Below are 72,089 nucleotides of genomic sequence, written 5' to 3'. Positions count from 1 at the left end.
GAACCGGTTAGGTCCACATGATGGTCCAAGTTATCCTGTAACAGGGCGTGAAAAAAGAGTTCAGATGCTATTATGCATGACTAAAAACAATTAATCAAAAGGTGAAACTTAAAGAGTTCAGATGCTATTATGCTTGACTAAAAACAATTAATCAAAAGGTGAAGCCAATCAGTGTGTTATAGTGGTACATACGATCAATCTTGTATGCAGATCCAACTCCTCATTAACTGTTAATGCAATATGTTTTGTGCTCAGCACTGTCTCTTCCAACCTCTCAAGGCCCTCGTCTTGCTCTGTATATCACAGGAAACAGCACAAAAGAATCAAATGGTAATTTAAATTATTGAAGACACCAATGGGATGAGCATACCTCTCATAATCTGCCTCTGTAAACCAACAACACCATGATTATCCAATCCTGCAGTTCTATTTATCTCATCAGTTGATTTACTTTGTCCAAGCAAGTCTTCCCTAAATTTGACAAAAGAGTTACCTTCATGTTTACTTGCACGTAATCAATTGTAACAAAGCATCATGCCCATTAAAACTTCTCAATGATAAAATAAGATTATTATTATTATTATTATTATGCATATCAGAGAGAGTGGAAGGCAAGTATACACAATAAGAACCCAAAGGTAAAGAAGTGGCAATATAGACAAATTGAAACCAAATAGAATGCTAAAATGGAAAGCAAACCTCTTAGCAAAGTTTGACATATTTAATGTAGAGGCCATCTGTTTTGCTTTAGATCTCAAATTTGAGAGCATGTCCCGGCGCTTATGCAACTCCTTATTTGATCTGCATAAGGCAGCAGGTGCCATAAGTGAAAGGAAAAATGGTCTTCATGTTTAATTTTATAGAAGGAAACCACAGACTATATAATTTTAAATGCATATACAAGTTATAAAATTCATTCTGCCTGCTATACATGATTGCAATGAAAGATGATGCGTGCATTTCGAAAATAAAGATACAACATGTCGAAACAGATTTCAAGCATACCATTATTGCATGTATATCGAAGGGTTCTACATTAGGAGGGTAGTCAAAAACAAAAACAAAAAAATTTCAAGACAGATTTTTTTCAAACTATTGTATATCGGGATTGAACAACAAGTTGATGCATTCAGCTTCTAGAACAACATTTGCTATTAACTGTACTACTAAACAGATGGATATATGCAAACTATTGGTCTAAATACCTTTTATCCTACCCACTAATATGTCATCATCATCAATTTCAATACCATATGCTATATAAGGAAAGTACTTTCACAGCCTCATTTATCACAACTCCAGTAATCTTTGTGATTTTGAGGCTTGTTCATGGCACATAAGTTGCTTGACATGGACAAACTGACATCCTAGATTCGGCTTCCCATTTTGAGCAGGAGACCTGTTTTCCGGCAACAATTTCTGGGCATAAAGACCATGGCATGCACCATATATTTCTTTAAGCAGGCAGGTGAGAAAACTTTTTTTTAGAGTTTAAAAGGACAGCTTGAAAAACCTGATCTGCATTTTTTTTGCAATGGAGTGAAGAGGTTCAACAAAAGAGGAACCTGATGAGATATTTTTTTTCAAAAACTGAATACCGTATAATGCCTAAAAAGTTGAAAGTTGGAGGATTTCAGGGAGATTGAATTATGCAAGATCAAGTTTTTGGGTGGAATCATAACTGAGCAAAGGATAAATGGAAGTGAAGATATGGAAGAAATAATACATCAACAGTCATTAATGAGATAGAAACCCAAGGCATGTGGATTTAAGGTAATAAGAATATGTCCTTTTTCCCTTGAATTGTGGATTTTTCAAATGTTGCTTCTTTGAAGAAAGAAGTAGGTTGTTTCTAAAGACTGAAACTTAAAAAATTAATGCAGAAGTAGATATCTAATCAATTATGGAGTTAACAAAATTAAGAGTATGATTTTATGTCATTGATCATCTCTATAGAAAGGAACCAGTGCTTGGTGCAATGGTAAAGGCTTGGTCTGACAAGAGCAGTGGTGCAGGTTCAAGTCCTCGGACAGCCATTTTATGCAAAATAATGCCAAAGATTAAATGTATCCCCAGTCTACCCCCCCCAGGAACCGGGTCACTAGGACCATAACTAGGTAATGTCCTTTTTTTTTTATCATCTCTATAAAGCTCAAACACTCACAAAGTGGACTTATATCACACCATTCCATGTTGGCAATTGGCACAGCCTAGCATGGAAAAATAAACATTCAGAAGAAAGGCACATTGAGATATGCTACAAAATCCTACTCTTTCAGGCTACATCTTTACATGTTTGAGCGCTCAATAAAAAAAACTAAAGGAGATGAGTAGATGATTCGTCCATATAATATAGTGACAGGATATGGAACCAGCCTAATCTTATTGCAGTATATAATAAAGGATATATCATAGATCAATACCTATCGATCGACATGTACATAATATGCGCCACTCTATTATGCCAACCTCCTTGCAGCATATTACAATAAAATAAAACTTTCCACTTAAATCCTTGTCATATTATCTCAAGTCTCAACCAATGCTTTTTAGACCAGCAAGGTTAATTTCTTTGTTTTTTTCAGGAAGGGGGGGGGGAGTGATTTACAAAGGTGGCATGACGGAAATAAACAGTTTGAACAGCCTCCAGGTTATGATACAAGAAAAATTTGGGTCTCTATGGTGCATATAGTCAAGGTTAATTTAGAAAAGCAATCTCACCTCACCCAAGCATCTTTTGGCCCGATTTAGAATCAGTCCAAGCTTGGGCAGTGATTTATAAGCACGATATCCCAACCTAGCCCGACCTATTAGCTATATAGCATGTATATTACACAAATATAGTAAAACTATAATACTAAAACTTGTCTGTCATATAGCTAAAGATACTAGTCATTTATGGAATTGATGGGGACATCAGCTAGGTCCCCATCTTATTTGCATATTTGTTTATTTTATTTCTGGGTTTATTTGCATTTAGGGGTTTATTTGTGGTTTATTTTATTTCTGGACTCATTTGCATTTTAGGGCTTATTTGTGGGTTTTATTTTGTGTAAGGGGTTTTATTTTAAGTGTTCTTATTGGGCCCTATTTATAGGGAACTTTTATGTTGATTAGGGTTAATGAATGATTAAGAATTTCTTTTCCCTACGTTCTTTCTTCTCTTCTTCTCCTCTCCTTCTCTATTCTTCCTGCGTCTCTACAACCTCTTCTTCCTTCTCCTTCTCTTGTTCTTCCTTCTTCTCCTCTTCCCCCGTACTGGTGCTACATCAACTTGGTATCAGAGCTTCGGCTTTGCCACTGCTGCCAAAGCCACGATCCAGCGTTACCTTTCTTCCCTCTTTCTCGGTTTTCACCAGGCGCTCTCTTTCTCGGTTTTCACCAGCCCCCCCTCCCTCCCCTCTGTCGGTTTTCACCAGAGAAAAAAAAAAAAAAAAGAAACCCCTGCAGCGGGATCCTCCACCGCCCGACACACCCGCGACCACCATCACTCCCGCTCGCCGCCGCAGGCCACCTGCGGTCACCACCTCGAAGTGTGGTCAGGTCCCCATCCTCCCTCTCGGTTGTCACAAAGAACAAAGGAAGGGCCCCGCCATAGATTTCCCCTTCTGCCCATCGCCGTGTCTGCGCCAACTGCCGCCCCACCTCGCAGCGCCACCGACTCGCCACCGGAGATCGTCGCGTCCCCACGAGAGCGCCGCCGCCCCGAGTGCTTCGCGTCTGCCACCAACCGTCGGCGTCGGGTCCATAGAGGGGACCGCCGCCGACCTTCGCCGCTGGCCACGAAGCCGTGGCCGTGATCTCGCCGCCGCCGCAGGTCGCGGAGCCGCCGTTGTGATCCCTGCCTCGGCCCGCAGCCGCCGCCGTGAAGATCGACGCCCTCCCGAATCCGTCGGGAGGTTGAAGAAGGTTGGGGCAACGGGTAAGTCTCAGACCCGTTAGCCCGCCCCACTAGCCCGGATCCGTTCCGGAGGAAAAAAAAAAAAAGACGCACGTGACCACACGTGCCGCCTAAAAAAAGAAAAAAAAACAAAAAAAACCTTTGCACGTGACTGCACGTGCGTAAAAAAAAAAAAAAAAAAAAAACTACCTGTTCATCTTCCCCGATCGGCTGCCCCTCACCGCGTCTCCGCCGAGCTGCGCCACCACGCCCGCCGCCGTGCGACGCCTCCTTCGGGCGCCTCTTTTCCGCGGTCGACCGCCGACGATCGAAGCCGACCGTCACCGAGCCCCGACGACGCCCTCCCCGCCGAGCCGCACCACCTGCGTACCCTTCGCCGCCTCCGCCCGTGCCGCTCCGCCTTTGCCGCCTCCGCCTGTGACGCCTCCTTCCGCCGACGAGATCCGCCTCCGCCCGTGCCGTCTCCTGCCGCCGCCTCGCCATCGCTGTCCCCGCCGCTCCCGCAACCGCCCGATTGCCACCACCGCTGCATCCTTCCCCGCGCCCGCGTGCTCCACCACTGCCGCCGTGCGCCGTCGGCCGCTGCCTACTCCGGACTTGCAGCGCCCATCGCCGAGCCTTCGTCCGAGCCGCTCCCATCCAGCTCTCATCCGCGAACAGGGACACCCCTGTGTGCCAGGCTGCCAGCCGAGAGGTGCATCAGGCCACATCCGAGCCCGACCGGCCTGGCCCAGTTGTCCTCAGCAGGCCGCCAGCCCAGCCCGTGCGCCATACTGTAGCGCGGTCCAAGCCCAATCAGCCGCAGACCCTGTTTCAGGCCCGATCTAGCCATTTTTCAGCCCACTCCAGGAGCCCCTTGTGCTGCAGATCCAGGACCACAGCTCCAGCTAGTTTCACTCGGCGCCAACTTCGTGCTCGAGACTTTACAACTTCCGGTTGACTGTATCCACCACAGGTAACAGGTTGTTCTTTCTTTTGGGCTTGTTTATCTAATTATGTTCTAGTTCTCTTGCATGACGGTCCTATTTTGAAAACTTACTTTCCTGTCAAACTGCAAAACCTAGAACATTTACTACCACACCCATCATACCCACCATTTAAATCTAAATATTAAATTAGCACACTTTGGCAACAGGATAATTCTCAATATCCGTCGATCAGATTACTTTAGGATTAGAACGACTGTAATACGTGCTTGCAACCTAATTTCTCATAGTGATTAATTTTCTACTTTAACTCTGAAATAACCAAAGTACAAATTAGTAATATTTAATTTTAAGTTATCTTTGTGAAAATTTGTTGATTTCCGAATTTATAGTAGATTGCAGTAGTAAGTTGTCTTGCATTGCATTTGGTAAGTTAGGGTTCATTAGTAGCATTGCATATCATATCACCAACTAGAGTAGTCCCTGCATGCCAACCCGTAGTGGTAGAGAGTACCTCCTCACTGACTCTCAGACCCCTTACCCACCATGGACCCCAGCGTTCTACAAGATATTTTGGGACAATTAGCTGCATTACGAGCTGATCGTGACGAATTCAAACGAGAGATCCGTGTTCTAGTGTAACACCCTAGGACTCCTGAACCGTCAACCCCAATTGCAGCTTATCCCGAGCTTGGTTTGACCACACCACCTGTAGCTTTTCCCCATCCTCCTAGGAACCAACCTCCTCCTGATCACCAGCGCGATCTTGATGAGCGACTACTTCGTACCGTACGAGTAGATGTCCCCACATTTGCTGGTCAATTAGAGCCGAGTGTGTACCTTGATTGGAGAGCAGCCATGGATAACTATTTTGAGTGGTACGAAATGACTGACGATAGAAAAGTACGATTCGCTAAAATGAAGCTTATTAGGCAAGCTCACTGGTACTGGCATAATGTTGAACATATGCGTGAGACCCAAAGGCTTCCTCGTATCACTACCTGGGAGGATATGAAGGAAAAGCTGAATGAGAAGTATCTGCCATTCTCTTACCGACAACACCTTATGGATAGGTGGCAGAAACTAACTCAAGGGACATCAACCGTTGCTGATTACATTGCACGATTTGAGGAGTTTCATATGAGGTGCGGTGTAATCGAAGAGGAGACTGTTACTCTCTCTAGGTTTCGGGCAGGACTCCACGAGGAGATCCAGAAAGAACTAATCCTCCGAGAGATTACTACTCTTGGCCAAGCATACCAGTTGGCTCAAGATGTAGATAGTTTCTTACAAGCCCCTGTAGTGAGGTGTACTGACTCTCGGTTCATACCTCCAGGAACCCGACCTAATCAAAACTACCCCGCACAACCCAGGCAGTTTCCCATCCTTTTAACCAGCCCGGCCCTAGCCAAGCACCGATTAGGACATCCCCGATACCTGTCCAGAACCATTCAAATGATAAAGAAAAGGGCATACTAGGTCCCAATCCTCCTTCTAGAAGCCAAACCCAATGTTTTAGGTGCCAAAAATTTGGCCATATAGCATCCCAGTGTAATGCCAAGACCTATCTCATGACTGAACTAGAAGTTGGGACTCAAGCGAATGAATGTGTTGAAGAAGTCTATGAGCCAAACATTGAGGATTTTGTAGAAGACTTTGGAGACGAACAGACCGGGTTAGAGTTTCTCCAGGCTGAACCCCAAAAGGAGCCCACTGATCCAAATAACCAAAACCCTAGGCTTCATGTGGTTAGGTGCACTCTAACTCAGACTAAGACCGAACAAGATTGGCGTAGGACCTCCCTATTTTACACACTCATTAAGATCAATGATAAAACATGCAAAATCCTATTTGATAGCGGAAGTTGTATTAATACCATTGCTTCCGGAGTTGTCTCCCGCCTCGGCCTGAAATCTACCCCTCATCCCAATCCATATAAAGTAGCTTGGGTAGATAAGACATCTCTTTCGGTGTCGGAAAGATGCCTCGTCCCGATTCAATTCCTATCCTATAAAGACGAAATCTGGTGCGACTGCATTCCGATGGATGTAGGTCAAGTCATCCTAGGGAGGCTTTGGCTATACGATATGGACGTCACACTTCATGGGCATTCGAATTCGTGTAGCTTTATGTTCCAGGGTCGGAAAATTATACTGAACTCATTGCCTCCTCGAGAGTCCACCCCTGAAAAGAAGAGTGCCACTCTACGAAAAGATGAACCATTTCACATCATTACTTCGAAAGAGGTAATGAAAGATATCGAAAGCCAATCATCTGTGTTTGCCCTTGTGGCTAGAGCCATTAGTATGGAGTCGAACCTTGAGCACTCACCAGCAACAGTTCCCCTGTTGGAGGAGTTCCACTCTGTTTTCCTTAAGGATCTTCCAGATACACTTCTTTCGATGCGTGATATCCAGCACGCGACTGACCTCGTTCCCGGAGCACCCTTGCCAAATCTTCCCCATCATAGGCTCAACCCAAACGAGCACACTGAACTGCAACGTCAAGTTGACGAACTCCACACCCGAGGGTATATTCGTGAGAGTTTGAGCCCCTGTGTTGTACCTGCACTCCTCACTCCCAAGAAAGATGACTCTTGGAGGATGTGCATTGATAGCCGTGCCATTGATAAAATCGTTAAGTATCATTTTTCCATTCTTAGGCTGGACGACCTCTTAGATTTTATGTCTAGTGTCACGATCCCATGGCAAGATGTCAGTATGGACTTCGTGTTAGAACTTCCTAGTACCTATATCAAGCATGATTCCATATTTATGGTTGTGGACCATTTTTCAAATATGGCTCCCTTTCTCCTATGTCCTAAGACTTCTAACGCTTCTAGATTTGCCAAACTTTATTTCAATGAAGTCGTTAGACCTCCTGACCTTCCAAAATCTATTATATATGAAAGAGATGTTAGATTCGTGAGCTCCTTTAGAAAAATTCTTAGGCACATGATTGGCACTAAATTAAAATTTTCGTCGGCCTATGTTAGGACTTTGGATTTAGTGTTACCGACCGCCGAGTTTGCATATAATAGTTCGGTCAATAGGTCCTTAGGCATGAGTTCTTTCGAAGTGGTGAATGGATATAAACCTAGGCAACCCATAGACTTGATTTTCATGTCTCATCAACATAAAGTCTCTGAGTCTGCACAATCATTTGCACCACACCTGCATTCATTGCATCAGGAAATCAGCAAACGTATTCACTCTAATAACTTAAAATATAAATTCCTTGCTGATTTGCACAGACGTTATAAAGAGTTGAATGTAGGAGATTCTGTCATGGTGAGAATTAGACCTGAACGGATTTCTTCGGAAACATTCAAAAAGTTGCAATCCCGTAGTGCAGGACCGTTCAAAATCCTAAAGAAAATCAGTTCGAATGCTTATGTTGTAAATTTTCCTGAAGCCTATGGGATTAGTGCGACATTTAATATTGAAGAGTTAGTCCCATACAAAATATCCACATTCATTCTTTCTGACCCTTTTGTTGCTACACCCACTGTTGTTGATCACCCTGATCTAGCACCTGCTAGTGAGCCTCCACCTCCACAATTTCATGCACGCAGAGAACACATAGAACATATATTAGATGAGCAGGTTATATCTACCAGGAGAGGAAGCTACCAACGTTACCTTGTTCAGTGGAAAGGTCGATCCGAATCAGATGTGTCGTGGATTTCGCGAGCTGAGTTGCAGCGCCTTGACCCGGATCTTCTGGAGCAGTACGACAGCCGACCCGATATACACTCGACGGGGTCGAGTTTTTCTCATCCGGGAGGAGTTGATGGGGACATCAGCTAGGTCCCCATCTTATTTGCATATTTGTTTATTTTATTTCTGGGTTTATTTGCATTTAGGGGTTTATTTGTGGTTTATTTTATTTCTGGACTCATTTGCATTTTAGGGCTTATTTGTGGGTTTTATTTTGTGTAAGGGGTTTTATTTTAAGTGTTCTTATTGGGCCCTATTTATAGGGAACTTTTATGTTGATTAGGGTTAATGAATGATTAAGAATTTCTTTTCCCTACGTTCTTTCTTCTCTTCTTCTCCTCTCCTTCTCTATTCTTCCTGCGTCTCTACAACCTCTTCTTCCATCTCCTTCTCTTGTTCTTCCTTCTTCTCCTCTTCCCCCGCACTGGTGCTACATCAGGAATCTTTCATGTAATCAAGGATTGCATATAAATTATTGATATAGATTTGGAAGTATAAACATGACTATAGAGGGGAATGAGAGTGACTATTTATGAATTTAGTTACTAATTTGGGCTGGCCCGATTTCAACACAAGCTCACTTGTAACTTGTTGGCCTGAGCTTTGACCCACGCATGTCAGTTTAAGTACAGACCGAGCTAAGCTTGGGCTAGATGTCCAGTAACGAAGGCTAACTGCAAGACCACCTATAGGCCCCTGCCCAATATGTATCTCTATTTACAAGCACGCTGAATCCAATAAAGAAAAGGTCTTCAAGGCTTTATTTTGGATTCAAAAAAGGCTCAGTGAAATATATTGAGACTGCCCAAAGTTTAAGACACAAAGGTGGGGGTTTTAGCTAAATGCGGATTCATTAAGCGTAAAAAAAGCATCTCCTATATGTCCTTCTCAACTTTCTTTCTTCCGATTTTAAGGTAAGCAAGTCTTTTGGGTTGATTACACGCCAAATAGCTACCGTGTGTCCAACATAACAACTCCCTAACTAATCTGGAACCATTTGTTCCAAAATCTCTTGAAAAGCTTGGTCCAACATCCAAAAACTTGGTGTTAATTTAGGTAATAACTTCAACTTTGCTAGTTCCAGTTGAAAATTATCAAAAAGCATCATGATTTTTTAAGAAGAGAAAGAATAAATAAAATTAAATAATGAAAGAAAATAAGTTAAACAATCATTTTTGTGGACATAACTTTGCTTTGGGCCTTTGAATGTGTCATTTCATAGATTTTGCACCATGACAATCAAAGATGATTTTTAAAACACATATCATTAAAAAGTCATGACTATTAACATTTGTATATCATTTTATTATTTGATAGCAATCTAACAGAAGACAATCTAAACACCTATAAGATTTAAGGTTCTCAATAACCATAGTTATGTCAGAAACTTTAGTCTTCTAAACATCTCTTTGGATCATAACATCTCAAATATTCTAAACGGCTGCAAAAAAAATATTTAATCTAGAGAAAATGCTTTCAAGATTGAAAGAAATACAGAAATGACAAAAATTGACATAGATAGCTCATATATAAAATGATTTTAGACTCATAATTTAGTTTAGGCCAAAAGTTTAAGACTGGTCCTAGTTTTGTTGGATATGGAGATGATTCCATTTAAGAGTTTTGGGTGAACTTAAAACCACAGCCTTTGTCTTTTGGAGCCTTCCCCTGATGGGTATGCCTTTATATTGAAATGCCTGTGAGACAACACACTATGTTTAATTATGAAACATCTTCCAGCAAATTTCCTGAATAAAAGCTGAAAAATTTAAAGTCAAAAAATACATGCATTCAATAGTAAGACAACACACTGTTTAATTATGAAACATCTTCCAGCAAATTTCGTGAATAAAAGCTGAAAAATTTGAAGTCAAAAAATACATGCATTCAATATCCTTACAGCATCAAGGAATTTGTTTTCACCAAAAACCTTTTTTATTTTTTAGTACCACTCAAATTGCTTCATTGGTTGCTACATTGGTTCTAACACTAGGCCCATGCGGCCACAACCATGGTTCTAACATGGTTCAAATTGCTAATATGGTTCTAACCTTACATGGTGAGGCCTCACGGGTGCCTTGCATAAGTCTAGGCTACCTACATGGACATCACAGCCTTCCAAGCCTTAGGTGTCCACTTAGGATAGCCAACCCACATCCATTTTGGCGGGCTTAATGAATTTGACCCCTTGCAGCTAGTAGTAACAGTGGTGCCAGCAGTTGCAACATGTGGCAGCTGAAGAGGTAAGGGATTTTTCCCCTCCTTTTTCCTTCTCCGTTTTCCCCTTTTTATTCTTTTCTTGTTGGTGATATCCCTCATTGTCAGCAATAGCTATGCGCAGCAGTGGTAGTTGTTTTATGATCCATTTTCCATTCATTTCTTTCTATTTCTCTTTCCTGTCACCCTTCTCCATATAATACAATTTTTTGGATTTTTCTTTCTTGGGAATCTTTAAGCTCTGCATGTCTGACTAGCCATTCCCAGTCCCTAGTTGCCCCTCTGCTACCTAATAGTCTTTTAAAACCTTTATGACCAATATTTCAACTTTAGGAAGACTTACATGATTGCACTACCCAAGGTTTAAAAAGTTAGTATTCATTTTGGTTTTGGCAGTTTTGCTCCGAGTTTCGGAGTTGTGGTCTAAAAAGTTAGAAAAAAGAAGTTAATAAAAATATAAGACAAGTTTATCTAAAATCATAATTTTTTCAATTCGAATAATTTCTAGCTGAAATTAAACTGTACTAATGCATAATCCATTAAATATATATATTTTTCTCTATGATTTCATCTAATTTTTATAATTGTCTATAATTTTCTCTATTTTTGTGATTTTTCATATGTGCTCTAATTTTTGCATTATAATAAACTTGTCTAAACTTTTAACTTCAATAAACCACAAGTCCAGTAAACAAGAAAATTACTGTCCAAATAAAAAACAATTCCATTTCACCAATTTCATTTATTTTGAGAAAGAATTACACCTTAGGGCCTGGTTGGATGATTGGGCTGAAAATTCTATTGGATTCGTGGGTTGAGCCAGTACAACCAGCAAGATCATTAGATTATAGCTTAGGTCTTTTTTCTCCCTATAGGATTCGGGCTGACCAACTCCAAAGCAATTTCTGGGTATTTATGAATATAGGCCTTTCCCAGCTTGTAATCCAATGATCTTGCTGGTTGTATTGGCCCAACCCATGAATCCAATAGAATTTTCAGCCCAATCATCCAAATAAGCCCTTAGTTGGTTTTAAGAATATCTATCAAAAATCATAACTTAGTTTTTCTTTTTCAAAAATGATTTATGTAAAGAAAAAAACTATAGCATAACTATGTTCTCTTATTGGGTAAATCATTTTTGAAACTAGAAAATAAAATAAGTACTCTACATACCTCTTGCTAAGTTGATAATGTACGATAATTACTCAACCCGATGCAATGTTGATGTTGTTGACAATGGAGGAATAGTATTTAGGGGAAGAGATTAGCTCAAGCTTTCTAATTTCCTATCTCTCTAGGTGGGAGAGGAATGAACTTTGTTCATTCTTTCAATGTAAATGGTCCTTATCTTCCCCCAAAGATTACTTCCTCATTTGTCCCAAAGGGCTGAAGCTTTGAAATGAAAGCTTTCTATCTTCCCTCTTTTCTTCAACAACGAAGTGCCAATTGAATGGATTAGTAATTGCTCATCACAATTTCATACAACAACAAGAAGATTATATGATATTAAGGAATAATCAAGAGGAATAACCCAATAATAACAAAATGTTTGATGTATGGTACTATGGTAGTTTAAAAAAATAGATTTAAATAAGTCATTAAATAAAACATTAAAAATATAAAACATTTATATACTAAACAAATAAAAAGGAAGATAGAGTTTCAGTTGGCTTCGGCCAAAATTGGTCAAACCAAAAAAAATGGCCAGTTTCAGATCAATTTTGGCTGAAAGTTTCAGCTGAAACTTCAAACTTTGACTCTACCAACTTCTGCAGTCTTAATCCTTCCACATCATACATCATGATCCCACCATGTCCTGCTTTGAATCCTATTACAGCATACTTCCAAATTAACTTTCTTCTGACCTTTAAGACCTCCTTTTTCTTTTCTAATGCACTAACCTATTCCAGGTTTTAGCATTTATTTTGCTGGAGCACATCTTTTAAACTCTTAACTTCTTGCATAACTTTCTTAAAATATTTGGTGAACCACATACTCCTAAAAAGCAAGTCATTTCCCAGCACCAAATCTTCTAAAGAGTACAATTCGGATACTTCTCCCTCTCAAACTGTAATATTTTTTTTATATTTATTAGCAACTCATGACCATATTTTTTTCAAATTTCACAAGAAATTAAGATTCTTACCTTTTCCTTACTTCTCTCAGATTTTTGATGATGAAGACATGTTTGTAGCCAATGCTTTCTCTTTGGTTGAGGGACAGGTCATATGCAGTTTCCAGAGGGAAATCAATGATGATCTCCTAGAGGAATACTTCAATGCACTACAACATCTAAGTAACTTCACCCCTTTGAACAACATGCTTCCAAAAGAAATCTCTCATTTTCTTCAATCCCGTAAAAATATGACACGCAACCATTTTAGAGCTTGGGCTTGATAAACCAACTGAATTAACACCTCCATACTAGCCTTCAAAGAAAATTCACTTCCAGCTTATTATACCTTTTGTCATAACTAATATGGCCCACAAAGTCATCTCTTCTCAATCAAGCACCACTCTTGAATACTTTCAAGCTACAATTTGCTAACTGAGTCCTATAGCTCTAGCCATAATTTTTTAAATATGTGATGTAAAACTGCAAAAAGATCTTGCACTTGATTTATCAAAATATGTCTCTAATCTATCCAGACTTTTACATCCACGAATCCCCCATTAACTTTCTTAATTTCATTATAGTCAAGCTCGATATTAATCCAAGAATCATCTGCATATAACAATAGGTAATTTTTCACAGTTTTTTTCCATCAGTCTTGAAGATACTTCTAATGAAAGAAGGCCCCCTCTATTTCAAGCCCTTGCCACTTTGAAAATGCTTTCTAATAATATTGGTCAAAATCAAAAAGTTAGTTGTCAAGGGCATCTCCTTTCACCAGCAAGATTTTCAACAAACTTAAAATGTCATACATACAAACATTCTAAAAGGTTTAAAAGGTTACAACCCTAGTAGAAATATGAGCTGCTACTTACTTGTAGTGAATGAATGATAAATTGTTGCTTTCTTTTTCCCCTTTCAAATGGAGACAATTTTATCTTAAATTTCTCCTGCATTGTTTTTACTATGTTACTTCGCTTCATGCCAACTATCATAGGAGTTCTTTGGTAGGTGTGCGTGTGTTTGTAGAGTGGAGAATTGTGTATTAACGTGCCTAGCAAGAGGCAGAGGTGATATTTCTTTTGGAATTTAGAAAATACCATGGATATCATTACATGCATAATCAGGACTTGGGGGTGGAAAATTTCTACAAATGAGTAGCCGTCGAAAGGGTAAGGGAATTGATTAGCTTACATATTGTAGTAACTATTTTTTCATATGAGGAACCATGCAAGCATGTGTTTAGTCCCACGTTGGATATGCACGGGGGTAGGTGAGGTCCTGGGTAGTTAGAAGTATTATCATAGCAGACCCAGCCTATGGCCCATGTGGACCAGAGGATGCTGCAGCACGGATCTATTTGGGTTAACCACGGACTATTTGTAGTGTTTGTGATTGAATTTGTAGTATTTGTGATTGGATTTGAATAAATTTGGACCCTTAGTTTGGTGAGGACGTCGAAGCTTAAACAGGAAGAATCCATGCAAGCATGTGTTTAGTCCCACATCAGCTATGCACTGAATAGATCTTGGGTACTTATATAGGATCAAGAAACCCAAATAACATCTTTTGGCTAGCCTTTTTGGATGATGCCCAAGTCATTACAATCAAAATAGGTATCGTTAAACTAATAGTGCATCTAACTAACTTAAGGATATCCATTTTAGAAATTAAGATGCACACGTGGTAGCGACGGTGTAATTCGACCAAGGTGAGTTGTCTTTGAACGATACTTTCTAGGACGTGATGACATGGCGTAGTGCCCAACTGTCAAAAAACTTAGGTGATTGCAGGTTAAGAAACTTGGGCTTTATAAGGTATAGTTAATAAAAGCAAACTCCTTAAAGTGAAGAGGAGAAAAATTAGACATATGATGTCAGTGAGGATCTCCATAAAGTTCTATACCATTTTAACAATTATTGGCCTTCAATATCATCCTTGAAACTGATACAGAACATTTATAATCTCAACTACTTGCTTAGTTACTTCAAAGAAAAATAATTCCTTAGCGTTACTTTAGAAGCAGGATGGGCCAGTACAGTAAATGTGTGAGTTATGAGATAGAGAAAAAAGAGGAGGGCTTTCGAAGGCATGGTTACTAAACTCCTTCAAGTTAGGAAAAACATTTGAGATGTAAGGTCAGTGCAAATCTCTCCACGATACCCTATAACTTCTTGACCATGTTGACCTCCAATGTGAGCTTAAAACCTGATTTAGAACATTTCTAAGTTCAACTACTTGCTTAGTCACTTGATAGGAAATAGTTACATAACTAACCTTTAGATTACAATATGTCTTTAGCTATGACTTGTGAGATAGAAGAGGAGGATTATCACTCTTGTACAATAATTATTATATTTGTACCATATTAAATGCCCACAATTCTACACCACAATCTAAAAGCCTGCAGTTGAAACTTTAGTGTTTGACAAAGCAAATATCTAAAATATGTAGACAAAAGCATATTTGGTGAAAAGCGGCAAAGGTACAAAGGTTACTGAACACCAATAAAACTTTTATGTTCCCTTGCCCCTTTTTATGATGACTTGAACAGTTCATTGTATTAAAGAAAAGCATGCACATAGTCGTAATACTCATTTGCCTTTTACAATTCATAATTATCATCAACCAGAGTTAAAGAAAAAGAATCATGAAACACTAGTGTTATACTGATCATTGGAAAGGCTACAAGAGCATACCCAAATATACTGCATAAAATGCATAGTCAGTGCCATCTGACTAGGCACACCAATGAGCAATCAATGGGCCAATGAGGACATAACTCAGTTTCTTCAAACCTAGTATACCCTATCAAGTAATCTATGATCGTACCTTTAAGAAAAATTTCTACACCTTCAGAAGCCAAGTAACAATATTTACCAAATCATGATAAATATAAGGCTATATCCAGATGGCTTGCTTCCTCCGCAATCAAACTAAATCTAAATGGCAAGCAGCCTCGAATCTTATCTAATTCATAATATTAATGAATCAATGTACACCAAATAAACATATAATACCCTACTAGAGACTCAAAGAAAGCATATGCAATTGTGTAGCTAGTCAAGAGATTTGTAGAACCATAGGTCACATACATTGGCTGTTTGCTAGGAAGCTTGGAGAGCAGGGACTCCAAACTATCAAGTTTAGTCCCAAGAATTGTTATCTTCCTCCGAATGGCAGATGTATGACGTTGGGTATCTGGTCCCGACGGAGGCAGAGAACCTCTTTCAGAAATCATGGCACTGATATCATCTGCGAGCTTGGAGGCTTCATTTAACTCCCTCAACCATGAATCTGAAGAGGATGCCATCACTGCATAAAAACATGAACCAACATTAGATTCCACTTTAGAAAGAGAATAGTCTGTTTATATATTTTATGAAGTAATTATAGAAAATGATAACATGAGATTTACAAGAACAAGTTCTAGGTAGCATCACGAACAAATTAACAATGAAGTAGCTGATAATATATATTTGGAACCATCGAAATAATGATAGCTGTATATCAAATATAAGTTAGATGCCAATACAACTATTGAAATCCGGATATCAGAGGATCAAAGCAAGGAAGTCCACATATACAATATATAGACAATGCTTTGACAATGAATGGAATGTAAAAAGAGGTTTTGATTGTGAAAAATTAAAATAGATGAGCTATAGTCTATAGACACTTCTCCACCTGGTAGCAGACAAAACAACTACCTTGCCAAAGGATGCTAATTCTTATCCTAAAAGCCACTTCAGGATGCCGATGCCGTTGATTCCATTGTTTGTTCAGTTCCAGAGCTCATTAAAAGCAAAATCTTAGTCACACTGTCTTTAGTGGTCAGCTTCTCCTTTTCCCAATAGTGTCTTAACATGAAAGGTGAAACCCTTCCATCTGTGCTGACCTCTTTTGTAAGTGTAAGACGCTTGATACTGTGCTCCAATTCTGAGAGAAAACATCAGAGCTACACATTCTTATCTTATTCTCAAACAAAATTGAATTGTTCTCACAACAACATTCCAGAAATATCCATGAGCTTGCCGCATTGCTGCTCTTCCTTAAAATCCACACAGAATCCTTCAATACAACGCCAAAGTCTCATCTTTAACGAATTACCTGCCAACAAAATCACTCTCTTTCCAAACCCACCAAAAAATTCCTGGAACCTGCTTCTCTTCCCCTTCAGCACCAATTCCTCGTAGAAAACGCCACAATTTCTATTCAAAAGTAAACCCGCCTTCTGGGACCAGCAAATTGGACATCAAACTCAACTCATGCCCTAGAAGTATCTACAAATTCAGAATTCCTTCCAATAAGAAGCAATGATTGTAATAATTCCCATCAATCTCAAACACAAACCTAATCCTGCAGCTAACTATCATTACAACAAGTTCCTCATCTGAACTCAACTCAATAAAAACGAAAAAAAACAAGAAAAAACCCAAAGATCGGCATTCCAAACCATGACAATCCCGAGGGAACGATAAGCACAAAGAATCGAAGGATCCGAACAAGAATTACGCACCTTCCGATTCGAAAAAGACGATAGATTTCTTGCCCCTTTTCGCTTCCCTCGAATTCTTCCTCTTTTCGCCAGGAGAGAGAAAGGGAAAGAGAGCCTCCGCGAGAAGCCTTGCTGGATTTTGCCTCGTTGGGGTCCGAGAAACGGAATACAAAATCTCCGTTACGTTCCCTCTCGAATCGTCGTACGTTATGTAATCTAGAAACCGGGGGAACCGATTCTGTCCCGGTCCATCCCGCCCAATGCGGTCTGGTCCAACTAGTTAGGGGGCTCCAGTGGCTCGCCGTTGGACGAGCCTGAGCGAGCCGATTGTCGAGCCGAGGCGAACGGCTCGGTTCGTTTGCGCATAAAAAACCAACTACCGCCCTGTCAACGTTAACGAGGCGGATTTGTTACGGAATTTGGTATCATGTCGTCCAAGGGAGTCAAGGAGTTTTGTATGGGACCCTTTAAATTGTTAATAAACGTGCCGGCGCCGGCTAAGAGATGATCATTACGTAATTATCATATATAATATTAAATATATTTTTAATAAATTAAAAATATATTTTTTGTCATATATAATTGTTATATTATATTAAATGAATTATAAGTGCTATATATATATATATATATTTATTTTAATTATTATATAAGTTCTTTTATAATTGTTATAATATTGATAACAAATTAAAAATTATTGTCCTACGGCTTGCAAATATTTGCTCCTATTTTCACTATTAACTTTCTTATCCCATTGATCTAATTAATATATGGCTTTCATCTTACTAATAATAATTTAAAATATAAAAAGAATTTAAATCTCATCATTAAAAATTATTATTCTATAACCTACAATTAATTAATACAGAGTTTTAATTAATACATTAGTTTAATTAATACACATCTTTCACCTTACTAATGATAATATGGAAGTGAGAAGGATTTAAATTCCTTCATTAATATTAGTGTTCACATAGCGAGTGGAGAGCATAGTGCTAGCAAAGCCTTTTTTTTAACCATTATACAAATTGTAGACCTTGCATTGTATGGAATTTGATTTACATATACAGAGTTTGTAAATGGTGGTAAGTTTTGATTGAATTGTATTTTATGAGATTATAAAAGAATGGCCTTTTACTATAAATCATAAGTAGCATAACAATATTTTCATGAAGTTAAATAAGAAAATGTATTTGTTACCTTCAAATGAAGTGAAGAATCATTAAGTTATTCATAAAAAATTTCACATAAATTTGCACAAAGTTGAAGTTTGTTAGTATATTTTGTTAGGTAAAAGAAGATGTTCATTATTTTTATTTTTTGTTGTGCAACAAAAGTGTTTGGGAACTTGGAGAATGCCTGGAGATGATGAAAATAGTCTTCTTTAAAGGACGCTGAAGAACTAGAAAAGTAATTACTTTCTCAAGAAGGTGAGTGAAGAAGAAAAAGAAATGTTCCAAGTCTTTCGGGGAAAAAAAAAAGAAAGTTGAGCTCAAGGCTAAAAAGCTAATGAACGTATACGAAAGAAAAAAAAAAGCAATGGCAAAATGAAAATAATCCTTTTAAGACAAGGTTAGTACTAATTGGTATTTTGAGATGAAAGGTTAAAACAATGCTAAATCTTCTGCTGCAATTTATATTTGAAAATATATTAATATCTCATCGATAAAAACTTAGGTTATTCTTTAGGAAGAAGAATAAAGGATGAGTATGTGCAATCTCACTTATCGAAAGCTTTGCACTAATTTGATGGGATATATCCTCTCTATAAGATCTATCCAATGAAATAAAAAGAAAAATGCTATATGTGCTATAGAAAAAAGGCTATAAAATATTTTTATTTGAGTGTTGAACATAAAGTAGGAACTTCAGGCCTTAACTACAAAAAGAAAATGATTGTTCATGAATCAGATAGAATATCCAGATTACATTCTTTTTTGGGATTGATTTTTGGATGAATGTTGTAACCTTTTTTCTGTGTCATTTAGCAATCACGATTGGTCTGTGACATGAAGGATGCACATCGAGTCGAGTATAGAACCATGTACATTGCTTAACACCCAATTGTGCAAGCCTATCACAGTAGGAAAAATTTCCCGAATTGTCCGACAAAATCGGACGCCAGGCATGAAAATCAGTTTTAAAATTTTATTTATAACAGTTATAAATATTAAACATAACTTTTATGTAAAACATACCTCGATCCCGTAGCGGAAGTTGGTCGAGGTAGGGCGGATCTAGATCTTTGAACGTTGCTTCGCGAGGCCTAGATCTGCAGGCCCTCTACTTCGTGCGCACGCCAAACTTCGTAGGAAGGTAGGATGGTGTCTGTATTTTGCAAAACCAGTTTTTGCAAAAGGACCCTAGAAGAAACACTTTTCTTTCTTTTCCTTCTTCTTCTTCCTTCTCTTCCGTATCTTCACTGTACGTCCGAGAGCTCGGACGCCGATCACAGAGGAAAGGAAGAAGAGGACACGTTGCCAGATCTGGATGCTTACCATCGGAGAGAGGATTGAGAGAGAAAAAATCACTTCTTCTCTCTTTTTCTTCTCCTACAGAACTCCCGTTTAAGCCTCTCTGTTTCGTGAGTTTTATACACAGACAGAGACTTCAATCTTCACTAATCCTCTCTAGTTTTTTTCTCTGATTCACTCACAATTCATCTATAAATCGAGAGGAAACGGTGGCTTACTTATAGGCCAATGCTGAGAGGATTTAATCGGAGTAATTGATTGCCTTTACGAATCCATACGTTATGAATTCATAACGTTCGTTTCAAAAACAAACGTGGGGAAAAACAGTAAATCCATCCGATAACAGCCGAATTTCAAAAATCAAATTGAACCGGAATGTAGCTGGTTCAAAAAAACTGGACATTCTGATCCAAACGGCAAGTCGAACGGAGTTCGGATGGTGACGTGGTGTGGAGACGAAGCCGGGAGGAAGAAGGCTCTGTTTTCTCCTCCCAGGCTTTTCTCCATCGCAGCTCACAAGAAACCTTAAGGGTCCATGGGAAAAGAGAGTTAAGGGTCCATGTGAGCTTTGGTCTATGGGTCCACAGGTTATTAAAAGTTGGATTGGGTCAGCCGGTTCAATTAAATGGGTTAGCCTAATTGATTCACTTGGTTCTAAACCAAATTGATGGCCCAATTGAATGATTTTTTGATCCGAAAAAATTCCATATGAGTCCGACTCATGGGAGGTTCAATTGGGTCCAGTCTCGGCTCGATCCAAGTCCGACTTAGATCAAAACAAATACGAAATTAAATCCCAATTAAATCATGATCGAGTCCAATTACACTAATTAAGACCCAATCAAACCCAATCTCAACAATTGAGTCTTGATCATGTTTAATTACATTAATTGACACTTGATCGACCCTGAATACAGACTTAATTAGTTCTTTATCCATTAAATTTAGTATGTACCTCATGTTCAGTGCTAGCTGAACATAGACAGGACCAAATTTCAAATGATCCACAATTTTAATTCTTAATTAAATTGGGTCAAGACCTTCCTACTTAGCTTGACTAATATGCGTGACTTCGATAAGTTCGAATACTAAGCTGGTAGTATATGGACTAGTCCATGCACTAATCGAGGTGACCATCTAGCAATGATACCTGACGTTTGGGTAGATCGAATATGCAAAGCAACATTCAAGAACCTAGACGTATGGTTACTGCATAATTCATCCCTATGACTATCGAGGCTCAAGATGACCTCAGAGTGGACTGTCGACCTCTGGGTCCGGTCATCCATAGTGTATTTCAAATAATCAAATCAAGTGACCTATCACTTGGTTTATCCTAGCCAAGGTTTTACTGAATTGAAACACAACAAGACATCAACTTCTATAATCTGGAGCGGTCAATCCCTTCTTGACTCATACACAGACTTCGCGAGTACTTGACTGCACCCAGCATCCTTCCGACCCCTGAATTAAAAATTCAGGTCGTCTAGTGCCTAAGTACAGTGAGTTGCTTGCAAGTCACTGTGATAGTCTTAGGTCTAAGGGGTACTTATGCCCATACGCTTTGCGAGCTAACTTCCGACAGTGGAGTGCTCTGCAGGTGAGTCACTGTTCAGTGATGATGTACTCCTACATCTCACCTGTATGCCATACAGTGTCTCCACACTCCTTGTTTAAGAGGACAATCAACTAAATGGCACACAACGACTTATACTTGACATAGCTATTGTCCAATTGATAGCTCATCATTTGGTCGCAAACTGGTTTAAGGACTAAATGATAAAAACCTCCTTTATCCACTAAATTAGTCCTAAGAACTTTATCACAATACACAGGAGTTCAAATTGAAGATGAAACACTTGTAATAAATGAAAAAATGCCAAAATAAATTTTATTCATTTTAATAAAACATATACAAACTCCAATTTCTTACAATTAACAAAAAATTGGCTTTGGGACACAATTTCCAACAATCACTAGATGGCAAAAAGAGAACAAAAAGAACTCAACCATGGAGAGATTATATTCCCATGAAGTATTTCTAAGTTCTAACAAGGCTGAGGATATCAAGCAGTACCAGCCAGTAAAAGAGTGATTTTTTTCCACTATCATTTAATCTAGCAAGCCTTATAGTTGTTGCTACTCATAACCCAACTTGATGGAACTGACGAGCTAATGAAGGGTGTAGTTCTGTTTGGCTTGGTTGGAGATGAACTACACCATACAAGCTTCAATCTGTAACCAAAAGAATATCATCAGGGGATTGTCGAAACATGTTCGACGAGAAACTTTCTGATGCTTAAGTTAGGCAAAGTTTTGAGAGGAAACAAGAGAGATCTGAGATAAATGATAGAGTAGGAGCATAGCGGAAAGATTTCTCATACCTGGGGATCCCCATGCACAATATATATATAGAAAGGAGGGTGCTAACCTACATGATTCGGATCACACGATCCTTGAACAAGTAGCTAAGCTCTTTTCTTATCCACCAATCTGGGCAGCTATAGCCTTCCTTTTTTAGTATGATAAGATTACTCCGAGCTATAACTGATTCCACTAATATTGAACTGATTGTTTGGAGATTTGATTCGCTATTGATTCCACAAGCCAGATGAGATTTTGGTGGATGATGAATCCAAGCTATATCCTTGCCCTCCACTTCCGAGCCCGACCTATTTTGTTTGGCTCGGATGAAGGAAGTAGCTAAGCCGCTCAATAGTGAGCTACCCGTGCCAAAATCAAGCTGTTAAACCATATTCAAATATTTCTGGAAGCTTCAATTAATGGCTAACATGATTTCCATGATGTCAGTTCCTTCATTTTAGTCAAGGATCTTTGCGGTGATGGACTTGTGTATTTCACCATCTTGAGGTTTCTCTCCTCGAGTGTCCTCTTGATCCTATACTTAGAGAACTTCCATTTTGAAAAAAAAAATTCATTCCTCCCTTCCTTTGCCTATCCAACAGACTTAGGAATAAGATAACCAGGACCAAAACCATAAAATAATAAAACATAAAGATAACCTCCCAAAATATCAAAAAATTAAAAATGTAAAATTAATCCCATGAAGGCCTTGAGAATGGCAACAAACCTCCAGTAATGCTTCAACAACTTTGTTATCCTAATATCCCTCTTTAGTCTTTATTTGCACAAAGTGAAAGGGAAGGGCTCCAACCAAATCCAATGTGAATAACTCACAATGACTTGTTCATTGTGGTGAATGAGGGTGGCTCTATGTTGAACTCTAAGCGGAGCTTTCCAATATTCCACTAAGAAAAACATTCAAGAAACATGGTAACTAAAAAAATACAAAAATGCTAAATCTGATCTATGTAGTTCCAATATATGTTTCAAATTATTTCTTTTATGTTCCTTTATATAAATATATGGAAACAATAAAAAAAGGGTTGATATCCCACATTAATAAGAATATAATAAAGTTAAATATATATTAAGCTCACATAGCACCTATGGCAATAGAACATATGGCCTTAAGTTTACAAAAACATCAAGTACACCAAGCTCCATCTGCAAATATAGCAATCTATTTTCAGACTTCAGATGCTTCTTATTTTCATCTAATTTATACCTACTGTTGGAAACCCTAGTGGTCGCATGCATGTATTTTTAAAGATTTTACAGTGGAAGCATGAATTAAACTATTTAATTCCTATGCATGCTAGAGATCATATCTCTACAACAAAAATGGATCCAGGACTTTAAACATTTATCCTAAACAAGTATGCATGATTCTATGTCTAACATGTAGTCATGCAGAATTTCAGCAACCTAGTTGATTTCTAATCCTAATTATTAATGAGATCAGATCTCATATATTTTTGCTTTGAGAACTTTGATGATGCTTTGATCACCTTGTGTATCCGCATATGCATCCGACCTCTACGGATAGTCCACGCAAAGCTCTAGGAAGATCCACAACTGCAGGAGTGCTAGCTCGTGCAGAGGTGCTGCAGTGGCTGAAATTTTCTTCCTCGAAACACTCAACTTTTGATTCTTCTTGGAGAGGATGAAGGATGGAGATGAAGGAGAAGAAGGAGGAGAGAAGGTGGCCGGCTCTCAGGATTTTTTCAGAATTTAGAACCCTTTCTAAAGACCATCTCCTACAAACCCTAGGCATGGGGGTCTTTTTATAGCCAAAAGACCCCCCACGCCGCACACCTCTTTTGGCCAACGAATTTGGCTGATAAAATTCCCAAAAAATTCTGATGAATCAGCAGCTAAGAGTTGAACAAATTCTCTTCTAATCTTGTGCCATGAATACCTAAAAATTAGGAAGTTATTGCGCCCCAAACTTCAGCCGCATGCCACCCTGCTTGATGCGCCATGCAATCCCTACAAATTAGGGATTTGATTCTTTTCTTTTTAGGAAGAAAAAGCCCCACGCCTCCTCTTTCCTCACGCCACAAATTGGCTAAAAATAAAGAGGATAGGCACCATTGCTTATAGGGATAAGGATGAGGTGTCTTTCTTCTCCAAGAAAGAAAGCTAGGTACCTAAAATTTAGGGATTCTTCTTCTTATCAATTTCTAAATTTTTAAGCTTAGAATCTTTATCAAATAAGGACTTTTAATAGGCTTGGGTCAAGCCTAATCCAATTAGATCAAGTCCGATTAATTGGGTCGAGCCTATCAACTCGGATCGAACCCAATCCAATTAGGTCAAACCTTGATGTAGCCCAAATTGAATTTTATTCAATTTGGCTTAACCTAAGCTCAATTATTCAATTAATTGAGTTCATTAATAATCTAATTGCTAATTAATCCTTCAATAATTCAATAATTATTTTACTGCAACTTTTGCTTAGAATAATTTGTCAATCGAGTTGACCGATGTACTCCTGGACGATTCTTAATCGTCGATTAGCTATTTGATCAACCTAGTAACTTCTATGCGTATGACCCCATAGGTTCGAACCTAAGCCGGTAGCAAAAGAACGACTTTCTGTACTAATCGAAGTGACCATCTAGCAATGGTACCCGACGTCCGGATAGGCCGAATAGTTGCAAAGCAATATTCTGGAACTCTTGAACTATGGTTACCGTATAATTCATCCCTATGACACCAAATGCCTAGGATGACTTCAGAGTTCTATCAACTCGTTAATCAGTACATCCAAAAATGTGATTCAACCTTAGAAATTTCGTGACTCCTCACAAGAATTATCCTGGCCAATATTTTGCTAAATTGAACACAAGGGCATTATCTTCTGTCATCAGGAGGGGTCAATTCCATCTTGACTCACACACCGACTTTGCAAGTACTTGACTGCACTCAGTGACCTTCCGTCCCTGAATTAGAAATTCAACTGGTCCGGTACCAAAGTACAGTGAGTTGCTTGCTAATCACCATGGTGATCTCAGGTTTGAGGGACATATATACCCATATCCACTTGGAACATCTCTTGACAGCAGAGCATTCCGGAATGGTCACGTTTAGTGAAGTGTACTCCTATACTTTACCTGTGTGACATATCAGTGTCTCCACACTCGTTGGTTAAGAGGACAACCAACGTATATGGCACACAATGACCTAATCTTGATAATGCTGTTGTCCTAGTAACAACACATCATTTGGTCGCGAACTATTTTAAGGACTCGTTGATAAATCCTCCTTTATCATAAAGGAGTCTTAAGGACTTCATCTCAAAACAAGAGTTCATTTGAAGATGTATAAATAAAATGATGAATAATGGCAAATAATATTTTATTAATTAATCAATTCATATACAAATTCAATCATCAACAGGCTGACGATTGACTTTTAGGATACAATTTTCAATACCTACAACATTTCAAACATCTCTATTTCATTAGACAAACCACCCAAATAAGTGCATGGAACTAAATCAACAATGAAAATCTAAGTACATAGAAAAATTAACGGAAAAAAAGGATAGTATCATCAATATATTCTTCTATTGGGCTTTGGTTGACTCACTTAAGAAGTTGATGACGACTTCACCAGCTTCACCTTCAAGAGAAGGGCCATTCTCGTGACCATCTAATTTGTGGATATTGCACTTGTGTAGTAAATTGCATACCCTATGCTATTATATGCCACTTGGTACCTCATTGAGTCCACCACACCCTATGCCTGAACCTATTCCTCCTATACTGTGTATTGCTCCACCACCTTCGCTTTCACCAGTGATGGGGTATGCACCATTGTCGCTGCCAGAGAACGTCGAAAAGGAAATCGGGACTTGGCGGTGACACCTTGACCGTGGACATTGGTTGGGGGGGAGGGTGGTGGTGGCTGTTGGGAATTGTATCCTAAATGTCAATCGTCAGCATGTTGATGATTGAATTTTGTAAATGAATTGACAAATTAATAAAGTGTTATTTGGCATTATTCATCATTTCATTATACATCTTCAAATAAACTTTTATATGATGAAGTCCTTAGGACTTGTTTTATGATAAAGGAGGATTTATCTTCAAGTCCTTAAAACTGTTCGCGATCAAATGATATGCTATTACTAGGACGACAGCATTATCGAGATTAGGTCGTTGTGTGACATATACGTTGGTTGTCCTTTTAACCAAGGAGTGTGGAGATACTGATATGTCACACAGATAAAGTGTAGGAGTACATTTCACTGAACGTGACCAATTCCGGAATGCTCTACTGTCAAGAGATGTTCCGAGTGGATATGAGTATAAGTTTGGCCCTCTGACCTGAGACCGCAACCTGTGACTAGCAATCAACTCACTGTACTTTGGTACCAGACTATCTGAATTTCTAATTCAGTGACGGAAGGTCACTGGGTACAGTCAAGTACTTGCGTAGTCAGTTATGAGTCAAGATGAAATTGACCCCTTCTGGAAACAAGAGATAATGCCTTGTGTTCAATTTAGCAAAATCTTGGCCATGGTAATCCTTGTGAGGAGTCACAAGATTTCTAAAATTGAATCACATCATGGATGCACTTATTACAGAGTTGACAGAACTCTGAAGTCATCTTGGCATTTTGGAGTCATAGGGATAAATTATACGGTAACCATAGTCCAAGGGTTCTTGAATGTTGCTTTGCAATCATTCGGCCTATCCGGACGTCGGGTACCATTGCTAGATAGTCATTTCGATTAGTACAAGAAGTTGTTCTTGTGCTACCGGCTTAGGTTCGAACCTATGGGGTCATACGCATAGAAGTTTCTAGGTTGATCAAATGGCTGATTGATGATTAAAAATCATTCAGGGATAATTTGGTCAATTCGATTGACAAATTATCCTAAGCAAAAGTTGCATTAAAATAATTATTGAATTATTGAAGGGTTAATTAGTAATTGGATTACTAATAAATTCAATTTGATTAAATTATTGGACTTTAATTAAGCCAAATTGAATTAGATTCAATTTGGGCTAAATTAGGGTTTGACCTAATTCGATCGGATTCGACCCGAGCCGATTGGGCATAACCTAATTGATCGAACTTGACCCAATTGGATTGGGATTGACTCAAGTTAATTAAGAGTCCTTATTTGATGAGGATTAAGAGTTCAAATAATCAGAATTTATTATGGAGAAGAATTCCTAAAATTTAGGACCCTAGCTTTCTTTCTTGGAGAAGAAAGATACCTCATCCTTATCCCTAAAAGTAGTGGTGCCTATCCTCTTTATTTTTGGCCAATTTTTGGCATGAGGAAAGAGGAGGCGTGGGGCTATTTTCTAGAAAAATATGGCACCTCAAATCTTCCTAAAAAGATAGGAATCAAATCCCTAATTTGTAGGGACTGCATGACGCATCAAGCTGGGTGGCGTGCAGCTGAAGTTTGGGGCGCAATAACCTTCTGATTTTTAGGGATTCTTGGCACAAGATTAAAGAGAATTTGTTCATCTCTTAGCTGCCGATTCACCATAATTTTTTGGAAATTTTATCAGCCAAATTCGTTGGCCAAAAGAGGTGTGAGGCGTTGGGGGTCTTTTGGCTATAAAAGGACCCCCACACTTAGGATTTGTTGAGATGGTCTTTAGAAAGGGTTCTAAATTTTGAAAAAAAAATTTGAGAGCCAGCCACCTTCTCTCCTCCTTCTTCTCCTTCATCTCCATCCTTCATCCTCTCGAAGAAGAATCAAAAGTTGAGTGCTTCGAGGGAGAAAAGTTCAGCCACTGCAGCACCTCTGCACGAGCTAGCACTCATGCAGTTGTGGATCTTCCTAGAGCTTCGCGTAGACTATCCGTAGAGGCCGGACACGTGTGCGGCTATACAAGGTGATCAAGGCATCATCAAAGTTTTCAAAGCAAAAAGGTATGAGATCTGATCTCATTAAAAATTAAAATTAGAAATTAACTAGGTTGCTGAAATTCTGCATGACTACATGTTAGACATAGAATCATGCCTACTTGTTTATGATAATTGTTTAAAGTTCTGGATCTATTTTTGTTGTAGAGATATGATCTCTAGCATGCATAGAAATTAAATAGTTTAATTAATGCTTTCACTGTAAAATTTTTAAAAATATATGCATGCGACCACTAGGGTTTCCAACAGTGGCAGTGCCATGTTGAGGGGAGGGGAGATGAGGATGAAGTAAATGGCATTGACGAGCCATTGCTAAGTGGGCTTAGGGTCGAGGAGGGCAGCAAAGGTAGGCAGGGAGTTGAGGGGGAAGAGAAATGGAGATGGGTAATGGCTTAGCGGTGGAGCAGCTGAAAACAAATTAATTTTGGCTTCCTTCTCTTCAGGATAGAGATAGGAAGGAGATAGGGATGGTAATTAGGTTGGGTTGAACCAGATACAAGTAGGGTTGCATACAAGATAGATAAAAGATATGTTAACCTGAAGTTGACCTATTTATTAAAAGGATCAAAAATTTAGACTTAAACCTGATCATTTTATTAAACAGGAAATGTAACCCAACTTGGAATGGATTGAATCAAGTTAAGCAGTTTAACATTGCCACCCCTAGAAGGAGAACAAGTTGATGGCTGGTGTTTGGATAGATACATAGGCGTGCCATCAATATCCGAACTCAAAAGGAATAAATGGTAGCGGGTCATACTATCTTAACTTTCAAGGACTTTAGCTACTGGTTTGTTGTCGTCTCAAGAAAGAGAGCAGTGACCAGGAACTACGAGATATGGGCTACGATCGAACTACAAATATATAAACTAAAAAGTGCTAAATATAACTAGAAGATAAGCTAGATAAATTGATAAAAGAAACTAGTATTTAATTTGATCGAGGACTCCAAAAGGCTGTCCCAGGATTACATTTTTATACTTATACACCTTTTTCTTTTAACTCTTGGACTAATGTCTTCTTCTAGTGTTGACACCTATCTATACTGGCTCTTACTACTCCATCACTTTTTTTTGACAATTACTCTAGTCTGCTTTATCCGTTTACCCCACCTTTCACATTTTGTGATTTCAATAACCGCCCCACATTTTGTCCGAACATCTATATCTCATACTTAGCTGATGGCTTAAACCATGCAAAATACAAGATTTAATTGGTCTTCATCTAAATAGGCCATATTTATAATTGGACTGTAACTTGGCCTGCTTTAATTAATTTCTTTTAGATGTAGCTTGGTCAATCCTGCATGATACCCTATGGTAGTCGATTGACTTACTTCTGGTCATGTTCACTATTTTGTTCGATCTCTGTTTGACCCATAAACAGATCCCATGTTTGCTCCACAAACTTCCTTTCAACTAAGTTTCATTATTGAGGCAAGTTTCTCATTGTAATATAGTCTTTTACTATATCACATGACTATCATCCAATGAGTCTTTAGGCTTTCATTATGGGTTAGTATGTGGTCCAAACACATGCTTTATTTTTCTACGATTTTCTAGTATTTTTCTTGAATATTGCAGAGAATATATCTTTCTCTCCTAGCAGTTCAAAAAGTACTCCTATGTTCAAAAGTTTATTTTTATGTATTTTGATCCACGATCCTTTTTGATTATAGAAGCTAAGTTCTAATAAAAAAAGCTTTCAATAAGTAAAACTTAATCAAAATTTTTTTATTTTAATTAATTCTAGAAAAGATATTTTTCATGATTGGATTATGGAAGAAGGGTCTAATTAAAATTCATGACATAGCATGCTCAATTTTTTTTATATTTTTTTTTATTTTTTTCTAAATTCTGAAGAGCGTAGAACTTGCTCTCTAACACGTATAATAGAAAAGAGATTCAAAAATTATTTTTTAATAAAATTTATGATTCTTTGTAACATGGCATCCTTGATTTTGTATGAGCTATTTCCAACCGTTTAAAAGGTATATAGAGAGATAAAAGAAACCCTGCAAATTTGAATTCTGAATTGGTACGAGGGGTGATTTAAAAAAAAACAAAAATGTCACGTGTTTTTTCTAAGAGAGTGGCTCCGAGAACGGACACGTGGTTTCCTTTCATCTCACCTCTTAGTCAATCCGACTAGGCGGCGGCTCCGGTAACGAATTCGACATCCCCAAGCATCTCTGCGGTGAAATCGTACCCTACCAAGAAACCCTTCTTCCCCTTCACGCGCCAAATAATAAATAACGCAGAGAGAGGGAGGTGGTAAAACGCGATTAGAAAAATCAACGCTCGCGGAGGAAGAAAAAAATCGGTCTTTTCTCCCGTTTTCCTTCCGATTTCTCCTTGATTTCCCTTCTCTCTCCATTTTAGTTCGATTTCTCTAGCTTGTCCGTTCGTGGAGGATGTACCTGAGATGGGCTTTGAGGAGTTTGAGCCGCTCGAGAGCCGGATTCCACGGCTGCAGTTCTGAGAGATTCTTCTCCACGGCTTGCTGTGGACACATTTTGAGTAGAAATCCTTCCGAGATTCGCTCAAAGGTGCGATTTTTCTCCTTTTTTTAGTGTTTTTGTACTGAATACCAATGTTGGTCCGGTCGGCCGGTGGTAGAATGGCTAGGTACCGGACTATATTGCTATTTTCCCATATTTCTATGGAGTTTTGTTTCTTGTTCTCAAGCTTTTGTTATAGCGGGTCCTCACAGTTTTTGAATAGAAATTTCTTGACAAGTCTCTCATGTTGCATCTTCTTGGTCGTGAGTGCAAGCCACTAGGATGCATTGATGTTTACTTAATCATGTGGATGCTTAACTTCATGTTTGTTAAGTTGACATGTTTACCGACGATGTCTGCTTTGATAAATCCATCTACTGTACCCCAACTATCAACATGCGCGAAGAAGGTAATGGGTCCTCTCCCCTTCCTAAAGCCATGAGAGTTGGTCAGAAAGACGTCCTCTCAGGCTATATTGAGGAGTGAGGAAATGGCTTCCATTTGAGGTCCTTCTTGCATGGTGTTATAGGGTGCAGTTTTCCTGGCTTGGTAGGGTTTGGAATCCATGACCTATGCAACTCTGAGAACTGAAAGCGGCATTCCGATACTAAGGTCTTCAAATCTTCTAAATGAGAATTGTCTGGATAAACCATTTTATACGTCACAGGTTTCTTTTTCCAAAATAAAATAGATTACCTATATTAATTTTTTTCAACAAATCCTGAGGTCTCAAGTTGCTGCTTTCCTCCCTCAAAAATTGCCAAAAGTCGTGCTTATTGTTTGTGTAGCATTGAGGTCACCTGTGGATGTATGTCTATATGCATAGTAGACTTTCAAATGTAGATGCATAGACATATTGCTCAATGCATACTAAAATTTTGGGAATAAGTATTTCTGATAGGAATTTGTATTCTGCGTATATTGGTTATCTCATTGTCTTCTTATACTTTCTGTATGCTGAGCAGGAATGCTTTATATTAGTTTGAATCCTTGATCTTCTGAATTCATGGATGATGAATTTGGTTTCTGATAATTAGACAATCTCTTATTCCATTCTCATATGTTTTTAAATATATTTAAAAAACTTTATGATAATATACTGAATGCAGCTCATTGGTCATATGACTTCAATCCTCATGATATAATATTGATTTAATGTCAGCTTGGAGGACAGTTATAGTGAAGAAACTAGGAGCAAGCCTGATTCTCTATCTTTTATCATAAGCCTCATTTCATTTTTCAAATGAATTTTAACCATCAAGTGTTATTGCATCAATGTTGAGCTATGTTTAGGTGCGATCCATCAATGTTTGATAAATCAACCTTATTCCAACCTTCTGACTTGGGGATGATCTAGGCATGGCCTGTTGAGTTTGAGAAAGTTTTGCAGTCAAGTGGTATATCTAATGCTAATCCATTAAGTTGGTCCTGAATTCTTAGCTATGTCATCTTTGGACAAGAGAGGGGTTTGCCATAAAGCTTGAAGGGCTGGAAGGTAATATGAATAGCAAACTTCCTGGTTATGAGATTTAAGCTCAGCAATCACTGAGTGATCCACCATGCTAGAGTTTGCACTTGGAATGAATTGACACAATTAGGGAAGAAGAAGACAAAAGAAAATGATTTCATATATGGCATTCTGCTGCCTAAATACAACCCAATCAAACCCTTGTAAATCCCCCTTTTGTAGCCAATCATTGTGTCTGCATGATATGGAAAACAAACAAGAAAAACATAGACAATTCATAAAATATAAAGATAAGTTTTCCCAAAAGATGATCCAAGTCCTATCAACTTAGCAAGCAACATTTAAACTAGGTATATGAAAAGTATGGCATAGCTTGTATGGTATGGACAAACCTGAATTGGAAAACAATGGCTGACTTGCAGTAGCATTTATCTTATGTTTCGTCTTTGAAGGCTATTATTGGTTAGAATCCCACCAAAAATCACCTCCAACTCCAACATTTGATTCATCAAATATGTTCTTAGGTCTCCAAATAATCTTCTTAAGCTTGAATCATGACACAATCTATGAGGAAATTGTAAATCAATGGTATAGTGAAATTACCTTACCATTCCGTCAACAAGATTTTTGTTTCTATACTAGAAGTCAAATATTGAGGTATGGCTGGCCAGTATGGTACTTTGTATCAATAATGGATATCGACTAGTACACTATGGTACAATTGTTGTGCCATCGGTAAAACATATCTTGGCCTCCAAAATTGTGTCGTCTTTTTTATGCATTTTTATTTTAATGGTATATTTTTGAGAAAGTGGTAATTATATTGATTTAATGGACTGTTTGGATGGCCAAAAAATTCATGCCATACCTTATTTAGTTAATGATGAGAACAAGTTAGCCATTTGGAGAGAAGAAATTAGCAGATCAGGGAAACTTTGGAGCACACAACCCCTAAAAGAAATATTGGAAATCACCTTTCTAACCAAATTCAGTAGCATTACATTTCAGAAATTATGTGCTCTAAGCCATCAATGATTCCCCCGATCAATGCTCTTCCATTCCTATTGCTCTACTCATCTTAGGCTTTGACCATGTGCAGTTTATCTGACAAACAACACGTTCAGGCATCTAAGAGCCCAAAAATGCCCTAGTTGTCTGTTCATTATTTGCCTAAGTTTTTCTTCTAGGAAGCATGGAGATATGGATGCAACAGAATATAGATACACTGATATGACAAATCTTGAAAAGTAGGAAAAAGATGTGGCTAGGATATGTGAATTAATATGTATGCATTGTATACATAGTTTCATGGGTAAATATGCACGCATATATATATATATATGTACATATATATGTACATATATATATATATGCAAAAAAGATCGATGAAGCATAATATGCTGTCAAAAGTATGTAGTCCATACTTATGCAGCAGCATCAATTTTTACAGGCTCATCATTTGGTCATCATTCAAATCCATAGATCCATTTCTATACTTCATGTTTTAATATTAACATCATGGACTCTAAAACCATTCATTATTAAATCGTTAACACAAAAAAAGAAGCAAAAGCCCGCCCCCTCATTTTTTGGAAGTATTCAGAAGTATCTCAAGTGCATCCAAGAAGCATCCAGAATATTTTTTTTAATTTTGATAAAAGAGAATTTCACACAAGTATTGGACATATGTCCAAGAAGTTTCCAACAAGTATAGGTATCAAATTAGTATTCGATACAAATATGGCATGTAATTGGAAGTAACTGGGCTTCCTAGTTTTTCTTTTATTGCTATTTATTGCATAGCTTATCCTACCTTGTAATTAAAACTACATTGAAGATCTATGTGTCTGCTTTAACAATTGAAATACAATTTGGGTTTCTACCAATGCTCTACTCATCCTGGTTATTCTCACCTCTTCACCATCTCTCCTTGGGCGTTCCCACATCCAAATGGTGGAATACACATTGGAAAAAAGGCCTTCAAAAGGATTCATGATTGACATTAAGTGGGAACTGGTTTGGGTCTGGTCTTCCCTGAACTGACGCAGTTTGCATGATTCAGCCATGCTCGGGACATCTAGGCTTGTAACATTGGCACCTGGCTAGTACAATATGTAGTTTCTACTATTAGACTGGGACAATGAGGATTATGATCCATGATTCTATGTAAAAGGATCAAGGTAACAGCTTCGAAGAAAGTCGAGCTAGGTAACAAGTTCATCAGTCTTATGGTTCCTAATATTTCTATCAATCTTAATTACCAACCTTTTGTCTTCTACTCAAAACAATATCAATTCAAAAGCCCTTTATTGGTGCAATATGTCAAGTTAGAATATGCAAACTTAAAGGAGAAAACCATGCTTTCTTTTTCTTCAATGCTAAAAGCAATTTCATTGACTCCTTAAAACTCAACTAGACACCATTATTATAACCATCAAGCCTGGTCTCGACTATGTGGATTTGGCTTTATGAACTCTCATGTGCTCTCAACTTACCATTCATTGCATACTTTGACATGCTTATTGTGACTGGATTTCAGCCCAATACAATCCTCCACCTTTTCCATCCAGGCCTGAGACTGGCAGTAAAGGTGTTTGATCACAAGGCCAAGAACTTATGATTGAGCACTCAGCAGAAGGAATGGGAAAGAAAGAAAATGTCCCTCAATTCTTATACTCCACATGCAAAGCCTTCAATCCCTCACACCTATGCAATAGCAAAAGTGGTCAAACAGCAATTACATGCATTGAATAAATAATCCCTTAAATAAGCAAAACACCAAACATATAAAGAGCAGTGAGCAAACAACAAGCAGCATACTTAGCTGAAGCTAAACCAAACATGGTGACACAAATCAAAATGCCTCCAGAGGCCAGTCAGAGTGAGTGTTCTTGAAGTAAGATTGCAAGCAACAACCTATCTTTGTACTGGATACACTCAGCAAGCCAGAAGCAACCCAGTTTTGGCCTGTTATAAACAGAAACTGGCTTGTTCTAGAACTAAACTTCCAACAGAGCCAACCTTCATTCATTCTAAAATCTAAGCGGCTGGTTTTACTGAAATATGCTGAAATAAGGAAGTAACTGTTATGGTCCCCTGCTTTGGATGTAGCTTGAAAATATCCATGCATTTTGTTTTGGATGAACCATGGCTTCATTAATGTAGAAGATCTTTCATTTTCTGCTGCATTATGTGGGTTATGGGATTCAGCAGTCATACATTCTTGTATAATCCACATATTCTTGGCTCTCTATGTGTATTTCTTGTCATATGTGATTTAATTCTGCATCTGACTATCAGCTACATTAAGCACTTGATGACATGTAGTCTGATGCACAGATTCTGCAAACGATATTTAACCTGGGTGGCAGTTGGTAATATATACTGATTATGGTTTGATTATCATATGCCCTTTTCTGTGGATTAGTAGGTATTGGGTTGCAGAGAAGCTTTTCTTTGGGGCTCACGTGGTCTACATGACATAAGATATCAGATTCATCAGGACAGGAGTTCTGCAGCTGAGGTAGATTCTCCTTTACTTGGTTACTTCATGACTGATCCTATGTAATGTAAGACTTATATAACATGAAAAATTCAACTGGAAAACATGACAATGTCTTTTTGTTATCAGCTCTGCCAATCCTATTTTATTGATTATCGCTATTTCTTGACATTAATCTATTTCCATCCAAGGCTTCTTATTTTCCAACACCATCTTTCAGCATCCTTCGTCTGTATCATACCCTTTTTCTTAATGGTGCTGTTTCTAGCTCGCATCACTTAGACCCAAAACACAGTCATTATAATTTTTTGCCCTAAAACATTAGTACCGTTTTTCCAGTGAACATGCATCAAACTGCATTTGCCATAATCAAGAGAAAATCTTGTAAGGATGAGAAACAACAATAGAAGAAATGCTGTTAGATATACGTCTCTAGTTAAGAAATTATGTACTTGGAATTTTTCTGCTTCATATTCCAACATCGAAGGTTGTTGTGGAAGAAGGGAGTTAAATAAAATTAACTTTAATATGATAACGAGCACTGAATAATGATTCCTCTCTCATGTTTACAACTTGAATATTCTCAGGAACCACTGGATCCCTTTTCCCTGGTTGCTGATGAATTATCAATTCTTGCAAACAGATTGCGTGCAATGGTGGTTGCTGAGGTGCGTGATCTTCATATATATTTGGTTTGAACTGTTCTACCACCTCTATATTTTATAATATGGCACTTCTCAGAATATTTTTGATATTAGATTTGATAAACATATATTCTTCAGGTTCCCAAGCTGGCATCAGCTGCTGAATACTTTTTCAAGATGGGAGTTGAAGGGAAAAGATTCCGTCCTACGGTAAGAGCTGAAATCAACATAATTCAAAAACGATGCTTATTAACTGCTTTCTACTTGTGGCAGCCCAACCGTGTCACTTTTTAATGTTTTATTTGTGAATATTTTTTGTGTTGTCTAATATATGGTAACTTGTTTTTTATTTTTTTTTGTCATCTATATCATGTATCATATATATATATATATATATATATATATATATATATATATATATATTTGGAATCATTGTTACTTGGACACTCTAGGATTTGGGACTTTTGAAGCGTTCGGACCCTTGGTCATCTGAGCACTTGCTGACGCTGGTTGAACTTGAAGTCAAAAACCATGATATCATCACTGTCACGTACAACTTTTGGCGCTTATACCTCAAAGTTTTCAAGTCTAATAGAACACTTAGTAAAGGTTTTGCTAATAGAACATTTAGTAAAGGTTTTGCTAATTCTGTCAAATTCAAATGCAACTAGCCCCACAGGTTATTCCTGATACAACATGCACATATTTACAGATACATCTATATATTTAGCAATTCTTATGTTTTCCCTGTATCTATATGTTTTCCCTGTATCTGATTTTTTTTCAAAAGTTTCCCACATGTCCAATTCTTATGGACACTTGGACGTGGGACACCTATGTCACATGGCTCGGTAACATTTTTTGTAATATTTATATGAGCATGATGTTTGCTGCATTTATATACAAAAATGACTGTCCAATCCATGTTAATTTTCTCCCCATTTGATTTCTTTTCTTTGGTTGTAAATTGTAATTATGTTTCACTGGCATTGCAGGTCTTGTTGCTGATGGCATCAGCTCTGAATATGCCCATACCTCAATCAGCAGCTGATGGCGTGTTTGGTGGCTTACCAAAAGAGTTGCGTACAAGGCAGCAGTGTATTGCAGAGATAACTGAAATGATTCATGTTAGCCCTCTGAATTTAAAATTTGTCTTTACTCTTCTATCATTAGTTAATTCTGATTGTCATGCCTAAATTCTTCCACCTTCTGTTAACATGCTGCTCTTTACTTATACTAGGTAGCAAGCCTTCTTCATGATGATGTCTTGGATGATGCTGACACGAGGCGTGGTATTGGTTCATTAAATTCTGTAATGGGGAATAAGGTATTTCCTTAAATGTCGATGCATATATATTAAACATTTATTATTTTATAGGAATCAAATGTGAGATTTGAATAATGTTTCCTGAAAACTGGTAAGAGTTATCATTTTCAGACACTAGAACAAAGCATCAAACTCTTTGAAATCCTAACAGTGGGTTTTAATAACACAACCCGTTAACTCAAACCTGCTTTGCTACTCAACACGTGGGCACATGCATGGACAAATTTTGAGAGCTTTCAAAGTGTGAAGCTAACATTGTGACTATCTTTGTAATGCAGCTATCTGTGCTGGCAGGAGACTTTCTACTTTCAAGAGCTTGTGTTGCACTTGCATCATTAAAGAATACAGAGGTATCTAAGCATTTGACACTGTCATATCTAATGGATGACCATGCATCCATTACCTCTCAGACCAATTTTTGATAATACGAGACTATATTACTTATCAACATAAACAACTTAGCAGTGCTTTCCAATATTTTAAATGCTAGAGTATACTGTATGTTTTTGTGCTATTTTGTCTTCTTTTGGTTTTATTTCAGTGATTTTGCCTTCTCAAAGAAAAAAGAAGTGTAACGAGAACATATTGATTGCACATGCATCTATGAAGCATTGACATTGATATGGGATATGGATACAACATGGTATGGATGGATATGCTGATATGGAAAATCTTGAGAAAATAGGATAGTGGTAATGAATAAATATTCATTTTCTACGTATATGTGAATAAGCATCCATAAAGTATGGTGGGTCATTGATGTATCCTAGGATTGGAGGAGGCTACAACCATTGAGATAGAGGGTTGATCTCTCACTCTCTCTCTCTCTCTCTCACACACACACACACACACACACACACACACTCCCCCTCCCTCCCCCCCTCCTCCTCCGCATATGTGATCTTTCCACTCAGCTGAAATCTCAGATAGCTTTATGTCAGATCCCTGAACTTTTCTAGTAAGAAGTGTCGAAGCTTCTCCAGATCTGGTTACAGATATGTTAAACACTGCAATATTTTCCTTGACATTGCAAAGTTTCATCACAGCAGAGGGTGGAAATAGATATGGAGAAAAAGAAGCAATCATAGAAAGAGGATAAAGAAGAAACATTGATAAAAACAGAGGAATAATAAAGATTCAGGGAGAAGGGAAAAGAGAGGAAAACAATCCACAAATTTTTTCAAAACAATATGTCCTGACACTACTGAAAACAGCTGGCATGGTACCCCTTTCAAGAGGCTTGGTTAGCCTGAAGAATTTCTTCATTGAGCCCTTTAAGGACTTCACAATCAATTTAGAATCCTCTTGTATTTGAAAACATAAAATTTCATAAAAGACTCCTAATCAACACATTTAGTTAAAAAATCTAGATCTTAACTATGTTGCTCCCATGTTAAGTTTATTGTTAAAGAATTAATTTAAATAAACTTCTTGTCTTGGAGGACTTGTTTCTACATAGCAACCAACAGTGATAGAAATAATAGAATTCATGTCCTTGTTCACCGTGTTGCCCTGAACCCCCCAATTTGGGGCATGCTGAGCTGAACTGGGGCAGAACCGGCATGGTTCCCTGATTCGGAGCATGCTGAACTCAACTGGGGTAGAACTGGCATGATTTTCCTTATAAAATGGTAAAAGGCTCTAAACTGGTGTGAATTGCCCGATTTGGACTGGTACAGGGTCGATTCACCCCCACTTATGTTAAATGCGTGACATGCGTGAAAAGGCTCAGGATCCCAAATCAAGATATTCTTCCTCTCCCCCTCTCTATTTCTTTCTTTCTTTTTTCTTTTTTAGGCCAAAAATCGACAATAAAATTTAAATATTAGGGGACGTCATGCCAAACTTTTTGATTTTGGCATAATATCATTATAAGTTGTAGATTTATGGATGATTTACCCAATGACACTAAAATCTTTAATTTTCATTAAATCTATAATTTTTAAATTTAAATATATATATTTTAAAAAATAAATAATAGTCAATAAATAACTGTAAAATCAGAAACTTGTTTAGGGGTATGCAATCTACTCTCGGCCTAAATTTGGTGTCAATTTGTTCAAGTTTGGGTGCGATCTTGAGCACAGTGGTCTAAACTCAAATTTGAATAAAATTGAGAAATAAGTAATCTTCCATGCATGGCTATACTCTGAGAAAAATATTTGTAGCATCCTTGGTAGGGTGGTATATGGATCTAAATTCAAATTTAATTTACTAATTTTTTATATTTAAAAATTATTTTTTTAATAAATATTAAAAATATATAATTAATACAAAAAGTAAAAAATTAGGACTATGTATAGATGATTCAGAAGTAGTTTCTGAAGTAGAAAATATATTTTTCTGAATTTTTGATATTTAAAAGTATCTTTAATTGAAAATTTGTTAAAATATATAATCAATACATAAAAATAAAAATTAGTGCTATGTATGGATAGTTAAGAAGTATTTTCTGAAGTAGAGCATATTTTTTCATCACAGCAAAATTTTACTATTTTTAAATAAATAAACTAACATGTGCTCGATAAATCTGCAAGAATAGATCCACCGAGGAGAGAAAGATCTAGAGAATGACATTAGTTAAGATCATGGGTAGAGATGCTCTCGGATCGACACCATTGGAGGTGCAATTGGTGCAACATAGAGTTCAAAAAAGAAGGAATAACTTGATTAAAACAACATATGGCCGGTGGTTATCTCGATGTATCCATGTACCAAAAATGTCCACAGAAGATCCGGTAACTGATGTAGAAGTGCTTCGCTGATTTCAGAACGACGAAAGAGAGGGCTGCCTAGAAAAGGGCGGAGATGGATCGTCGAGCAGCAAAGCCACTTTTCTATCACTTTAGAGAGTCAGAGCATGCCTCCGTTCTAGATGACGAGGTGCACAGATTCAGACTGCCATCCAAAGTAGCCTAGATAACTAGTGCCAGCAGGACGAGGTGGTTAGGTATAGGGCTCGGTTTGGGCCCTCACAGTATGAATCGAGCTCTGAATTTAGGATGGATAGGGCAGATTTAGAGTTCAGGAGGACTTTCTTAATTAGGAAGGTAGACAGCAGAGACGACGACCGTATTGCATATATGCCAAGGGTCTTTAACCACAGAAACAAATCCTCTAAAGAGATTCCGCCAATGGTCACACTATCTGTGACCTAGATCCACATGCCTTCCTCAGCAAGGATTCGAAGCAGCAGAGGATTGACACTATGCTAAAGGACATGTGGTGATCTATTGCATCTTAGTTCCACTTCAGCCACATCTAAGTGAATGCGGTAGGCAATACGTACTACTAGTAAGCCATTTTCTCTGTACAAGCTGCTGGTTTGGGTGTGGATCCTCTAGGATCGAAGGACATCTATGGTGATCTCCTTGATAACAAAGAGGATCTAGAAAAGTGGATTGTCTTGTACTAGAGAAAGCAGCTCATATATGGACTGATAGTGATATGTGATGGTTGCAACGATTCTAGCAGGCGGAGCATCATCTTCTTGACATACGATGATTTGAAGACTTTCTTTTAGAAGTCAATTAATGCTTCCGATCAGGTGCATGCGCCATGTACATCCTTTCATTGGTGGAGGACATGATTGATAAGATAGGAGAGAAGAACATCGTGTAGGTCATCACTGATAACAAGCCATAACACAAGGCTACTGGAAAGATCTTGATGGAGCAGTAGCCACATATTTCTGAACTCCATGTGCTGCATATTGTATCGATCTCATGTTGATAGAGCTTAGAAAGATTCATAGGATGCATCAAATAGTAGAGATAGCCCAATCCATCATCAGGTTTATTTATAACAATACATGGATACAAGGGGGGAGAGATCTTGAGACTATCTGTCACATGGCTTGCTACTAATTACATTACACTTGATAGCCTTCTTAAGACGAAAACATGCTAGCGTTAGATGTTTGTTAGTGCCAAGTGGCAGGAGAGCAGATATGAAAGGGCCAACATTGAGGGGAGCCATGTAGAGAGCTTGGTGATGAGGTATATATTCTGGCTACGGACTAACAAGATAGTAAAGACTATTAAGCCATTATATAGAGTATTTTGAGTTGTGGACAGTGAGAGGTTCCTATAGATGGGTTTCCTGTATCATATGATGGAGAGTGCGAATGTTCGTATTAGGAGGCAAATTTGAAGCATGTCCAACAATACATCGATATCATTGAGCAAAGGTGGGATTACTAGATGGATAGGAAGTTGCATCTAGCAGGTAAGTAAAAGCATTGAAAATTTGAAATACTTGTTCATTAACTACTAATGTACTTGTAAATAATTTAACATATTATAACATGTCTCGACAGCTATATTAAGTAAGAAATCTATGAATTCAGGTATATTAGATATCAACTATAACTATTACGTAATGTTTATAATTAAAATTTAATACTATTTTATATGTAATTTTCTTCAATACTTTTGTAGCTGAATGGTGGATTCGTTTTGGTTTGTCAGCGAAAAATTTTAGGCGGCTAGCCATCCAGATTCTCTTCCAGTCTTCTTAAGTGATTGTGAGCACAATTGATCGACAGTAAGTAGAGAAGCCATCTGACATAGAAGCGTCTCAATGACCTTGTACATATCTACTACAATCTGAAGTTGAGGTTGAGCACATTTAGGAGGAAGTGGAGCTAAATACATGGATCCGCTCCATAATGATTTTGTTTAGGATGAGGAGGATCCTATGATTAGATGGCTTGTAGGCTAGCGACAGGAGTCGAAGCTTGACGAGCCAGGATTGCCTTTATGATTGGCTAATTTCATAGCCATGAGACTAGGATGCATGTGGAGCAATAGGTAGAACGTAACATTTCATTCTTGCGTCCAGTCGATCAACTAGAGAGGTTAGTGGGGAGACAATCGTCATAGGGCTCCATGTCTGAGATGTTCTTCTAGAGATATAATCAAAAGATGCTTCGATGTGGCCATCATGCTACCCAATCCACTCAATAGTGGCGCACCGTCCATCCTCCGAGCATAGCCAGGTAGAGAGGGACATGAAGGAAAAGTAGACAGTTGCTCAATGCAGCTTGAAAGAAAAAGAAAGGCAGCTGTAGCTCGATAGAGAGAGTGGAGGAGTCAGTTCACTCAGACTCAGAGATCAGGGAGAGTAGCGATGACAGTTCTGATGGTCATGGATTTGGTAGCTAGGGAGGAAGCTGAGGATATGAGACCACCGTTTATGAGATACAGCTCTAGGATGGTCTTCAATTCACTGGTGAGTTCTAGTTTATACATGCTATACAGGATAGGCATCATGCTGCATGAGTTGATAGAGTCCGCGAGGATATGATGTATCTAGGAGATGAACTCCTTGAGGTTGTTCAGGAGGATACGACGCAGCTGTAGATGGCCTCGCATGTGGAGTAAGATCATGGATGTATCAGGTTTCGAATTGTATGCGGTAGGATCTATACAAATATGGATATGATGCGTCAGAGTTGTCTTCCAACGACTACTATCCAATGCATCCTAGGGCACCTTAGGATTGGATTTTGCTGCCAGCATGTTCAGATGGACACTTCCACAACCATATTATCAGGTAGATAACACTTTCTAGAGCTAGAGCTTTAATGAGAGATCGGAGATTAGTTATAACCTAGGGCGCGTATCTTATGGGATGAGCATATGGGACTACAATGCCATGTGCTTGGAGGGGTAGTCTGATGTGCCCTCTAATTATGTTAATAATTTTGACATCTATGTGATACATCGATCCTACACCAGATTTTAGATGTCGGTATGTATGTTGTACTTTAAATACATCTAAATGATTGTATATTTTATATTTCACTAATTTTCTTTAATTGTATTCTATGATATAATTATGATCTATTTAGGGTCAAGAAGCATTAAGGTATACCAGGTGTTAAAAACATCAAATTAGGATTTTAACCCTAACAAAAACATCCAAAGATATCAAAAAACATTAAATTAAAGTTAAAATTATTAAAAAAATTGATTACATTTCATTAAATATTAAAAAGTTGAAAAAAAATAAAAAAAATCAAAAAAAGGCATGTCGATTTGATGATCGGCATGCCAGGGCATACTATGTGTCAGTATGGTACCAAACCGATACTATACCAAACCGGTAGCTGACCGGTATCAGTTCAGAGTTGATTCGGACCGCCACTTCTCTGGGTATTGGTACCGGTTTAGCCTACATGGATCCATGTGGTAAATATTAGATTGATGTGTTGCCTTACAGTATTTAGCTAGTGGAAGAAAAATAATTCTTCTAGATAGAATAAAAGAGTAGACTGAAACATTAGGGTTCTTGTTTTATGATCATATACTGCATAACCAATCTAGTAGGTCAGAGACTAAGAACTGGCCATTTAGGATGAATGTCATGTTTCTCTCTTGCTTTTTTGTTAGCGAAATGTACATCACCATATAATAGGATGTCGATGCCTGTTTGAGATCCATCATAAGAGCTTCAAAGTTCAACAGATAACCTTGATCCTTGAAGCTGATCCCATATAGATAGAATTCCTCCTTTTGGTTCAGGTTAGGCCGTTAGGGTCATCGATATTACAACTAAAGAGCATCTAGAAATTAAAGCAAGCATTTCCATCTGCTGCTTATATGTGGCTGTACGGACATGCAATTGTTAGTTCAAATGACAAACAGCGTATCTCATTGTGCATAATTCTCAAGATAAGTTCTGGTCTTGCAGATGGCTTCTGGTATTTTGTGATTTACTTGACTCTCTGCATGCAGGTTGTATCTTTACTGGCAACTGTTGTAGAACATCTAGTTACTGGTGAAACTATGCAAATGACAACCACATCTGAGCAACGTTCTAGGTACATGGTTTTTACTCATACAAATTAATAGTTTGATTTATTCTGCTGCAACAGGATTTCTTGCTTGACAGAAATGAAAATTCTCACACAAACAGAAGTGGTATACTTAAATTCTTGCTCCTACCTCTGAGTTCGTGATGCTGATGCTTATTGGTCTCAATGCTATGCATTTGTTTCCTATGAATGCAACACCTGTTATTTTGTTGCTAAAATGAAATCATTGCATGTTGACATACAGCATGGAGTATTACTTGCAGAAGACATACTATAAGACAGCTTCATTGATTTCAAACAGCTGCAAGGCTATTGCTCTCCTTGCAGGGCAAACTGCAGAAGTTTCAGTGCTTGCTTATGACTATGGTCGGAATCTGGTTAGTTATTATTCTCTAATCTTAATTTTACTGGCATTTTTTTACTCTATCAAGCATACAGCGGTTAGCTATTACAATGACTAAACCTTTCACATCTTACCAGGGTTTAGCATATCAGTTAATTGATGATGTTCTTGATTTCACCGGGACATCAGCTTCACTCGGGAAGGGTTCCTTATCTGACATTCGCCATGTAATATCCTTTTGAGTTTTGAGTTTATTTTCAGTTAATGGTCGTGTTAGGTTCTGGTATTCTGATTGTTATTTTGCTGTTTGCTAGAATGGAAAAGATGTCTCAGTTAAATTGCTTGTTATGGTATAAAGTAATCCAGATATGTTTTTTATGTTTTGTGTTGTTTGTTGTTGCATGTATCTGACTTAATATGCAACTGGATTCAGCATATCGTAACACTAAATCTCTTGATTTGGATTTTCATCTTTGGCTAGCAGTTTCCTGATTACATTATCCTCTAGTTATTGTGGTGTTTTCTATTTTTATAAGGATGAGAGTTAGAGAGGCATTCAATCAGCAAACAACATTATCACCTCAGAATCTCTTACAGAATTGTAGCAATATTTGTGCATTAATTTCTCTCTGTGTTGCACATCATCATTTACAAAATTTAGCATTTTCTTACTATGGAGTCGAAGCATTTTATTGTACAAGAAGATCTGTTAGCATCTATCTAGAGCTATGGCATGTGATGATTATCTCTCAGGTTGATTGCATTTTTGAGTTGTCTAGTAATTATATGTCCAGAAATTGCCTGATGACTGTCTTCATTTAGATTCGCTCATTATTGTCCTAAAATCTTAGTTGGCATGTAATTTGGGATTTGTTGCTCGTAGGATTTGTAGGTATAGAAGAAGTTTTAATTGTAAGGTCATAGGGATTTGCTGAATAGATGTGTAGGTTTTGTCATTGACGCTGGCAACCGAAATATTTACAGAAAACTGAGACCAAAGAATTTGAGTTTTAGTAAATCTATTTTGTATACCAGATTAGCAACTCCATTTCTTCTATCCAAAATAAATTTGTCTGGTTAAAGTTTGACTTTTCTTAGCTCAATCATCTCAAGTTTCTGGAGTAGGCATGATTACAAGCATATAGGTGTGCTTTCATGATTACAAGCATATAGGCATGATTATAAGTGATTATTGATCATGTAATCATATGGTGGGATTTCTTAGGTTAGATGAACACAAACAATAGAAATCCACCTTTCAAAGATGTTTTCTCTTAGGGAACCTTTTGATGCATCAGAGGCCGAGAGTTATTGAGATTGCTATAAGATGTAGATTTTATCATTACTTTTTCTATGTCTTCTATTTTTTTAACTTCCAGTGTTAGTTGGGTCTTAGGACATCTATGGCTGAGATTGATACAACTTGAGATATGGATAATTAGAAGGGCAGCAGCAAGGCATCACTAAAAAAGAAAACCACATCAGACCTATTTCTAAGTCGTGGGGACCATTTGTTGGCTAACCACATAAAGGAAGAGAAGATATTAAATGTTGACTTCTACCCACCTCCCTTGGTGCCTACACTAAAAGGGTTATTCCTTCCTCTTTTTATTTTTCTCTATGTGGTTCTGGCTGCTAAGTTTGCCCTTAGGATTCTAAGGAAAGTTTGGTTGTGGAATTATCTTATTCGTCAATCTCCTGATAACAAAGAAAATGGCTTTCCTTTCTTTCTCAGCATCCCTGGTTCTTTCCTTTCCCTTCCCCCTCTCTCTCCTGCCCTGTTTCAACCTTTTCTCTTCCCCATTATTTCAATTCATTTCTGTCACTTTGATCTCTGTTTATTTGCACTAATTTAATGGGGATATCCATTAGATCTGCTGTTTTGCTTTAATTGTCACATAGTTTTCAAGCAAGATATCAAGCTCCCTTTCTGCTTTCCTCATTTATTTTGTTAGCTAGTAGTTTCTGTAATATTATTGGTCATTAATTTTGTGATCCATGCATGATTTTTATCAGTTGATGTGTTCTGAAATTTTAGGATAACAATAATGTCCTTTCCTTTTTTTCTACAACTCTGCGACAAAACTTAAGAGAACTCATATCTCTGTTATCTGGAGAAAACTCATATCTATGTTATCTGGCACCTTAAAGGGGGCATTGTTGCTTGCTAAACTTACTGGACAAAAGCCTAGTGTGTCCATACTCCATAGTCATGCAGGTCATACTTGGCCTATCATTAATTTGGGTGTGCTGAATAGTGTACTAGCTTTGTGAGCAGGCTGACAAGGTGTAAGTTATATAGATTTCAACTCTTTCTCAAGTTATGATTTAGGCTTGTCATATATTACTTGAGTTGTACATCAAACTCGGAATGCCATAGATGTTGGAAGTAAGGTATGTCCTAAAAGCCATTTGGTGATCTGAACTAGCAATTGGAGACATTTCATGGTGCTTCTACTATACATATAAAAAGGTAATGGTTAGTGTCACACTTTGGCCTTTGAGCTGGAAAAGAGTTCACAAGCGTCTCTGATTGGTGAATGGTCAAGTAGTTGGTTGTCTATTCCTTTCATGCTCCGAACCCCTGGGTTGACCACGTGACACGGTCGCGTGAACCCTAGAGTGATGCTTTGGACATGCAAGGCCTACCTTATGATTAATACACATATCATTCCAACTTAGACCGTGGAAGAAATAAATAATCTAATTTATTTATTCAAAAGAATAATCCACAATCATAATAATCAAATTATTCCAAGAACACTACCCTAAACTCCTCACTGATTGATCCCAAGCCCCATCTCCTTGGCTGCATTTGTAAAAGAATTAGAAGAGGTAATGAGCTTCACAGCTCAGTAAGTTACCAAAACCTATAATAAGATCAAGTACATTATGCAAGAAATATAAATTTTGCATGATTTCCCATAAGTAACAAGATGCTGAAGAATATATGAAACATATTATATCTAACAACGTAGATTTCAAATTATAATGCATTTGACCAAAAATAGATTCTCCAAAACAACGAGGGATGGACCATCCATTCTCACTCCCCTAGTTCTCGTAACTATGGCCATGATCGGCCCATAGCAAGCCCTGAAAGAGACTAGATCCTAACTACAACATGCCGTCCTCCAGTTATGCGCCATTGATCCAATACTATGCAAATCAATTTCTTGTAGCATGCATATGATACTTAATTTCAGCAAAATATAATAGCAATAGATTAGTTTTCAAATAATGCAAATCAGATCATGATTAAACACTAGGGGTAGAGGTAACTTACTATTTCCGCTTTAACCTCTCGAAATCTGCCAATCCAAAAAATCGTCCAAAAATCTAAAATAATTACGTATCTTATTAGATTTTTATAAAGAATCAAATCATAACTTGAAAGATCCTAAGGTAGGGTCCAACCCATGTCTAGGCTACCGAAACTAGTCTAACATCCAGGGGTCTCGACCATCCCTTAGATGGAAACATGAATTTCACCATGAGGTGGGGTTCGTAGTTACCTAAATGCAATATATTTGGTCTCGATCATGCCTCCTCGCTATATGGATCCGGGTTTCCACCTGATTAAATTAAGGTTCATGCGTTAGAAAATTAAACTAATTAAAAGGATTCTGACTTGATTTGGGTACACCGACAAGATAGAAAGAAGAGAGAGAGACTCAGTCTGAGTTCAATCAGGGGCATGGATTTGGTTTGTCGATGATCTAGATCAATCGATGTATATGGTCCACGAGTCAAGTAGAGAGAGATAACGAGAGTTTTTCCTTTTTTAATTAATTACAAAAAGGGAAAAATGCGAAGAAACTAGAAGAAATAAGAACGAAGAGGAGGGAGGGAGGGAAGAGGAGAGGCTTTTTTTGGCGGGGGGGGGGGGGGGGGTGACGGCGGCCAGTCCATGGCAGTAGGACTGATGGTGAAGGTGGTGCTCAATGGGTGGCCGTCGGCGACGGTAGCAGCCGACGGAGATGGAATGACCGAGAAGAAGATCTCGGTTTGGCGCAAAATAAGAGGTTGGGATTGGGTTTGGGTCCACTCGGAGGAGATGAGAAGAGGGAGAGGAAGGCTAGGGTGGCACGGCTGGTGGTGAGGCGGCCGCAACCTCCATGTGCAGTGGCGCTCCAACCCTGCATAGAGAACAGAGGAAGGGATCAGGAGAGGGGCCATACTCCTAGCTTTCCTAGGTGACGACTTCTTCAGCCAAACAAAGGTGGCAAGATGGTGTAGGCTCACCAATGCGCAGTGACGATGACGATCTCGGCAAACAACAATGGTTTCCGGTGGAAAACAAGGGTGATAGATCTCGGAACATGGGAAGTAGGGCAACCGAAAATCTATAGAGTATAGGAGATTTAGGGGCGTTGGAGCTCGATTGTGGTGGCATGTCAGCCGCCGAAGGTGAGGAACCAAAGGTGGATCATTCGAAGGGGTGGGTTTTTTTTTTAAAAAAGTTTTGGATTGCTCGACCAAACGATGGATAAGACCGTCCTTTTGTCAGTTGTGTGCGATCCTAATGGCCGTCGACCGTTAGTACGAGACCTGTAGGGGCCTTACTAGCCACGACTCTGTATCATCATCTCCAACAATGAGTAATCGGGCGGGGGATTGTGATCCCCTGTTCCAACCCCCCTCCCCTCCTTTTTTTTGAAGTCCCCAACTGAAGTCGGTTGGGCCTGCCGACTTTACTCTAGAACGGGCCCAATAGGCCGATTCGCACATTCTTCCCTCAAAAAAATTTCATCCTCGAAATTTGAGAACTGTAGACCTTTTAATTTTAATGATGCTCAACCCAAAAACTCATTATACCGTAGGTAGCTAGGAGATAACTTGTCATGGGGTGAGTATTTTTCTAATCCAAACACCCATGCGGCATACCACATACCAAAACCAGCCCTCTTGAGTCCTTTACTCAGACACACACATATAAATGCGCATCAGTCATGCACCTCTATAACTCTGCTCAACACTCTATCGAACTGAACACATGCGACACCCTCGAGTGCTTGCAAGCAACCCGACCCCTCGGGTCAACTGCAACTCTCATGCGCATTTCTGTGCCAAAGCATAGACTGTTCCCAAGAGTGTTCCGCCTATGCCAATGCTAGAGTTTTGCCCCTAAAGTAACAAACAATCCAAGATCTCGTATCCCTCGATCAAAATCAGTACAATAATTAGATTTGGATCAATTATCAAAAAACTTTCTATCACATTTAAAATTAAGATATAGACCAGCAAGATTAGCACTAAATAAGTGACTAAGATCTGAGATTGAAATCAACATTATGATGTGAATGCATGTTCATTTGAGATTGGATTTGGGGTCAATTGAATGCTCAATCCTTAGAGCAGGATAAATTATGAAAATTAATTGTATTCATAATAGATCTTGAAATGAAATGGATATTAACATTATGGTGGAGCTTTGATTTCTACAAAAGATAATGAGCAATCTTGATTAGAGTTAAATTAATAGGTGACTGTGAAGGTGATCATCATATTTAGTGATAGGCTTTAGACAACAACGGTCTAGCAAAATTATGAAAATGATGGCATTGAATCATAAGAGCAAGTTCGAGAAGGTAAAGTATTGATACCATGATTCCGATGTTGGAGTTGAGATCATAATGAGTGTTCTAATAAGGTAACCAATATGTAATAAAACTTAGAATAAAATCATAAGGAGGGAACAAGTAATGCATGATTTATTCAAATACTTAACAATTGGACCATGTTTAGTCAATAGTCAACTAACATTAGTCATGAAAGGCTCAAAATTTTCCTTAGGTTAGCCAACAATAGAGGAAATAACATAGCCACATGATGATTAACCTACGAATCAATATCCTTTCCTTTATTAACAGAAGCATTCTTTATTGACAAATCAAGTCTTCCATCATAACACATCTCAAATCACAATCAATGTTTTGATCAATTTTAAATGACTCATTCCATCATATTTGCGCTGTGCAACTTTAATCAACATTCTTCGAAATTCCTTAACGATCCCAGTCTTTTTTTTAATATAATCCAAGCAAATCCTTACTTTCCAAGTACACTGGATCAATATAACCCTCGAGGTAATTGCCATATTTGTATCATCGTATCATCAAGTTATTATATTCTAGATTCGTTTTAAGCTAAGGCAACTCTAGATTCCCTTGACATTTCAATTAGATTATTTGAAATCCTTTTCTCTTTTTCAAGAATATTAACTCTATGCTCCGACGAATTAAAGGATCCCAAATTAACTTGCTCATAAGCACATTCAATGTTGTAGAATCTTATCTTCTAGGTTAAACTCATTTATGCCTCTCATATATTTTTTTCCTTATAATTATCATGAAATGCCCCTAGCATTTCATCAATGACGATATAAGATTCATGATCAACATCGTAAACCATTTTTTTGACTTCACAAAAATCTAGCAATCTGGTTCAAAGACTTATTAGAAACTCCACCAAGATATAGGCTCTATAATTTCACAAGGAGATCAATTCCACCAATAAGAAAAATATTTCTATTTGCAATATTGCAAACATACATGATTTTGTAAATCTGCTAGAGTATCAAAAATAGAGAGATCAATCTACCTTAACTTAGAGGATCCACACAAAACATCATAAAAATAAATTATTCATGATAATTATTAACTATTTCATCCTTTTAGCAATAGTCCTACTTTTTTTTTTCAATTGCCTTCTTTCCATTCTCAAGACAACTAAACTCTTCCAATCCCTTCAATTTTGAGTCGCATCCATAATTTGGATTCAATGAAGATCGCCATTAGATGTATGATCCAAAGTTTGTTGATTGTCAAGAAATGGACATTAGACCAACCAATCAATAGTGTGATTGCGAGAGAAATTTATGTGGGCCTTCATCATTAGATCTTGGAGATTTAGTGGTGGATCAAGCTTATGGGTGACATCAGGAAGATATCGAAGTTGAGATCCATATAAAGGAAGCGAATGATAGCAAATAGAAATATGTAGTTCAATTTTTTATTTTTTTGGAACTTTTAGTAGGTATTTTAATATTGCTTTTAGAGTTCTCTTTTAATTTGGTGTGCAAGAGTCTTATATTTGGTATATGTTAAATTGGACAAGTCATGAAATTATTAGGATTTCGTTTTTTGAATGTTGTAGGTGTCTTTTTGTATAGGTTTATATATTATTTCGAATTTTATTTTTTTAGAAAATATTTTGGGATTAGCTACATGCCTGTCAAGAGTCTTAGTTTTCTTAGAAAGCAAGTCATGTAAAGTCTATGAAAGGGTCTATTTGTGTTGAATGAAAGAGTATGCTACGTGATCTGGTTTTGAATAAATGAAAAGATTTCTTTAGGTCAGGTTTGGCCTTTCTTATCTTTCTCCCTTTCTATTCCTATTCTCTTCTCTATTTCTTTTTTCTTCTTCTTCTCTTATTACTTCACTTCATTTCTTCCTAGTTTTTACTATTGTTTCTTATTCCTGCTGCTATTTTCTTCTTCATAGGATTGTTGGCACTGCAAATTGATTTACTGTAGGATATTAAATCAGATATGTTCCGGAACTAGCTTTAAATTGTTTTAACTCCTTTCTTTCCAACATCTTCTAGTAAGTCAGCACTCACCTGGTATATTGATTTATAGTGAGAGAAAATTAAAGCTAGTAGTAACTGATGCATTTGCTAGACTTCTCAGTAAAGCCAATAGAGAGTGCATTTTTTTAAGGTCTCAAGCTGAGAGGTATGAGTTTTGGTTTTAGTTCTTTATTTTTTGTTTATGATACAATCTTATTTCGCAAGGCTTAAGTTCCTTATAACTTTTAAATTCATCATCATTTGTTGGGAAATTTAGTCTAGGCTTACAATCAACTTTAACAAAACTCAAACTAAGGCAGGCAGAACTACCCCGAACTGCCTGCTTCAGAGCATACTGAGTCGTATTGGTGGCGGACCGAGACGACATCAACAATAAAATTGAGAAACCATTGAGTGGTGAAAGAGAGAGAGCAAAAGAGAGAGAGAGGGTGGAAGGGAGGGAGAGGGTGGTGGTGAGTGACAGTTGTCGGAATATGGGCTGAGGGAGGGGGGAGAGGGCTTTTGAAGCCTACTCTCTTCCATGCATTGGAGCAGGGGCGGAGCCCCCATTTCCTTTCGAAATAGGGGCTTCAGCCGCTTTTTCTATTTTTTATTTTTTTTAAGTGAAGTCTGTAGCCACCACCAAAGCCCCTGTTTCGAAAAGAAATAGGGGCTCCACCCTTGTTCTGCCCCTATTCCAATGCACGGAGGAGAGGATTTCGAAAGCCCTCTCCGCCCTCCCTCGGCTCTGTCTTGACGGTTGTTGCTCACCGCCCTCTCCTTCTCTCTCCTTCCCTTCCTCTCTCTCCTTCCCTCTCTTTCCTTCTCTGCCTTCCATCCCTCTGCCTCTCTCTCTTCGTTGCGGTCATGCTCTCTCTCTCCCTTCCTCTTCTCTCTCATCTCTGTCTTTTCCTTTCTCTTCTTCCTCCTCTCCCCCTCCCTTGCTGGTTTCTTGTCGCTTCACGGCGGAACAACACAACACAGGGGCATATCGTAGCATACCACCGGCCTACCAGCATGGGTGTCAGTTTTGTTACTGCGGACCTTGAGTCAAACTATTTATCTTGGATCTATAGCAAGAAGAAGTGAATTGGTTGATAGGACTCTTGTTGATCCTCCTATCAACTATCTGGGATACTCCATCATTCTAAACTGAGAAAGAGTGACGAGTTTTCCTAATTGACAAAATTAATAGATGGGCCATCAAAAAAAAAAGAAGAAAAATGGCTGCTTTGTGGGCCATGTAAAAGATAAATGAACTTCATAAAGCTTTTCTTTGGAGAGGTAATGTCAACATTTCTAGTGGTAAAATTGCCCTACTGAATTGGAGAGTGGTTTGCTAATAGAAAAGACAGGGTGGTTTGGGGGTCTTAGATTTATCCATGTTAAATGATGCTCTTTTGACCAATTCCTGGAGGAATTTCTTTTAGGTTAATGATAAACCTTGGAATCTCTTAATCAAAAATAGATATTATAGAAGAGACTTTTTGGCTTCTCATCTACCTCTCTGAAATCCTAGGCATTGCCTTTTTGGTGAAGTGTGATTCATACTCCAGACATTTTTTTGATTGGGTCTTTCTTTTCCTTAGGAAATGGTTGCTTAATCAGATTTTGGAAAGATAGTTGGTTGACATACAATTTTTTGAAAAATAATTTCCCTGTGCTCTATCAATAGGCTGTAATCAAAGATGTTTGGGTTGTTGATCTTGGTAATATCTTCGGTCAACTTCAATGAATTTTGGAATTCTTCAATTTCTCGTTAACTGATACTGATAGAGAACTTCCAGGCTTTGTTTGACTTGTTACAACATGTATAGCTAAGGAGATTGCTTTGACAAAATTCTTTGGAGATGGGACAAGAGTAGCAGTTTTGCTTCAACAATTGTCATAAGATCTTCAGCTTCAGTGGTACTTTTTTTTTGCTACAAACATTTGGAACAATCCAATCTAAGGTCTGCCGAATCGGTACCGGGACCCATGCCGAATATGTACTGGGATCCATACCGATTGGTGAGCGAGTCAGTACAGTATCGGTTCAGTACCATACCGACATGGTCCGAACCGGCATGCCCATTTTTTTTTAAGTTTTTCAAGCTTGATTAATTTGGTAATCAAATTTCTTCAACTTTTTCAATGATTTTAAGTATAATATATATTTTTTGATGTTTCTATGATCTTCGTATAACCTAAATAACATATCTCGTTGGTTTAAAATGATGCAAAATATAAAATTATTAGTGAGATGTTATATGCTGCATGAATCTACATGAAATATCCTAAAATCATCCATAGATCTACATGTCATAAAATCAAGCCAAAATCACAAATTTTGGCGTGGTCTTTTCTTATTTTACAAATTTTAAGGTATTTTTTGGGGTTCAAAAAAAAAAGGAGAGGAAATGAGATAGGGGAGAGGAAGCATATCTTATTTAGGGTTGGATCTTCTTTCAATCGTGTTGAATCATCATATTTTTCGCCGTGGGGAATGGGGAAGTATTCAGATAGGTTGGGAAGGCCCGAGGAGTTTCTCGGGCCTTCCCAATTAGTCTTTAAAACAAAAGAAAGAGAGGGAGAGGGGACAGTTTGGAACCGGTTTGACTTGGTGCGAATCGGAGGATTTGCACCGATTCCGCATGGAACCGGTTGGTATGGACTGAGTCCGGGTGGTTCGGGACCGGTTCGGGCCAGTTTCTATCGGTTTGGAGCTGGTTCTGGCGAGTTTAGAGCCAGTTCCGAAAATAGAGGTGAACCGACCCGGTCCCCCACTGGGTCGGCTCGGTACGAGCCGAACCAGGCTGTTCGGCTTGGTTCGGCGAACCTTGGTCCAATCTTAGAGAAGTTAAAATTTTTCACATTTTTACCAATGAAAAGGAAGATTTTGATAGTTAAAAAAACTGAGGGAAAGGAGGTGGCCTGCCCCTGAAGTGTGTATCTTCTGTAATATGGATAGAGATTCATTTGACCATCTCTTCCCCCATTGCAGTCAACTAATGGCCTCATTTTTCAACCTGAATATCATCCTCTCCCTGGTGATATGGATTCTTTTTGGTTAAGTTGGACACAAACACATTAAAATGAGTTGGCAATTTGGTTGAGTTCCTCTAGCTGCAATAGCTTTTTGGTAGATGTGGATTGCAAGGAAAAGAAGAATTTTATGTGGTGCAACTAAAAGTGAGATAACATGATGGAGAGTATTCAATTCCTGTGTAAGAAGTGGACTAGTTGAGTTTCCAACTCAGTTCATCTTAAATTGCAGCCCTTGTTCCTTTCTCTTATTCTGTCAGTTTCTTTTGGTCGGGTCTGCTTTTCTTGCACTCCTCTTTGTTCTTGTTCCACCATTTATTTTCCTCCTAGTTCTTTTCTGTCCCTTTATCACTCTATGTAACTGTCTACACTTTCAACAAATGCAATTAGGTCACATTGGCCTAATTTTTGCTCCAAAAAAATGATATGCTGGTGTGCATTATGATGTTCATGAATGACGAGTACTAGCAACAGAATTTGGAACATGGCTGATTTTGTTTGATCTTTCTCAAACTCTTGGTGATTTTCATATTTTTACTTATTTTTGAAATCTGACACTAAGGTCATATTCAGTTTATTAATATTTCAATATTAATGTCGTTCAATTCTCAAACCATGTGTTGTGTGAGAAACTTCTGATTCCATCATAACATATGCTGCACAATTTTATTCTCTGTAGTAATATCTTTCATCATACAGGGAATTGTAACAGCTCCCATATTATTCGCGATGGAAGAATTTCCTCAATTGCATGAAGTCGTTGATCGGGGATTTGACAGTCCTTCAGATGTTGATATTGTAAGTAATTCTGTCTTATGGAGCTATGCCTGTTTTCTTACACAGATGGTCAATGAAATGAACAATTGCATTTCATAAATCACTTTTTCCATTAATTGTTTGGACATCGTATGCGACACATACTTTTATAAGTATCATCAGACACTTTGTGGTTAATCCTATTTCTGCCATGGACTATTGGAGTATTATCCAATATATGCATGAAGATAGTGATTATATTGTCGTTTCAGGCATTTTAAAAGAAGCTCGATGGCTGGTTACTTTTTGAGATAAATTTATGCTTTATTTGACTTGTCATACATTTGTGTTTTCCATAGAGGAAGTACTGTATAAGATTGTCATGATGAATGCAGGACAATAGTTAAACCGTAATTACAAGTAAGGGTTATAAAATACTATTCCACTTTTCTGTAGGAGTATAAACTACTTTGCAAGAAATTCATGTGCTAAAAAGCTACTTTAATTTCGGGAATGCTCATGTTGTTTGCTTATTGATGTGTGATGTTTCTCCATAAACTTTTTTAATCATTAAAGAATTTTAATTGCAAGCTAAATCTATAAGTTCTAAAAAAAGATAGAAGCGTGCCATGCTTCACTTCTGTGGAATATCTTTATGTTCTTATCTTCATCAATAAGCATTTATGCATCTTTGCCAAGGATATATGGGAAACTGGAAAGAAAAATTTGTCAATTTTTAATGCAATAAATTACAGGCCCTTGACTACCTTGGAAAGAGCCGGGGAATTGAGCGAACAAGAGAACTAGCGGCAGAACATGCCAACCGTGCAGTCGAAGCAATCGATGCTCTACCTGAAAGTGATGATGAGGATGTTTTGATTTCGAGACGTGCCCTTGTGGATCTTACTCATAGGGTCATTACAAGAACAAAGTGAAACGTATCTTTAATCCTGGTGGGAGAAGCCTACACTTTTATGGTGTATGCCTTGATCCCATAGTTCAGATGTCTGCTTGGATGCGTAGATCAAGAAGAAACATTGTTTTATGAGTTGTTACCTTTGAGAAATTATGAGTTACCCTTCTCAAGAAAGTATTTTCTTTTAGGGAAAAAAGATATGCAGTGTTGAGGATGTGATCAACTGTTATCAATTTTTCCTTCAATTATTTCTCAAGCACTGAGGCTCCAAAGTATAGTAGGGGAAGTCCTCCATTGTATTCAAAATGGACTGAAACACGTTTTCTTATCATATGAAATTGCCTTTAGTTGCCTTTTGTGATGCTTCTAAAGTCCAGTTGTCCTTTGTTTTGTTTAAGTTATAAAAAGTGATGTGAGGAATTATCTTTCGTGGAAATTCTACCTTCTGTCTGAACTAACTCCCTCTCCCATCGCTCAATTCTCTAGTTTGAAGCCGTATTTCATTTTTTTATCTTCTGAACATTGGATTTATGTTCAACCGTGCTTGTTTCGCATAAATAGATTGTAATATGATTACTGAGTACAATTACATCTTATTCTGATGCTTATGAATAATTGGCTGTCTTTATGGCGAGTATGAGTTTACTGCTGTATCCATCTCAATTCTAGATTATCACAGCACTCATTTGAATTTATAACCATCTAATTAGTTTTTAATGTACGGTAATGGGACTTAAAATGCCATTCCTCAGTTTCTAGACATGCTGGTCTGCAGCCATATATGGCCTAGTGCAGTCCTGTGGATCTGAACAGAAGCCAGATTTTATCTGGTGGCTCCACACCAGGTCATCAAGCTTTTGGTGAAGTTTTCAAACGGGTCTGTATGGTCAACCCACTAGAGAAGGGTTCTAGAAGAGAGAGCTCTTGCCACGCAGCTATAAGACACCTTGATAGGGGAACTAGAGCACGTCTTTCATATCAATTGCAAACAAGAGTCATCTATATTAGTATGCTCATTGCTTGACTGTTTCTTATAGATATTATCATCTCATATAAATATATGGCTATTAATTGATTTACATGTTATCTTAAAAGGTGAAATACAATACAATTATAGTATAAAAAGTGGATTAGGTCTAAACTTTTAAAAAAGATAAATCTTAAAGAGAATATTGGAGTGAAGGTTTAAAATAATGATAGTTATAATGTTCCTCCACTGTAATCTAGATGTTATGGGTATGAAATATAGAAACAATCTTTCTGCATACAGGTATAAAGCTACATATATCTAATCCTCCCTAAAACCTGTAGAAGTATTATGCATGAGACCGCTCTTTTTCATTGTATTTGAATGACCATTATAAAGATTTTGTGCCCTCCCTCTCTTTTTTTATTATTTATGGTTAGAGAAAAAGATCAGCTGTCCTATATCATAACGTTTTAAAAACCTCGGTTAGAGATTCCATGCACATCCTGTCATATCATAGCACACATGTTGAGGTCTAATAATAGTACAGATGTAGACCAGAAAAGCCGTAGGTGTGGATTAGACCTATTTATTGAGTGGGCCGGGCTTAGCCTCATACATGACCAAAAGTAGCCAGACCCAAGTTCGGTAGATTCACACATTGGGTTGGGCCTCCAGCTTTTCGGATCGTGGATTAAGATGCTATCACTAGTCACCAGGGTATTTCCACTGGTGGTTGGCACTCGATAGAAGTGCAATACTGTGGCAAGAGGGTGAGGAGAGGCCACGGTGGTGGTGATGGAGGTTGCGGCAGTGGTGATGGTGGGAAGGGAGGCCGCGGTGGTTGGGAGGTAGCGGCAACGATAACTGGGGCCTAGGCTTGGGGCTAGCGATCTTATCGGGCTAGGCTTGATCTTTACTGGTTATACATTATAATAAAAAAAGTCGGGTTTGGGCCACATCAATGTGAACTCGAGCCCGACCCGTTTAACGAGCGGGCTCTAATTTTAGGCCTGGCTTGGTCCGTCGAACTTAAAAGTTGGGCCAAGGCCTATTCAAACACTCCAAGCCCGAGCGGGCCACCCGGGATTGGAACAGGTCTAGTATGGACGCATGTACAATTGCTTCCCTTGTACACAAGTTGGAGGCTATAAATATGACTTGTCATTAGCATCTCTTACACGAATTTGGAATGAACATCACATATTTTTCCACTTCAAAATAGCCGATATTACAAAATCTCTTCATGTTTAATCTAAAGATGTTCCATTGTTGCCCAGCTATGCAGCCCAAAAGAGAGGTGAATTGGGCTTTTCAAAAAAAATAAAAATAAAAATAAAATGCAGCAAAATAAAACTTGATGAAAGTGTGGGAGTTGTAACGAGTAATTAACAAAAATAAATATACAAGAGATTAAAGCACACAAGTCATATATCACAAACACAACAAATTTATAATGGTTCGGTACTAACTTTGCACCTACGTCCACTACCCAGGAACCAATTTTGGAAATTTTCACTATAATCCTTTTAAGATTATAGTTCGATTGTTTTAGACGGGTTCACAATCAACCTAATTGATTTTTACTCATAATCAACCAAAACCACACTCGAGCCTTTTTCTAGGCTCCATACAATCCAATTCAAGGTTTGGATGGACCTTTTCCCAAGTTTCAAATCTTGAAACTCATCACAACAAAGTATAAAGAAAATACAGAGCAATAGAATTATAGCTCCTCAAAGTAAAATATACGCAAAATAAATAGAGCTCTGAATCGATTGGTTGGTCTTAATTGGACTTGAATGCACTTTACCAACTTTCACAATAGTGGAGGATGTGACTTTCATCTCTTACCGTATGCATTTGAATTTTTTTCTTTTTGACACTCTATTCATTTCTTTAGCTATTCAATTACTTCTCATTAATTCTCTCTTCTATTTTTTATTTTTTTTGTTTGGTATTTCTATACATTTATACTACTGAGGACTAGTTGGAAGACACTTGTAGCCATTAGATAGGTCGATAGAGCCGTTGTGAGACAAAAATGACCGTTTTGATTTATAGAAAAACTAGTCATTACTGTTGTCAAGTATAGATGGGTTGACTCGATGTTTTTAATGGTCGGCTTATGATCTTCAGGAGTTAATTTGTAATCTTTAGGGGTTGACTCGAACTAGCTGTTGTTTTTGCTATGTTCTATCTTTCACTTGTCACCATTATATGGTCGACTCTTTTGGTTTAGGAGTCGACTCGTTATTTTTATGGATTGACTTTTAACAAATTGAATTTTACTGCTCTCTTTCTTTTGTCTTTGGACATTCAGGAGTTGACTTGTTTATTTTTGGGGCGACTCTTATTTGTCTAGAGTTGGCTCGTGATATTTATAGGCTGACTCACCAATATGATGAGTTTTACATCTCTCTATCTTTTATCGGTGGCCATTTAGGGGTCGACTCATTTGTTTATAGGGTCGACTCTTGTCTGATTGGAGTCTGCTCATGATCTTCATGGGTTGACTCGTTAATATGATGAATTTTACAGCTTTCGGTCTGTCTTCTGAGACTGTTCTGGGGTCGACTCGTGATTTGCGAGAGTCCACTCATGAAGGTATATAATACTGTATCAGTGTGCCGAGATCAATTTGTTGTAATCTAGGGGTCGACTCTTGAGATAGACTAAGTCGGAATTTGCTGTATTTGCATGTAAACATTCAAGGGTCACTTCAAAGCATTTTTGGAGTCAAATTTCTTTATGTAGAGTTTTGGATAATTAATCTTTATTTCTCCATATTGAGAGTTGCTAAAAAATTTCTTCTTGGCTTTCTACAAATATTCAAGTATACTCCAAGCAACTGATTAGTGAACTTTTTACTCAAATATTTTGCATCGTCAAAATCAAACTTTTTAGATCAACATCCACACGAAAGGTTTTATGTCTATAGCCTTGTTTGCCTACTTTAGTTTCTCAAGTCTACTATCCATGGATGGTTGTTTTAATTAATATCCTTGAAATCAATCGGTACAGCCATACCACCAATCCTTTCTCCATTAAGTTCTTAGTGATATGGCAGTTTCATCCACAAACAGTATTTGAATGTTGTCTATCTCTTAGAAATCATAAGCCTGGTTTTTTTCTTGGATTCTTTCATCTCCACATCAAAAGCTAGGCTTTGTGTCATCTTTAAGATAGATGTTAATTTCATAATCATGCTAATTGGGAAGCAAGAGGGACAAAAAATTTTGTTTGGCTAGTATAAGTTTAGGAGAGACATAGGGTTAAGTGTTCTTTAATTAAAAACAAATATGCCTTTGTTTCAATTTTAATTGAAAATAAACTTATATAAATCAAGCATGTAGGATCACCACATTCTTCATTTAATTGAGATTTGTATTTTGGCTATAACATAAACCTCTGAACCACCAAGAAAATATATGACAATGACTTCAAGAGATGATTCATTTTACTTTATGGTGATTGAATTGAAATACTTCTACTTGCTTGTAATATGTGAGTAATCATTTTACTTTACTTCTACTAGCTTACGTAGAATTGATGAAACTAATAAATATATTTTAATTATTTTAAGTATTAAAGTTTTTAAATATCCAAAAGAACAAAATGAATTATACATTTTGTTATTTTTTCTACCAAAGAGGCAAAATTGACTATCCAAAAGCTATAAGCTAGGAGAAATAATCCAATATGATTAGTTTAAGCCAAAAGAATCATCATTTTAAGGTATTGTGATATAGTCTTGGTGGTTAATAGATTTGTATTTTAGTTGATGGTTAAGGGTTTGATTTATCTTTTAAGCAATATTTTACTCTATATTTTTTTGGAGCCAATTTCGAACGATTAGCTTTTTTCGTCCTATTCAAAATGAGCTAGAAAACTCGGAATTCCTAAGGACCTTGGTTGGTCAAGGTAGAAGGCATCCTGCTAATTTTGATCGGACGAGGCTTGGATGTGCTTGCAGGAGTGCCACTGGCATTGGGTAGCTAGCAAGGTATTAGTCAAATAGAAGATGGAGAGTAGTATAAGTCCAAGTGCCTTGAACTTTAAGAACTTTCGTCACTGTCACACCATCATTCAAAAAAGATTGAAATGAATGAAGGTGTAGTGTTGAGCTATGGTAGAAGGATGCAGCATTGGGCTATAGTGGAAGGGTGTAGTGTTGGGCTATGATAAGAGTATATCACTGGGGTATAGTGCCGGGCTACGGTAAAGGTATAACGTTTGGTTACGATAAAAAGCTAAGTTATACTCAGTCTCGGATAAATAACCAAGATAAAGATAAAAATAAATATACACCGATTAGATTGATTATCAAAAGGTCCTTTATAAAGTACATTATTCACTTATTTATCCTATCAGACAACACTTTAATAGTTGTTCATATGTCTGCCCTTCACTTATGGTGGTTTTGGTAATATGTGCTAGTTACCCTCCATTATACATATTTGTCAGCGCGGTTGCTCTACAACCATCAGGCCGATAATTATATCTTTTTGGCCTAAGGCAATTCTATACTTAGGACTATCCCTGAGACCTTGATCCATCTTCATGTATCGTCAAGCCATATTCTAAGCTTTCAACTTGCTCTTGACTGAACTCTTCTTCTTTAGTCTACATGTCCACCATTGGTGAACTTTGTCATGATCAAACTCTTCATTTCAGCAAGGATCATGTGAGTCCTACTTGCTCCGCTTTCATTATATCTAATCCATGTGGCACTTACTTTCTGCTTTCAGTTATATTGTTGAGATGTGGTGTGAGCAATACTCCTAGGGGTGCAAATGGATCGGGTCGGGTCAGGTCCTGAGTTACCCCAACCCGACCCAGTTTTTTGTTTGGGTCCTAATTTTGGACCCAAATCCGATCCGGTTTCGGGTTTGGATCGGGTCCAAGTCGGGTTCGGGTTGGGTCTGGATCCGGATCCGAGTCGGATCGGGTTCAGGCCCGGATCCACTTTCTTTGTGCTTTTGGGAAAGAATTTGGGCAAATCTAATTTGGTCATATCATAACTATGAGGTGCTGGGTGACCCATGACCTCAAAGACTTGCAATTGACCTCCAGTTAGAACAGATGACCCATAACTTACTACGTCGGTCTACAAGCCACATATCATATCACACTATTTTTTATCTATATGACTGATTGGACGGAACTTGGTGTCTCCCAGCTCCCCTCTCACAAGGGCAAAAAAAATCCCAGACCTTCCAAAATCCAATTCCATTGCAGAAAACTGGCACACGACCCATATTCAGTTCAGTGTTCCCTCACTTTCTCCCTTCGAAAGTTAAAAGAAACAAAAACCAAAAAACAGAAGGAAAAAAAAAGCCAGCTACCGAGACACCAGAGGTATCAACAGTGTAATAGATCGAGAGACAATCCTGACGGGCCGAGGTTCCTTTGGATTCTGTGAACCTATGCTTGTTGCTTTCCTTCCACGCTTGAACCCTACTCCCCTTAGGGTTTTTCCTCCTCCTTTTTTTTTTTTTTGTACAAAGCTTTCCCTCCTCGTTGGCTGGCATTTCCCATCTCTTAGGGAGCAAGCTAACAAGCTCCTAAGAAACCCATATCTCCTTCCTGTCTGCCTTGAGAACCCGCCATAAATTCACTTAAAAACGACCAATAGTATCACGACCCCCCCCCCCCCCCCCCCCCCCCCCCACACACACACACACAAAAGAAAAGACTCTCTTTTGCTTTTCTCCTGTCTCTCTCTTTTCGGGTCCATTCGGATCGGGTTGGATCCGTTCAGTAAATCCAGACCCGACCCAGAAAATGATTCGGATTTAATTTTAGGACCCAACCCAGACCTGCAGGTCCTAAAATTCAGATCGAATCAGATGCGAGTCAGGTCGGGTCGGATCGGGTTATGGGTCGACCCGACCCATTTGCAGCCTTAAATACTCCACATGTCTTGTTGATCGATGATCAAGAGGCCGATGGGATATTTGTTATCATCATTCCATCGGTACCTGTGGAATAGCATTCCTGATTCATTGATCGATTATTATTTCCCTTTTACCAAAGTTTTTTCTCGATAATCTATTCATATCTTCTCTGCTTTCCTTGAGTTTGATGCTGCTATCATGTTTCTTTCATAGAATACTCTGATGTATCGAAACTGCCTGCACATTGCTTGAAGGGTCTTCCAAGTTTATATAAATCTGGCTTTAACTTCCACATTGATGAGGATCTTGATTATTTCCTAGTAAAGTATGCTTCCACTCAATAAATAGGCTCTACATTCGTCTCTTAGGTGTTCACCCCTTTTCTTCCTTTTGACTATCTCTATGTCTCTTGATCCTCTTAGAGTGAGGCTGAGTATTGGCCAGGGCAATCCATTTATTTTGATTGACCAACTTTTGACTAGTTTGCTGAATCAGCATACCATCATAAATATGGGCATTACCACAAATAGATTTTGTTGCTAGATTGGAATATCATCATCACTAGATTATTGTCTAGTTGAGGGCTTCCAAATCGGCAACTCATCATTTTCTAACTAGCCTTTGGCCTTTCTAGAGTCCTCACCTTTTTCGGGCTAGTGGAAGAGGATCCTTATGTATCTCCATGTTGTCAACCATGTTTGTAGCCTGAGCTCTAAGCCCACCGTACTTGAAACCTGTGGGCCAACGACGGTGAAGGCTCCTAGTCAAGAGTAGAACGAATGCCTTGAGGGTATTAATTTAGTTAGCCTTAGTATTCATACCCATGCAATTGTATTACCTGATATTAAAAATAGCATGACCTTTTAACTTTATGTTTTCTTGCATGCTTTTCTTAATGTTATCAACGATCTTTACTATCGGTCAGAAGAGCTAGATTGAATCCTCTAATATACGGAGTTGATCGACGCCAATCGAGAAATACGATTCCTAGAGAAGCCTATGAACCAACATCCAAAGTTCTTCAAGAAAAATGGAAGGGACTGAAAAGGTGTAAAAGTCCTGTAGAGTAGAAACCATCAATGTAGTATTATTATTTGTATCAGCCTACTAGTCGAGACCTTTTGTAAAATCCTTAACTAAATAATTTATTTAATACTATTATGGGTTTTTTTTGCCTACGTACCCTCCTAAATATTGAAATTTATGTGAATATTCTTCCAAAATTGATATTTGCAGGTATACCCTCATAAAATAGTTGTTTTGTGTGTATATCCTTTTTTTCTTTTATTTTACATATGTACCCACACCATCTAATGCCGTTAAAAAATTAGTGGTTTAAAATTGAACTGACTGAAATACCCTTAAAGGGTAGAGATGTAAAATGAAATATTTATAAGAGCATACACGCAAATAGCAACTTTACGAGAGTATTTATATAATTTTACATATTTAGGAGGGTATACATGCAAAAAAAATAATTTTATTTTTGTGAGTTTTAACTTGTTTTAACATTCAGATTAGTCTAGTGCTCCTCAATAGAAAACATTGCTCAGAAAAAAGATTTGACGATTAGATAACAAAGGGAGTTATAAAAATTCCTTTATTAGTCATGAAATTGTTTTACTTTATTTTTCTTTATTTATAACAATTATTATATTGTATTTGATCGAAAACTAGCTGGTAATATTTATTGTTATAGATGTATATATGAGGGCATAGATTATAATATAGAAAACGATAAAAATATCTTAAGAACACACGATAGATTGCAATGATCAAGCTTTATATTACTGTTATGCTTATTTATAAAAGAACAACATCAATCATCCCCGAGCAAAGCCATTGAAGGACTTCAGAACCCTTTAGACTCATTAACAAGCTTTGCGCTCATGTGGTAGAAGGCCACCCCTTACATTGGGTACCTAAGCCACTTTTTCTTAGATCTTCAATTTTTTGTAAGAATAAAAGATCTATCACAGTGATTTTAAATCAGAACCCTTTTTTTTTTGCTAGAACCAATGATTCATACAATTCTAGTATGGACATATCCAGAAAGATCAAAAGATAGTATATCTTGGAGTGCTCTAGGCAGCTTCCTCTCTCCCACCCACAAGGCACCTCCAGAGTGATTGGCTACATATGAGACCACCCAGTCTACAGCCCCGTTAGTCTCTCTGTATACATGTTTAGCCTGGACAACCACGCCACCACTAGCCCGGATATCTCGAATTTGGGGGCGATCGCCACACGCACCGCTTGTGCATCCGTAGACCCAACCGATCACTGTAGACGAGTTGCCCTCAAGCATAACTACTTTAGCCTGCAGCACATGCCAGGCATTGTCCAACCCGGTCCATGCCGCTCTCAGCTCAGCCCTCGACACCGAGGTATCATAGATCTGACAACTACCAGCAACAACCACTATGGAGTCTAGATCTTTGATGACAAAGCCAGCTTCCCCCCTTACGCCGTCGTCCAGTATGCAACCATCAAAGTTGACCTTGAAAAAACTTGGAGGTGGGGGCTTCCAAGTGAAAAACACTGTCCGAGGTGCTCCACGAGTAGAGATAGAGCTCTAGATGCCCCAAGACTTCATCTCTTGCATTTTCTTCGACTGCTTCTACATTAGGCTGAGGTTTTTCATTTCCTTCTTACCTATGATTCCCCGTTCTTATGGCATCTATCTTAATAATGTCTACTGACTCACATTTCTAACTGTGATTTTATGGAAGTTTGATAAAATTAGCTTGTTTGAATGTGCAGCTTCCTTCCACACCACTTCTTTCTTTTCCTTGTAATATCTTACTAATAGAATAACCTGCAGCGATCTTTGTAAAAGTCTACTGATAGGAAATTTACTGAAATATACAGGTCCAAAGTGGGTGCTATCAGGTCCGTCAACTTAAAATTGAGCCCAAACCAATTATGAGTTGGCTTTAGGTTAATTCCTGATCCATGGACAAGCCTAGATATAGTTATGTATATATTAAATAGAGATGCAATTAAAGTGAGATTTTGGCGTTTCATATACCTGATCTTCCCAGGTGACTCAATTTTTGTTTCCAAATTTTTAAGCTAAAATTTAAATAAACAAACATTAACCTTTTTTCATCCACAAAAGAGTTCCGAAAGTCTTTGTAATACAAACAGAAGAGTAAAAGATGAATAGGTATGGAAAATACACCCATATGACACACAGGAGGGAAAGAGATCTGTTATACAGGCACTCACAGCCATCAACAAGGTCTTTGTTATATACAACAAATAACGCAAGCTCACACTGATGAAAGCTTAACTAAATTTCAAGAACATGTCACTTGATTCTAATTGCCTATACTTCCTTTTCCTTCCCCAAAGAATTTTGCTTGTCAAAGGAACCCTGATGGACAACAAAGATACAACAATACATGTTATATTGCACGCATCATCTTTCTTAGCAACTGGATACACTCCAATCATATATTCAACTCCATTACATTAAGCTTCTTTAGCAACTGGTCTCTCTTTGCCTTCTATTCCTTCTTTCGTGACTTCTGAGTTTAGTTGCTTGTCAATAGTGTCAACTCCTTTGGATCTCTGATTCCAGAATTTCTCTTTTGCCCATGCGATCGCTTCATTCACCGCAGCCGCTCCCTCCGTCTCTCCAATGCCATGGTTATCAATCTCTATGACAAATGAATTCTCTGCTGCTTCCCCCTCTCCATCAACTTCGACAACTACCTTTTCTATCTCTCTTTCTGTTTTGGTTGACATTGGATCCAGAAAGACAGAAGATATAACTGAAGAAGGGGAGTCGATGTCGTCAGCTCCAGGCTTCTTAAGGCCTCGTCGGAAGCTGGGTTCAAGGCTAATGGTCTCAGGGGGTGAGAAGCAGCAGAGCCCGATATGCGACCGATGTCGAAGTGAATCACTGGAGTCATGATTGCTATGGCTGTTGTCTTTGAACTCCATGAAATAGGATTTGGGAGGGCATGCAATGTTGAGGGTCTTGTGGCTGTTCTGATCTCCCCCGGATATTGTTGAAGGTGGTGAAGAGTCATGACGTCGGGATGGAATAGTGATTGGTCTGCATGACAATTCAGAGGTGATGAGTTCAGAGAGCATCAGAAAGCTTGACAAGTAGAATTTCTTAATCTTAAAATAAGTGGAGATTGGAAAGATGTCTTAATTTAACCTTCCAGGAAATAACTAAGACATAAGTGAAGATGCAATTATATCTATGCAACAAAGATCAAAGATACATTCATAAGTTCTATGAAAAGTGGAGTGATAACTTCAGAAAAAGATAACCAATAAACTAGATAGATAACTGCCATACATGCTTGTCAATGAGAACATTGTTCTACACTATGTTAAATATGTGCAAGTTCTTCTTAGATTTTGTTGGGTTGCCTTCAGCCTAGCCACCCATGCATGGATAAGGTTGGAGGTCTAGAATCATGGAAAGCTAGCTTGATATCATCACCAGGTCAGCAGGTTTGGAAAGCTATAATTCCACTCACTTGTATGCCTGGTTGGGCCACAAGTTTGCTTTACTTTCATGCCACTCACCCATTATATGTATGAGTGGTGGTTGACCTGACATAAACAAAAGCAAAAAAAAAAAGAAAGAAAGAAAGAAACACATAGACATCATAGATATACATCATGGATGATACTTTTTGGTTTTGAGAGCGAGAAAGAAAAAGAGGAAGACTCACCTGCATTATCATTATCTAGGTCTAGACTTTAGGGATCATCATCCAAAAACTGAACCTAAAATATCTGGCAGGGGTGCGACCATGGGGTAAAGTCCCAATTTACCATGCAGCTTATTTAAATACTGAAGTTCTTCCTTGTAATTACAGTATCTCAATGTGTCGAGCAAGCACGACTTCTACCTTTTACTTGTCTCAGGACTAGAGAATCACAGATATATATCATTTCAGTATAAGAGAATTATGACAAGATTTAGGTCTCCTTGTAGTGGAAACTTACTCTAATATTTGTGCTCCTGACTTGAATGTTAAAGTTTATTAGTCAGAACGTACATGTCGCCACAAGAATCAACAAGCACGGCTTAGGATATACAGTTCCTGGATCTCAATTCTATAGCCATGCTCAATTTCAAAATCCCCCATGGCTAATCTCTTCTCTGCAAACATATGTTCTGCCGATAAAGGGCCCACCACCTAAACAAGTGGGCTACTTGGGGCTTGGGAGAAGATTTATCAGATAAATGTATTACTTATAATTGTTATTTCCGTGGCAACGATATTGCAAGAAGTCTTTTTCTTGACCAGGCCAAGGTCATCCATAGAGCAGGTAGACAACACAAGTCTATACATACAAGTCAATATAAGTTTTTATTGAACTAAATACATTATCATATTTTATGAAAATAAATTGTATGGGAAATAAAGGACAGAAAAGGAGCACTATTCTCAGTAGAACAAGATCCTTAGACACCTCAAGAGAAAAGGAGTTGCTGTTCTCAGTAGAAAGGAGTTACATCTAAGAGGCGTGCCACTTAATTGCCAAAATGATGATATCTTAATGGTTCGATGAAGGACAATCCTGTACTAAGAAAAAAATATTAATGCTCTTAGGATCTACTAAAACATTCTTTGGATCTTTAGGGTGAATTTCATAGTTAATTAATTTGTTTGCTACAATTATATATGGACTTCATGCCTATCAAATAGAGAAAAATGCCAGCTATAATCCAAGATATACAACTGTACATGTCCCCAGTGGATTTGACGCATTCCTACTTCTCAAGGCTTAGGTGATGGACTTGACAAATTCAACCCTGATGAACTTAAGATTCTTCTAACATAGAAATTTCATCAATTATTTTTCATCCTTTAGAATTTCTTTTGCTTGCTAGCGGCAGTTACACAACAATGTATCACACTAAATTATGAAGCCTTGCCCATCTACAAAGTTCAAAGCTAAAAATCCTCTAAAACCTGAGATGTGATCAAATATCTAGCAACATAAATTCAATCCAAGTTTTGAGTGAAAAAAAAAAGCTTAGAACTCAAGCCCTGTAACCAGTCGTAGATTGAGCATGGCTAAATAATTCTTCCTGCAATGTATTTCTATCAAATTCTTATAAATTTGGATCATTTGAACGGGAGCAAAGAGAGAAGAGCCCATAATTAAATACCTGAGCTTAGAGGCGAAGGAGGAGAGCATGGCATCCTCGGCGATCGAAGGCCGGAGCGGCGGGCTCAGCTCCTCTGAGCTGAGAACCGACGACGACTTCGACCTCGAACTCGACTTCGATCTCGACCTCGACCTCCGTTCCCGGCCGCCGTCCGACCCAAATATGTCATCGTAGAAGCCCTCATCCATCTTCACCAGCCCGCTTGCCCTCGCCGACGGGATCCTGAACCCTGGCAGCCTCCGCCCACCCCTCGCCAGCGGGAGGCTGCGCCCCGCCGGCCGGAAGATCTCCTCATAGAACGACGCCGCCGGCCGGGCCTCGCCGGCCGTGAGCTCGCCAGAGAAGCGCCGGAGGAGGACGCTCCGTGGCGGCCCACCGAACACGTCGCGGAAGTCGTCGGCGTCCAGGGCATCCGTCCCGCCGGCGCCACCCCACCGGCTCCGGCGGTCCTGCTCCGTGGACCGCCTCCTCGGGATCACCGTTCCGATGGATATCCGCCACGATTCGTCCATTTTGGTTGTTTCGATCGGACGGTGGAGATCGGCGGTCTCGTCGCGTCGGAATCCGGCGGAATCGAAGCGGGCGCTACGTAATTTATATCGCCAAGCAGGGGAAAAGCTCCTCTTTTTTTGTTTTTTAAAAAATTCCAATTTCTGCCACCAAGGTGGTAGCCTAATTGATAAGAGGTGATAATTCCGTCCGAGTTGTTCGAATTCAAAACGCGTGGACGTCGATTAAATTTGGAGACCAGATGCCCCACGCCTGAATAGCTCGTTGGTGGTTATGGTTTCCTTACATCTGTAGGTTGGTGGTGCCAGGTGTGACGTACTCACTTTTAGATGGAGAGGATATGAGTAAAACAGAGTCTGCCCGCATCAAACATTCTCCTGACGGGGCGGAGGCCCAGTGCGGGTTGCTACGCGGGAGTGGGCTGGTCCCTTCCTCCCTCCTACCCCTTTCTTTTAGCCAAAAAAAAGAAAAAAAATCCAATTTCTTTTCCTTTTAGCTTTAAGCTTTATATTTACCGTATAGATTGCTGTTTTATACCAAACCGCAGAGACCACATCGAGCAATCCTAGACGGGAGATTTCAGTGGGGTCCATATGAAAAGAGTGGGGCCCACAGGTAGTTGGGCGGTTCGCTCCTACGAGGACATCGTCCAGGATGGTGTTCTTCCGCGGTAACCGACCGTGATGATGGAGGAGGGATCCACGAGCGTGACGACGCGGCTCCAATTATAGGTACTTGAGGGGAGCGCGGGCAAGAAGTGGTGGGGGACAAGGATCCAGTGGAGTGGCTTTCTGAATCTTTAGGAGTCGTGCGTGGTTCCATTTATAAGGATTGTTTGGTGCGCCATCAATGAAGGGATGGGCCTGCCTTGTTGGATTGATTCATGAATGTTTTAAGCTGAAAGGAACCTCACTGATCAGCACCTTCTGCCTTTCTTTTATTTTTTTTGTTGGTTGCTTCAAACCCAAGTACTTCCTGGTTTGATCCATTTGTATGTTGGGTGTATTGGATTAAGAAAGGCTAACCCATCCCAGTGGCAATTATGATGTTCCAAACCCTACTATGATCCACTCTGACTTGGACTCCGATCAACCCAATTTTGAATCCAACTTAACTCCATAATTTCCGACCCGAGTTCAACTCATGCTGATTCAAGTTAGGTTGGTTGTTGCTTGTTAGGTTAAATTTGGTGGGACTGGATTGAGTTAGAGTGGAATATATTAACTTGCCATACTATGGTGTTTGGTCTAAATAGAGATCGAGGGATCACAAACCAACTTCCAAGTTCAGTCATGTTAAACGGACGACAGGTTAGAGTCGAACATGGTTAATTTGCCTGGAATATGAAGCTAAAGGCAACTCAGTTTTTAAATGGGATCGATATTTATCGACCCAAAGTAAATTTGGCTAAGCTATATGTAGTGCCAACCTGATCTAAACTGCAGTTTGGGTCAATTTGGTCCAATCCCATAACATAGAAGAGCCTGTATTTTCTTTCCAATCTTTGAACACATTATTTTTCATACAATGAAATGGAATAACATGATTTTGCAGTGTCCTAGGTGAAAATTTAAGATG

The 72,089-nt window shown here is 38.3% G+C and overlaps 3 protein-coding genes across 4 annotated transcripts in view; 1 reads left to right on the top strand and 2 right to left on the bottom strand.

Moving 5' to 3' along the window:
• Positions 1 to 17,529, bottom strand: part of LOC103705620 (syntaxin-52-like) — a 19,164-nt gene extending 1,635 nt beyond the window's left edge. Inside the window, exons 1-6 of the mRNA XM_008789420.4 lie at positions 17,396 to 17,529; positions 15,972 to 16,191; positions 700 to 801; positions 371 to 471; positions 193 to 293; positions 1 to 35 (exon numbers count right to left, since the gene is read on the bottom strand). The exon at positions 1 to 35 is cut by the window's left edge and continues 10 nt beyond it. Of these exons, the coding sequence (XP_008787642.3) occupies positions 1 to 35; positions 193 to 293; positions 371 to 471; positions 700 to 801; positions 15,972 to 16,189 (557 nt within the window). The 5' untranslated portion in view covers positions 16,190 to 16,191; positions 17,396 to 17,529. The remainder of the gene's footprint in view (positions 36 to 192; positions 294 to 370; positions 472 to 699; positions 802 to 15,971; positions 16,192 to 17,395) is intronic.
• A 12,713-nt stretch (positions 17,530 to 30,242) lies between these two features.
• Positions 30,243 to 57,354, top strand: LOC103705621 (solanesyl-diphosphate synthase 1, mitochondrial-like). 2 transcript variants are annotated; one of them, XM_008789421.6, is made up of 12 exons: positions 30,243 to 30,659; positions 35,510 to 35,602; positions 36,169 to 36,249; positions 36,364 to 36,435; positions 37,221 to 37,352; positions 37,466 to 37,552; positions 37,831 to 37,902; positions 44,293 to 44,378; positions 44,617 to 44,749; positions 44,853 to 44,942; positions 56,011 to 56,109; positions 56,823 to 57,354. In XM_008789421.6, the coding sequence occupies exons 1-12, from the start codon at positions 30,525 to 30,527 to the stop codon at positions 57,000 to 57,002; spliced, it is 1,260 nt and encodes a 419-aa protein (XP_008787643.1). In that variant the 5' UTR covers positions 30,243 to 30,524; the 3' UTR covers positions 57,003 to 57,354. The 2 variants fall into 2 exon arrangements, with proteins under 2 accessions (XP_008787643.1, XP_008787644.1); XM_008789422.6 differs by having other exon boundaries at positions 30,261 to 30,659; positions 35,507 to 35,602.
• A 9,694-nt stretch (positions 57,355 to 67,048) lies between these two features.
• On the bottom strand, positions 67,049 to 70,644 carry LOC103705622 (Chaperone DnaJ-domain superfamily protein). The gene is made up of 2 exons (XM_008789423.6): positions 70,002 to 70,644; positions 67,049 to 67,916 (listed from the first exon to the last, which is right to left on the bottom strand). Exons 1-2 carry the CDS (start codon positions 70,511 to 70,513, stop codon positions 67,328 to 67,330), a joined length of 1,101 nt encoding a protein of 366 aa, XP_008787645.4. The 5' UTR covers positions 70,514 to 70,644; the 3' UTR covers positions 67,049 to 67,327.
• Between the last annotated feature and the right edge of the window lie 1,445 nt (positions 70,645 to 72,089).

The sequence above is a fragment of the Phoenix dactylifera genome, chromosome 8, assembly GCF_051530095.1.
Source record: "Phoenix dactylifera cultivar Ajwa chromosome 8, Ajwa_hap1_PhDact_Kaust_v1.1, whole genome shotgun sequence".
In the NCBI taxonomy this organism is placed as follows: domain Eukaryota; kingdom Viridiplantae; phylum Streptophyta; class Magnoliopsida; order Arecales; family Arecaceae; genus Phoenix; species Phoenix dactylifera.
The sequence above is the reverse complement of the archived record's forward strand: the minus strand, read 5'-3'. Positions and strand labels throughout refer to the sequence as shown.

What these genes read in the sequence shown, in the direction of transcription:
- LOC103705621 (XM_008789421.6), top strand. Translation starts at nt 30,525, where the DNA reads ATGTACCTGAGATGGGCTTTGAGGAGTTTGAGCCGCTCGAGAGCCGGA. An exon ending in ACATCTGAGCAACGTTCTAG is followed by an intron (nt 44,379 to 44,616) that starts GTACATGGTTTT and finishes GTTGACATACAG; the next exon opens with CATGGAGTATTACTTGCAGA. An exon ending in ATGACTATGGTCGGAATCTG is followed by an intron (nt 44,750 to 44,852) that starts GTTAGTTATTAT and finishes ACATCTTACCAG; the next exon opens with GGTTTAGCATATCAGTTAAT.
- LOC103705622 (XM_008789423.6), bottom strand. Translation starts at nt 70,513, where the DNA reads ATGGACGAATCGTGGCGGATATCCATCGGAACGGTGATCCCGAGGAGG. An exon ending in TCCTTCGCCTCTAAGCTCAG is followed by an intron (nt 67,917 to 70,001) that starts GTATTTAATTAT and finishes ATTGTCATGCAG; the next exon opens with ACCAATCACTATTCCATCCC.